The sequence below is a fragment of the Peromyscus eremicus genome, chromosome 2, assembly GCF_949786415.1.
Source record: "Peromyscus eremicus chromosome 2, PerEre_H2_v1, whole genome shotgun sequence".
In the NCBI taxonomy this organism is placed as follows: Eukaryota; Metazoa; Chordata; class Mammalia; order Rodentia; family Cricetidae; genus Peromyscus; species Peromyscus eremicus.
In genome coordinates this window covers 39,389,183-39,461,271 of record NC_081417.1, presented here as the reverse complement: position 1 = coordinate 39,461,271, position 72,089 = coordinate 39,389,183, and the positions used below count along the sequence as shown (strand labels likewise).

The 72,089-nt window shown below is 38.3% G+C and overlaps 1 protein-coding gene and 1 non-coding gene across 2 annotated transcripts; one reads left to right on the top strand and one right to left on the bottom strand.

Annotated features, from left to right (window-relative positions):
* Nucleotides 1-18,521: 18,521 nt before the first annotated feature.
* Nucleotides 18,522-54,780, bottom strand: Mybl1 (MYB proto-oncogene like 1). The gene is made up of 16 exons (XM_059254034.1): nt 54,488-54,780; nt 45,646-45,751; nt 44,739-44,810; nt 42,927-43,019; nt 39,745-39,965; nt 38,008-38,182; nt 35,822-35,893; nt 34,198-34,302; nt 29,474-29,707; nt 27,997-28,365; nt 25,390-25,532; nt 24,842-24,956; nt 23,623-23,739; nt 23,297-23,401; nt 22,679-22,858; nt 18,522-21,119 (listed from the first exon to the last, which is right to left on the bottom strand). The coding sequence occupies exons 1-16, from the start codon at nt 54,505-54,507 to the stop codon at nt 20,991-20,993; spliced, it is 2,256 nt and encodes a 751-aa protein (XP_059110017.1). The 5' UTR covers nt 54,508-54,780; the 3' UTR covers nt 18,522-20,990.
* Nucleotides 54,781-67,169: 12,389 nt separating this feature from the next.
* Nucleotides 67,170-67,276, top strand: LOC131905483 (U6 spliceosomal RNA). The gene has a single exon (XR_009377984.1). It is a non-coding gene; the product is annotated as a U6 spliceosomal RNA (small nuclear RNA).
* Nucleotides 67,277-72,089: the final 4,813 nt, after the last annotated feature.

The window sequence follows — 72,089 nt, the reverse complement described above, 5'->3', positions numbered from 1 at the left end:
GAGCCCACTCCACGGCTGGTGCTGTAAACCTGGTCAAAAGCCTGTGCCTGGGGACGTCACAGGCCCTGCCCTAGGGCAGAAGCTGCTGTTATTGTTTCACTAAATGGACTTGATGTGCCCATCAGATTGCCTTCCAACAATGTGTTTATACTCATAGATTATGGGTACCATCATCTTTTATCAAAGAATCTCCTTTTTGTGATGGGTAGCAATAACTACAGTGACTTATAACTGGTCAAAGTGCTCAGAATAAGGGATTGATTTTTAAAAATATTTATTTGCTCATTTTTTTACTTGCATATATATTTGTGCATACAATATGTATACATTTAAATTCATGTGTAAGGGCATATACATGGCACAGTGGATGTGTGTCAGAAAACAACCTTGGGTGTCAGTTCTTGCCTGCCATCTTGTTTGAGACAGGGTCTCTCTATTTGCGACACCACACTGTATGTTCCAGTCTAGCTGGCCGTTGAGCTCCCATCTCACTGCAGGAGTGCTGGGATCACAGACACAGCCCACCATGTCTGGCTTTTACATGGTTGTAGAAGTCTGAACTCAGGCTATCAGGTTTGCATGGCAAGTGCTTTTAGCTACTGAGCCATCTGTACAGCCATAATGAGGGACTCGGCCATATGCAGGGCTTCTGCATCACCACCTCCAAGGTTCGGGAACATCATAGAAGGTGGGCCAGAAACAGTGTAAAAGCTGGAGGAAGTAGAGTGAGGTCAAACATGGTCACTAGGACATGGCATGATTAGTGCATTCTTGGTCTTACACAGTTGTAACTAACGCTCAAGACCCGCACAAGATTGGAATTACCAGCATTCCCTTATGAGGGAAAGAAGGGCCCTTACGGCCCTTCCTAAGACCTGTAGAAAGGTAATGGTAGATAGAAGGGAGGGTTCATGAGGCCCATCCCCCTCCTGAGTATCCATGGGTAGTTAATTGTCACTGGGAAGGGGATGTATTTCTCCAGTAGTGTAGCCACTAGTAAGGTGCTAATGCTCTGATGAAAAACCCCTCACCCAGAACCCTGTAGGAAACCCTAATGAAACTCACTGGGTCATCAGAAAGACAGAAGGTGGGGGGAGGGGAGTAAAAGATAGACTAGTTGGGAAGAGGAAGGGGATCAATTAAAAAGAACAAGAGAGGGTAGGAGGGATAATGGTGATAAAAAAGCATTATATGTATGCATGAAAATGCCATAATAAATCCCAGTATGCATAGTTGATATATGTGAATAAAATTTTTATTTTATTTTTTATTGAAAACAGATTTTAATACGATATATTCTGATTATGGTTTCCCTTCCTCCAACTCCTCCCAGACCCTCCCCACTTCCCCACCCACCCAAATCCATACTCTTTCTTTCTCTCATTAGAAAACAGGCATCTAGGCCAGATGGTAGTGGTACACACCTTTAATCCCAGCACTCAGGAGGCAGAGCCAGGTGGATCTCTGTGAGTTCGAGGCCAGCGTGGTCTACAGGGTGAGTTCCAGGACAGGCTCCAAAGCTACACAAAGAAACCCTGTCCTGAAAAACCAAAAAAGAAAACAGGAATCCAATAACGATGATGATGATGATGATGATGGTGACAATGATGATGATGATGATATAAAAGCAAACAAGCCAGAACAGGACAAAATAAACAAACAAAAGAGACAAAGAAAAAGTACAAGAATGACTCTGAGACACACCCAATTTGCACACTCTGAAAAAAAAATCCATAAAAATAAAATTGGAACCCATAGTATATAAGCAAAAAATCTGTAAGGTAAATAAATAAATAAATAAATAAGTCTAGACAAAGCATATCATTGTAAGACAAAAAAACAAAAAACAAAAACAAAAAAACTCCAAAAATACCATTGAGTTCATTTTGTGTTAGCCATCTACTGTTGGGCACGGGGCCTGCCCTTGAGCGTGGTTTAGTCTGTGCTGGCTAGTTTTATGTCAACTTGACACAAGCCACAGTCACTAGAGAGGAGGGAGCCACAACTGAGAAAATGCCTCAATAAGATTAGACTAGAGGCAGGCCTGTAGGGCATTTTCTCAGTTAGTGATTGATGGGGGAAGGCCCAGCCCATTGTGGGTGCGGCTACCCCCGGGCAGGTGTTCCTGGGTTCTATAAGAAAGCAGGCTGAGCAAGGCATGGGAAGCTGTACAGTTAGCAGCACCCTCCATGCTTCTGCACAAGGTCCTGCCTCCAGGTTTGGGCTCTGTTTGAGTTCCTGTCCTGACTTCCTTGGATAATGAAAAATGATGTTGAAGTGTAAGCCAAATAAACACTTTCCTCCCCAACTTCTTTTGGTTATGGTGTTTCATCATAGCGATAGTAACCATAACTAAGGCAGAGTCCATTGGAGAATAGTAGTTTTTCCTTTGTGGTCTCTCACTCTCTACACATTATTCAGTTGTGAGTCTATTTGTTCCAATCTACTTCAGGAGAAAACTCCTCTGATGATGGCTGAGCAAGAGACTGATCTCTGAGTATAGCAGAATGTCATTAGGAGTCTTTTTATTACTATGGTCCTTTAGCGGAACAGTAATAATTTATTTTCCCCTAAGTCTGTGGCTCATCTAGTCTCAGATTCTTGGCCACCCAAGCAGTGTTGGGCATGCATTGCATCTCATGAAGTGGGCCTTAAATTCAATCAGATAACAGTTGGTTACTTCCACAGCTTTTGTGCCACTATTATACTCGTGTATCCTGTAGGTAGGACACCATAGTAGATCGCAGGGTTTGTAGCTGGGTTGGTGTTTACTTTCCTGCTCTGGTAGCATGCAGGGTACCTTCCAGTACAGTGAACATTAGTCAGTAGGGGCAAAGGCTCTAGTTAGGCCCAAGCTCAACTTCTCCACGTTCAATGAGATATGTAGATGTTGTCTTTAGCAATCAGGCCTTACCATGTCTGTGGAGAGCAATTAATAGTTTTAGCAATAGCCTGGGTTGTTTGGGAGTTCCATGGGACCCCTTTGGCCAACAGCGTGATGGGATGTAACCCATTCCCAGCACTGGAGGCTTCATTGGGTGGCAAGAGATGTCCAGCTGGGGCTTTGTCTCCCCTGTTATTTGCTGATTCTGTTCAGGTTTCTTTCATATATGTATATATTTCAAGAGGCCTATACAGCATTAGGTTTTTATACAACCCCTCAAATGGCCCTTAGTTTTAGCTATCCCTCCCCATATTCCCTCCCTTGCTCTTCCCTCTCCCTTCCTCTGTGATCTCCTCCATTATGCATAATCAATATATGCTAATAAATTTTTAGAAAGAAAAAGCTACAACAGACTTTATACCAAGAGATACAAGTTTTGCACTGTATATTTTGATATGTCACTTTATATCTGTGTGACTTTGGGTATGACCTGAGTGCCTTGGTCATGAGTTTTAATATCTTTATACCTAAAACAAAAGATATCTATTTTTTCAAATTATACCCATTAACCATCAACTTTCCTTGAATTAGATTATATCCTCACCCAAATCCCCTTTTCCCCTTTTAAAAATTTAGTTCTTTGAGAATTTCATGCAAGGAGTGGGTTTTTTTGAAACCGTATCCAACATTTCCCCAACTCCTCCCAGTGCCCCCTTTCCTATTTGTCCAACTTTTTCTTTTTTTTTTCAGCCATCTCACCCAGCCTCCTACATACTCTTGACTGCATCCCTTTGCCAAGAGTTTTTAATTAAATGTTCATGGGTATGTCTCTCTTTTAGGGGAAGCTTTAAACACTGAATTCCAGCTTTCTCATTAGCTTCTGTGATAGCTAGCTATCCATGGTGTACACACTGGAGATACTCAGTGACTCCTCATGCTTAACTGAATGGAAAACAACTTTAACTGTTAGTCATGTTACCTTGGAGCCAAGGGTCCTGAAGCATGGCATTCCTCTATGACTTGTCTCTCTGTGGCCAGGACCAACTTGCCTGCTTTTCAGTTGAAGTAATCACTGTAGTTAGAAGTTTTCCTGTGTCCCAGCCAGCCAGTGGTCAGAACAAATCTCTCCCATTCGCTTCCCCCAAGTAAACACACAGAGGCTTAAATTAATTATAACTGCTTTGCCATAAGCTCAGGCTTATTACTGACTAGCTCTTATGCTTAAATTAACCCATCATTCTTATTTATGTTTAGCCACATGGCTTAGTACCTTTTTTCAGTTCTGCATTGTCATTTTGCTTCCTCTGTGTCTGGCTGGTGACTCTTGATCAGTCTTCCTCTTCCCAGAATTTTCCTCATCTGCTTGCCCCACCTATACTTCCTGCCTGGATACTGGCCAATCAGCATTTTATTTATCAACCAATCAGAGCAACACATATTCACAGCATACGAAATGACATCCCACAGCACCTTCCCTTTTCTGTCTAATCAAAAAGGAAGGTTTTAACTTTAACATAGTAAAATTACATATAATAGAACAGTTATCAAGCAAGAATTACAGTTATAATATCTAGTCTATTTGTAATTGGCAAAATTAAAGAAAATATTCTATTTATTCTATATTTGTGAGTCTAAAGTTTCATATCTAATTTATCTTTATCCTTACCAAGAAAAATTATAATTATAACTATCTAGTCTTCAACTACATCAAAGACCCCAGAAGGATATAATATTATTTAAGTAAACAGGAAATGCATTGTATGCAACTTCCAAAATTCTGGAAATGACAGAGATGGCTGCCTGCCTGGACAGTCTTCCAAAGTTCCTCTGTAACATTGGGGGCATCCATCTTTAGCCCATAGGCCTAGTCTCTCAGTCATTTTTTTTTCTCTGTGTCCTGTAGAATGTCTGGCAGTCTCCTCTGAGAAGCAGGAACCTGAAGGACCATCTCACCTTGCAAAGTTCAGTGGTCACCTTTCTATGGGTCCTGCATGTCCAGTCAATACAACATTTCATCAAGCAGTCCAGGTAAGAACAGTTTCTTGCTTAAATGGCTATTTTTGCCAAGAAGAAGATAAACTCCATATGGAGTGTCTTTGATGCCCATCCTCATCTCTGAAGTAAATCGGTGCTGCCAGGAGCAGATATGTCTCACTGTCCAGAAAGTCTAAGTTTTAAAACATTTAAATGCCATATTCTGTAGGTCTTTGAAGTGTTTGAAGATTACCTAATTGAAATATATCTATGTATACCTAGAAAACTTAACTAACATGACTATAAGTTTGATTATCATAGATGACAAATTATTAATCTATATTTCTCAACTATACACTACTATTTCAAATGAGTTACACAAACAAAATATTTTAAACAAGAGTAGAAATATACATACAGTATAACAAAATTGACTTTAAATTTGTATCAATAGGCTGGCCGGTGGTGGCACACACCTATGCTGAAAGCCGCAGGAAAATGTAATGGAATTCAGCTACTATCACAAAGCTACTACTTGGAAAAGTCAAGGACTTCTCCAAAGGTCAAGCCATGGCTTAAGAAGTCTTGGTGATATTTTAGCTTTTGTATATATACATATATATTAGCTGGTTCCAAAAATGATTTCTTGTGTGCTTCTAAGAACTCCTAACAGTGTATTTATCTAAAATGCCTTTCAAGCATCCAAGGCCAAACGAAACAATACCTGTCTCTTAGGTCAGGTGGATAGCTTTATTTCTTGTGCAATTTAGGGTAAGACCCTCCTTTCTTATACAGCCTTACTAATAGACCCCTAACTTCTTACCTAACCACTTCTCAGCATGTAGACTGAGCACATAGACCCCGTTTTTTATATGTAGACTGAGCACATAGACCCCGTTTTTTATATACTAACCGGTCATTAGCACTCAGTTGACATCCTCTTTTGTCACTCCCATTTTGGATTGTAAAAGAAAGCCTGGTGGTCATTGCCTGAGTAAAATTCTTACCTGCCTTTATGACCCTGTAGAATTCAAGCCTGGTGACCTTGCTCGACCAGGGGATTGCTATTGCTTAGGTTTATAACTGGATTCCTGGAAGACTTAGGAGGAAAGTGGAGAACTTAGAGATGGAGAACAGAGGGATAAGGAGGATTTTAACCAGAGAGGATGTGTGGATGAGATGGAAGATGAGGAAGAGTCAGATGAGGAAGTACTAGCTGGGTAAGAACAAGATGAAAAGGACCTAGATAAAGCAGAATTAAGACAAGAGAATTAAGATAGAACTTAGAGGGAACAGTAGATAAATATAGAGAGAAATTAGGCAAGAAAGGAGCTAGGCACAAGAACAGAACTGAAGCTGTGTAAATAGGATGTTATCCCAGAGGAATTAAAGCAAGTGGACTATAGAGCTCAGTGTGCTGAGATTCTATTTCCCCAAAATAGTCCTCGCCATTCGTAGTTCTCTCTCCTGAGCCCCTGGGATGTATAATATTAAGGCTGGTCTATTGGTGTAAATATTATGGCCACTCCACGTTGTTAAAAGGAGATTTATTTAATGGCATAACTTACAAGTTAAGGGATCGGTAGGTCGCGGAGTCTGGGGAAGGTGTATCGCAGTCCAGCGGTGTTCTCTGGAGCTCTGCTTGGCCCACCTTCACCATCCAAGGTAGCCCAGGCTGGCCTCGAACTCACAGAGATCCACCTGGCTCTGCCTCCCGAGTGCTGGGATTAAAGGCGTGCGCCACCACCGCCCAGCGAAATGGGTTAATTTAAGATATAAGAGCTAGCTAGTGAGAAGCCTGCCGTGGCCATAGTTTAAAAATAATATAACCTCGTGTATGTTTATTTGAGTCTGAGCGGCTGCAGATTGGGTGGGACACAGGAAAACTTTCAGCTACAAATCACTCACATTCTTTGCATTGATACATATGCTCTTATTCTTAAAAATAATTTTTGTATCATGATGAAAGCCATATAGGTTCCTGTGTGCTTTTAGGATAAAAGTTCAACCTCTTAGCAGAATTTTAAAGACCCTTTAAGATCTGTCTCCCATGGACATGTTTATAGTATTGCTTCTTCAAGGCAAAGTTGTCATTCTAAGTGTGTCTTTAATTTTTCATTCTCTAGTTTTTACCCATTCTTGCTGGCTAAGATGCAATTCCACCATCTCTACTGATCAAAATTACCTTACTATCAGAACCCAGTATTAGAGTGGAGCCAAATCTTGATAGATCTTGCATAGATTCATGTATACATTATTCTACAATTATCCGATGAACACCTGCCACATCTGAGGCACAGTATATGTGCTTGAATAACAGTTATAAACAAAACACAAATGTTTTTCTGTCCTCTTAATCATCCTTGTCAATATTAATTAGACCACCTGTTCAAAGAATTTGAGTTGGATATCTATTTACAATAACTTGTTTTCTTAATGAATTAATACATTTGGCCAATAAGAATGCTTCATGTCTGTGCACAAGTCCATAGTTTATAGGTATCATTATTTCATTTCATCCTAATTCCAAAACTTGTTTGTTTCCTTTTTATAAAAGGAGAGCCTGCATCTCAGGAGTCAAGTTGACCAACTTGGGCTGGTGTCAGGTCAAGGATGAGCTTCCTGGCTTTTTCTACTCCTCCTCCAATTTCACCATCTCCTTCGTACCCAAAGAGAGCTTGATGGAAGAAGGATAGATAATGTTAGCTCTACTCTCTAAAAGAAAAGAAAAGAAAAAAAAAAAACTACAGATAGCCGTCAGAGACATGGTGAAAATAACTGAAAGCAGTGGTATTTGGAAATAAAGTCTATCTTATTGTTTTGACCAAGAAAATATAAATCTAAAAGATATCTGAAGTTCACAAGGTTTATTGGAATTTGTTTTATAATCACTTAAAGCTTTAAAAATTAACATTATAATTTATGATGGTAAAAATTTTAAATGTAAGTAATTGGTATCTCTAAGCTTGTCTAGACTATCAAAGTAATTTAGCATTCCAGTAGAGGAAAGGCAGAACAATCACTAATCCAGAAATTCTAACATACTGCTCTCAGCTTGAAAATGTTCCCTTTCTGTCTCTGACTGGATACAGAGTTTTGTGGGGGTTTTATTGTAATTCCCACACTCCACCTTCACACTTTCAACAAAATGTCCTATTTATGCTTTTTTTCTTTTACAAAGTCTATAAAGGTGGGTTTCTGAATCAGAAGACCCAAATTCAAACCCATCTCTGTAGCTTCCTTCATACATGGGAAGGTTTTGTGGGGCCCAACATCATTACAGTGTGGAAGCTCCCCTTTCAGAATGCAAAAATAGGATTGACTGACTATTGCTTTTCAGTGACAAAGAAAACCAAAACACACATCTGGAGACACCAAGATTTACAATCTCCTTTTCTGAGATTTCTTTAGGCAACTTACCAGAAATGCTTAGCTAGACCCTCTCAAAGACTGCAAGCTGGTTCCCTTTCCACACCCTGAGACTCCCAGCACTCACAGGGACCAGTGCAAGTGATGGCCTTGACATTTAAGCATCAGTTAATAATAAATTCACCTCTACCAGTATGATCTTTGGCAGGTGGAATAACTTCCAGTCTTCGGCTTGCTCATCAAAAGGACTCAGAAGTTAGTTATGCATATGCAAATCAGAAAGTAGTGTTGGAAAGCTGAGGCCAGTTAGCATTCACCAATACCAGAGGCCAGGTGGTGAATACTGTCTCAGAAACAGCCGGTAGTGTGTTCTGCTCCTTGGAGAGACCAGTTCCTTTCTGATATATTATTGCCAGCTTTCGGCAAACAATCTCTACCTTCATTCCTTTTAATGGCTTTTTTAGACTAGAAGATATTATGCATTTTTACCAATGCTTCACTAGTAATGAATGGCCCAAACTGGAATTCAATAAAGCAATGCTTTATCTGGGTCTTGCCCTTGATTATTCTTTCTGAAAACAATATCTAATAAGATCTGAAACACGCCCCCCGAAGCCCCAGCCCCCAGAGCATTGAAGCATCTAGAAATGAGGTTAGAGGACTCAAGAGATTCAACGGCTCTGGCCTGTGAGCAGACGGGCCATTCATAACTTTGTAGTCTCCAATTCAGAACCATCTCCAGTGAATTTCCTGCCCAAGCTGGTCTGCATATTGAACAAAAGCCTGGAGACACAGTGTTTCACGCCCCATTGGAGGGACACACTGCCCAGGGCTGGCCTCTCTGGTGGCCTGAAGTCATCAGAGGGACTCAGGACTCTGAGCTGCTTTTTACAGTCACTACAGGGAAATCCAGTTTGGGCTGTGCAGACTTTCTCCTTCTTCCTGCTGGGATACCATCCTCTGAGCTTAACCCACAAAGGCTTCATAAGCTATTTCCTGTTCCTCACCAGAAACATACTTCCCTTTGATGACTGTCCTAAAAAAGTATGAAAACTCTGCAAGTTGGTTTTTATTTGTTTGTTTGTTTTTTTAAGGTAAATAACAGGAAAACAAAACCTTGGCAGTGACCAATGAAAGCTGTCACTCAGGCACTACTCCACAGTCCTCTAAATGCCTCTGCAATTATAAAACCTCAACCACAGCCCAGAGTTAGCTTCCTTTCTGTAACAATCACAGAAGGAATGGAAGGGAGGAACTATCAGGTGGATAGGAAATATTAACCCCAACAGTTCTGGGGTGACAGGGCAGGAAAATAGCCATGTACAGCTTGGGGTAACAGAGGAAGCAAGTCAGAGAGAGGGAGGTGGCTTTTCTTCTCATCCCCATGGTGTGAAGCAAGTCAGGGAGAGGGAGGTGGCTTTCCTTATCGCCCCCATGATGTCTCTGTGCTTTTCTCTTTCTTGCATTAAACACAGCAGGGCTGGGGATGCAGCTCAGCTGGTAGAGTGCTTACTCAGCATGCACAAAGCTCTGGGTTTGAGCCCCAACACATTATGAACTTGTTTTGGTGGCACATGCCTATAATTTTACTACTTGGAAGGTGGAGGGAGATAGATTAGAAATTCAAGGTCTTTTGAATCCAGCCTAGACTCCATGAGACTTTGCCTCAAAAAACAAACAAACAAACAAACAAACAAACAACAGGAGGGAAGTAAGTAATCTATGTTTTAAATTCTTGGAGATGAGATAGTTGAATATATATACACAGATAATATATATAGTAGATGTCTATCAGTTACCTACTCTGTAAGACAGAGACCTTATCTTAAATTTTAAATTTAAGATTTGTGAATCTTTACATTTAAAGTTAGTTTAAATTTAAAATTTGTGAAAGTAGGAAAGACACCTGCTTGATTTAGTATTACCTTTGATGCTATGGTCAACCTTAGATTTTACTTTTTGAGGTACTTGACCCAAACTGACACACTAGATTGTATCAGACTAAAAAGCTTCTGAAGTATATAGTCAGTGACAGGACACTCGCTTTACCTGCACAGAACCTTGAGTTCAACCTACATGAAAGCAAATAAATAAATACTTCTGTTCAACAAAGGTAGCAATGAACAGAGTGGAGAGACAGCCTATAAAGTGGGAGAAAATTCTGTCCAGCTACTCATCCAATAAAGGATCGGTACCCAGATTCTGTTAAAAATCCTAAAAAATTTAACACCCAAAGAACTAGTAATTCAACCAATAGATTAACAAATAGACCAAGCAGACACTTTTGAAAAGCAGAACTACAAGTGGCTAATAAGTGTATGGAAAAAGGTTCAAAATCTCTAGTCATCAAGGAAATGCCATTTCCAGTGACATTACAATTTCTCCCTATCCCCATTTGAACGGTCAGCATCAAGGAAACAAAAATATTGTATCATATACCCTGAGTGAAATTTTGGGAGAAGGAATGTTTACATATGGTTGGAGGGGAATGGGAATTAATGTAACCACTTCAGAAACCAGATAAAGAATCTATTAAAAAAATCACTAAAACTTGAACTGTCTTATGACCCAGCTCTACTACTCCTAGGACTACACCCAAAGGAATCAAAATGAGATACGGTAGACACTGGCAGATTATACCCAGGTATGCATCTGTGCCTGCTGAATCTGTGGCCTCTGGCCTGATCACGTTCTTCCAACAGGAGTCCTAGTAGGGGAGCAGATACTCTCCCCACACACACACACAAAATAGCTTTCACATACATACACACACACACACACACACACACACACACACACACACAGAGGCACATGCATACACAGTGGAAGCAATGATGGTACAAGTCGGCGAGTAGTTAAGGGGTGATGAGAATTCAGAAAAAGCGGAATGGTTTACAGTAGAGAACTATCCTGCCTCACTCATGAACCATGCCTCTTGGTAATATTCCACACCATTTGCTTCTCCATCCTTTGTATTGTCCTTTTAGCAAACAGGCATTCTGCCTGCTTCCTCTGCTGCTACTCCAGATCATCCTTGTCCTGTGATGCCAAGGGCAGAGCAGGCATGTGTCACTGTGTGGTCAGGCAGGGCTGCTTCTGCCTGTGGTTGTGCCAAAGGGGAGAGGTGAGCACAAGGGCATCCTAGGGACCTGGTAGAGGGCCTGGACGCATGCTCACCAACCAAAAACAAGCCTTAGTGTTCTTGGCAGTTACTGCGTTTCCTTAATCATATCTCTTCCTTGTTCTCTTAGAGGACTTACTTTCTCCATTCATTCACAATTTCATTCACGTATGTTCTTTAAACACAGTTCTGCACACTGTCCTATTCCCTTCCCCTCCCCCCAATCAGGCCCCTTCTTCTCAAGTCTTCCTTCCTTTTGTTCTTTTCTTTGATATGTGGCCCACCGAGTTAAATCAGGGTTACCTTCATGAGCAAGGGTGGGCTTTATTTAAGCAAGGGCAACTTATCAGGGGCTACACTACTGACGAGTATGACTACCTCTCCCCAGCAGCCACCGGCCATAGCACTCCGAGAGAGGCAGGGGTCCCCGAGATCCCTCCCCAGCCATGATAGAATGTCCCCCGAGCTGGTGTCCAGGTGTCCACAGCTGCTTGTGAGCTCATGAGTGATCGTCATGTCACATCCAACAGTGCTTCATAGCACTCCTTTCTGTCCTCCAGCCTCGTGGTCAGTTCACTCCTACGGTGTTCTCTGCACCTTGGAGAGGGTGACACGGACGTCCCATTTAGGGCTAAGCACTCAGCAGTCTTGATTCTGAGACCATTGCCAATGTTCTTTGGGGTTTTTGGGGTTTGTTGTTTTGGTTTTTCGAGACAGGGTTTCTCTGTGTAGCTTTGGCACCTTTCCTGGAACTCACTCTGTAGCCCAGGCTGGCCTCGAACTCACAGAGATCCGCCTGCCTCTGCCTCCCGAGTACTGGGACTAAAGGTGTGCGCCACCACCGCCCGGCAATTCTGCCTTCTTTTTAGTGAACACACGGACATTTTAAAGAACTGCATCTTCTGACACATGTCCTTGCCCAAAAGCAAATCTCATTCCTGGACAGCTTACATGCAATGAAGACCTGGTCTCTTCACCTCAGCTTGGGCAACTAAAAGAGCCATTGAGTTTCAGAGATCCCCATGGAGTTAGCAGAGGCCTTTACAGAGACCCACTGCAGCCCAGCTTTTCCCTGTCAATTCTGTTTCTTCTGGATGGCTTAAGCACCCCCTATGCGTTACCTGTATGCTAATTTTGGTCTCCAGTATGCTTCCCATAGAATGAATGGCCTACCAGGGTAGGCCTACCTCAGGAACCTCTTCTATACCATCCCCTCCTCCATCAATCCCCCCACTCACACCCCTAACCTTGGGGTCTTTATTTTATTTTTTGGTTTTTGGAGACAGAGTTTTTCTGTGTGGTCCAGGCTGTCCTGGAACTCACTAGGTTGAACCGCCTGCCTCTGTCTCCCAAGTGCTGGGATTAAAGACATGCACCACTATATCCGGCTTGCCTTAGGGTCTTTAAATATGGAATTTACTTTTTTCCCCCAAGTCTTTACCTGGTGTTCCCCAATCTATTTACCCATTTGCCTCAGACCAATCAGTCTGAGATCAATCACTTCAGACATAATTTTCTCCCAAGAAAACCAGGTCCTCCTATGAAACACCGATTACTTCCTGCAAAGCCCTCAGGTTTACGTCTGTCTGCTTTCTGAGCAGTGCTGTTTGGATCTGCTCAGGGCTGCCATCCTTGGCTGTCTGCTAAATGCTAGCTAAGTCCTGGGGAGCAAGACAAACTGCTGGCCTCAGGGACCTTACAATCTACTGGAAGAAGATGGGATTGAAAATGGGATATTTCTCCATTTCCCTAAGTCAGTGACTTGCACAAGGTCACAGACAAGAAAGAGAAGAATTTAGATTAAACTCAAAGATTCAGGAAGGGAGAGAAGGCACTGATTGTAACTTACTAAATTATCTATTTTGACCTGAAGTAGGCAGTATTTCTTCTGAATTACAGTCGTCTCTTCTGTGAATGCATAGGAATCTAGAATTGCCCAGAACTGTGAATGTATTGACCAGTATACAAATAGTCACTCACCACATGTGGACTGTAAGTCCATGAAATATGGCTGATCTGAATTTCTTATGAACAAAATAGACATTTTAAAAAATTTTTATGAACTTCATTATAAAAAAACTTACACATAAATAAGGACATCACACATTAAAAGCAACCAGAACCAAAGTCTATACAACTCTATGAATTTCTATACAATTAGAAAAGGCATTTGGAACAGAAGTGGTGGATCTATAGATTAAATCTCATTTTCAGTATTTCATGCACTTATCCATCACCCAAAACAAAATCTATAACAGGATTAGAACTAGAAAAACAATTAACTTTCTATTCTCTTCTATAACTCGTGTCTATTACCTGCATTAAGTCCTTCCCTGTCCCCTTATATTTAGCCTTTTCTTCATGTTATACTGTACCCGCATGTATATTTGTTTACACACACACACACACACACACACACACACACACACACACACACACATGGTTAGATTCTGCACATTAGAACATGTAGGTTTCTTTATGAAATTGTGTGACCTCACTTAATATTATACATTCTAAGTTCATGCAGTTTCCTGTAATTTTTTTCCATTTGGAGCTAAGCAGTATTCCATATTTTATGTATACAAAATTTTCATTATTCATCTTTTGATAGACAACTAGCTTCATTCCACTTCTGTAAATAAAGCAGCAACAAACCTGGGCCACAGATATCTCTCTGGCAGGCTGTGGAGTTCTCTGGTCTGCGGCCAACAGTGAAACAGGTCATATGGTAGTTGTATTTACATTTTTGATAAGCCTCCAAACTGATTTGCACAAAGGCTGTATGTATCATTTGAAGCATCATCACCAGTGAGTAGGGGCTCCTTTCTCACCACATCCTCTACAGTTCTGCCAGACTTCTCCAGAGCAACAGTTCTGATTTTACTTTGCATTTCCCTGGTGGTTAGGGATACTGAACACTCTTTAAAATAATTATTGGCCATTTGTGTGTGTGGTTTTTTAACTGTCTACTCAGTTAACTTGCCCATTTGTGGATTGGCTGTTTTAGTTTCTTGGTATTTAATATCTGCAATTCTTTGTAAATTCTGGATATTGGCCCTTGTTTGAAGTGTAATGAGTATTGGATTTCATACACTTAGAAAGAAAAAAAAGGCAAAGAAAAATATTCAATTTATAATTTTGTGAAGTAGTCCCACATTAAACTTACAATCTTTTTTGGTTTTTTTTTTGTTTGTTTGTTTTTTGGTTTTTTTCAAGACAGGGTTTCTCTGTGTAGCTTTGGTGCCTGTCCTGGAACTCACTCTGTAGCCCAGGCTGGCCTCTAACTCACAGAGATCTGCCTGGTTCTACCTCCTGAGTGCTGGGATTAAAGGTGTGCGCCACCACCGCCCAGCTAAACTTAGTCTTTTGAACATATTGATTTAAATAAACTAGGTTAAACTGTAAAAATTAGATATCTTCTCTCTTATCAGTTAGGTAAGAGCAAAAGTCTGCAATCAAGCGGTGAGAGCCCTACTTTCTGCTCAGCCCTGAGTGAACAGAGACCTTAGGAACAAGGACTAAGAGTTCATCAGATGAGTGAGTTAAGTGATATTTAGAGGATGTCAGCTCCAAATAAACAAGATATTAACACGTGGTGTTATAAAGAAATGCAGCCGACAACATACAAGGGACTAGTGGACATGTAGGATTACATGCTAGGTAGATGACTATTTGGTGACCAGAGATTTGGTGAGCATGGACATTTCTGCGGGGGTGGCAAGGAAAGCATAAACCTCAAGTTGAGGGGAAAGGCTGGGGAAAGTTAACAGATGGGCAGCTGCAGAAACGGCAGAGAATTTATAAGGGATGGGGTCTATCAAAGGTTTAAGTAGTGGAACAGAATAAGCTCTTACTCACAAAAATATGATATGAAATTACATAGGAAGAAGTCGTTTATGCCATGCAGAAGCTTAAGATTAGTTTAGCAGGAGAAATGAGCCTGCCGTATGCTGGCGAGTAATGGCATTAAGTTCCAAGTGCTGGCTTTGTTGCGTGTAGGTAGAATAGTACTGGGAATAATACTTCATTACATTTTGCTCTGGTGGTGAGTATTTTTATTTTCTTGTTATCCAACTCAGGATTAATTTTTACAACTTACTGAAACATAATGTTCAAAGAGAATAGTTTTCCTATTGTTAATACTGCAGCTTGTATTTTTACAGCTATGAGCATATCCATGAAATCAGCATTTACAGCAAGGAAGAGCACTGTAGCACCCACCCCACACACCCACTCACACAGAGTGACCACCACCCCGACTTCTAACAGCATACATTAGCTTTGCCTGGCTTAATACTTCTATATAAATGAAATAATATACCATGTAATCTTTTGCACCCCATGCTGAATTACAAAGCATCAGTCTAAATTAAGGACAACTGAAGCTCAGCTTCAACATTGTGTTTGGATAAGTCTCTTAACATAAGCCTACTCCACAGCCACAGAAGTGAATTACAAGAGTGTTTATCTCAAAGGAGTGCTGTAAGAATTCAAATGAGCTTAAGTACATAAGGGTTTAGCATACTAACCGGCATGTGGCTGCAGCTGCTATACTGAACTCAAAATTTTAGTCTGCATAAACCCTAGTTCTGTTTGGTGGGTGGGGGTGGGGTGGTGTTCACTCTCTAGGCTGAGTCCAAACATTCCACTCACATGTAATAGCAAACTTGGCTGCTGGATGTAGCTAACTTTTTTGGCCAACAGAGAAGTATTTCTGTTACATATTTTCCCCTTCATCTAGAATATCAGTTTTCAAAGTCTTCTATCACACTGGCCACAAAATTTCTAAGTATACTTTTTCTTGTCTTTCTATCTCAAGTATTCTTGTTGAGCATATTTGTATTCATTTCAAAAACCAAACAGTGGAAAGTGAATATCCCAAAGTATCTCTCTTGATTCAACTTACCCTCTACTACCTAATACATTTTCATTCTCAGAGAATAAGTATCTCTTCAAATACTACCATCTGTTTTATATTAGAAATTAAAGGTCTGATTACTTGGCTGGCTTATCACTCCTTAAGTAATAAACCAAGCAGTAAATTACATGGTATTGAAAAAATGAGCTAAAAGATTCTCAAAAAGTTTCTTAGCTATAAGGCAAAACTTGTCTTATGTAAATAACCAAGAAATCAAAGCTATTTATAAACCTGTTATGTAAGTATAGCTAGTACTTCCTGATAAAATCTAATTACTAAAACTCAACATTTACCAAGATTTTCTAAGCCCCATTGATAGACTCAGAAATGAAATAATCAAAAACAGCAACTCCTACTCTTTAGAAACATGAAGGATAGTGTGAACATTTTACGAAGGACTCAGGAAATGCTTCACAGGCCTGTGCTATATGGCTGACATTTTAGCATTCTAAAGAGAGCAGACAAAAAAGAGAGTAACATCACAAACACAGACATAAAAAAATCATATATATAGATGTTCTTGGGAGAGCTAAGTCACCAGTAGGAATGAAAATGAAGTGTGGAAACCAGTCTCAACTAGGAAATAAATTAGAATCACCATTATTTAGGCAACCCCAGAGATTTGATCACATCTACATGTGGTTATCATTTCCTTCTATTAACATCTAAGGTGAGAATATACCTAGTCCCCTGAAGCTTTATTTTACATACAAACGAATAGAATTCTGGTTTCATATATCGTCTTAAAAAATTATGTAAGCCTTTTACTGAGAGGTAAACTCATCTTCAGTGAGTTAATTCCTACAGATTGCTAGGCCTAGAAAACTAAGTCATGGTGATGAACTAACTCACTAAGATACTGCAATATTGCCAATACCTGTCTGGTGGCCACTTGGCCATTCCCAGACACTCTAATGGCAGGGCAGTTTCTTCATTTCTATAGAATGAAGCTCAGAACAATGTGCAATAATTCAAATTCATTTGAGATAAAAGTGGCCTTATGCACAGAGTCTTCATGACAGACTTCAATACGGGGGTTGAAAGAAGCTAAGAAATTATTCAGCGGATGAACAAAGGAAAATCAACTCCATTTAGAAACATGACAAAGGAAGGGCAGGTCCAGCTGGGGACAAGAAATCTGCTTTGAACATTCTATTTCCAACGTCAATAAAGTTACATGGACTTATTTATTATTTAAATTTTTTTTCATTTTACATACCATCCCCAGTTCCCCCTCTCTCCCCTTTTCCCGCCTTCCCACATGCCCATCCACTCTCAGAGGGGGTAAGTCAACAAAGTCTGGCATACCAAGTTAAGGCAGGTCCTAACCCCTCCCTGCTGCATCAAGGCTGAGCAAAGTATCCCACCTTAGAGGCTGAGCTTTAAAAAGTCAGTTCGTGCACCTCGTATAAGTCCTGGTCCCACTGCCAGTGGCCCCACAAACAGATCAAGCCTCCCAACTGTCACCCACACTCAGAGAGCCTAGTTTGGTCCCATGCAGGCTCGCCAGCTGTCAGTCCAGAGTCTGTGAGCTCCCACTAGCTCAGGTCAGCTGTCTCCGTGGTTTTCCCCATCATGATCTTGATCCCCCCCTTGCTCATATGATCCCTCCTCCCTCTGTTCAACTGATCTCCAATCCCAGAGAAGCTAGGTAAAAAGGAGGAACCTAAGAGGGATACACATGGAGGGTCCCAAGAAAGGGAAATAGTTAAGATCTCCTGGGTAAACTGGGAGGGGGGAGTACAAGGGAGGGGCTGGGGGTAGGTAACATGAGGGATCAGCATGGCCAAGTTGGGGGAGGGATAGGGAGGGAGAGCAATGAAAGAGATATCTTGATAGAGAGAGCCATTATGGGGCTAGGGAGAAACCTGGTGCTAGGGAAATTCCCAGGAATCCACAAGGATGGCCCCAGCTAAGACCCATAGCAACAGTGGAGAGGATGCTTGAACTGGCCTTCCTCTGTAATCAGATTAGTGACTACCTTAATTGTCATCATAGAACCTACATCCAGTAACTGATGGAAACAGATGCAGAGACCCACCCACAGCCAAGCACTGGGCTAAGCTCCTGGAAGTAAAAGGAAGTTGAAATGTTTCTGAATGAAACTTGATGGACAGGCCACATTTGTTAATAGAGGAAATCACCTGCAGAAGGACTTCTAAGCGTACAGAGGATAAGAACTCAATGTTTGACTCAGGTTTAAGGGTTCAAACAAATCCATCACACAGAACCAAAGTGAAATGAGCAAGGCCAAGTCAGCTTGTACACAGATGCTTTATTTGGGTGTTAATAGATTTCAACATTGTCTGCAAGATTCTCTTACAATGCAAAGTTTTCTCATATATTAAAAAACTCAATTTGGTCAGTGTAATTGCTGTACTGATGTGAAAACCTTATAACAAAATGCAGTATCATATGTGTGTACTCAGTTTCCATGCATGTATGGCTGCTACCTGTATGCCTGGCACCTTCAGAAAACTGAAGAATTCAAATGAACAGTAAAAAAGATGACGAGATGCCTGACATGTTTGATTACAAATCTTGGCAAAAAAAAAAAAAATAGCAACAAAGCAGTTAACTTGAGGATTCAACCAACACCAACCCAAATATGTACTACGTTCCATAAGCCCAGGATTATATACAATATATTAACATTTGTGTTAACTTAATGCTCAAGAAAAATTATGTTTTAAAATATGTAGCGTGTTTGAGATATTTTACTTTGGCAACTGGAGACTACTGTATCCAATGCAGCTAAAGGCTACATTTTTAAAAGGAATTATGTGCTATTATTACCCCCAAAGTAACTGAAATGATATGATTTTTTTCCACAATCATTGGTTTTACAAAGCAACATTTCTGTGAGAAGTTCATTAATTAGAAAAAAATCAACATATTTAACATGCTAAGAAGATTCAAATTGTTTTACCTATTTGTTATCAAGAAGGCATAATCTTAGTACCACCACACATATTCTTTACTTCTCACTAACATATAGTATGCAAAAACTAGCAATTGGATTTAAAGCTTAAAACCCTTTTAGGTCTACTGTTGAAGAACTAGGCATTAAAATATTCAGTAGTCCCATTTCTACTAACAGATAAGTAGATTTTTAAAATCTTAAGCTGTTTGGTTTGGTTTGGTTTTGAGGCATAGTAGTGTTTTGGTCTTTGTAAGAATCTGCTTGGTAATAGTTGAATCCATTAAGTTAACTTGAGAACTTGCCATCATTTGCTTATCTTTTCACACAGTGCAAGTGGTGGTCGCTCTTTCCATCTCTCATAGCAGCAAGCCAATTCTGCTACTTTCTATAGCAGCATACTTCAGGAGTGGAGAGGGAGAGAGTGTGTCAATTATAAATAATTCAAACTACAGTGTACAATTCTATTTGCCTGTCAGTGTTTAGGTTGACAGCACACCATTATATGTCTCAAAAATTACATAAAATCTCTACCACATAAGCAAAGACATTCTTTCAAAAAGAAATAAAATAAGTGCAAACACCTAAACAGGCAACTGAAGCAACTGTTGTAACCTGGAAACACAAAACATTTATAAAAGGACAAAATATTTGTATAAATAAAAGATAATATTTTCTAATTCTGAAACATTGAGTAAATACAATAAACTTTCTAAGTGCAGACTGTTTTAGGGAGTAAGGTACCATATTGTTTTTTAAACAAAATGAAAATTTCAAACACATACACAAATCACCAGATTAATTTATATGACCTCCAATATAATTTAAAAAGAAAATATTAAATTATTATTTAGTACATTTTAGAACTACTTTATAACCAACATGATTTAAAGGATATAGTGCAATATTTAGGTAGATGTGACATACAGTATAGATATTGTATTCTTTGCAGCTATAACTTAACTATTTCATACGTGAAAGTCAAAGTTATTCTTTACTAGGTTAGCTGTGATGACAAGAAACAACAATGGCTTCTAGACACCCTGTATACATATATAATTATCTACATTTAAGCTTTAAAAATGAAAATAAATTATAAAAACAGACATCTTTCTAATTTACACAGTTTTCCTGCTCCTACATACTGTACAATACATTCAACAGAGTTCTCAGCTCTTCTGAGATTTATGAAGAAATACTGACTCTTTACTAGTAAGAAAAAGCCCGCTTTCAATGCTTTTATAGTACTATGCTCAAATAAATATGCTTAACACTGTAGTTAATTTCATTGTTTCTGAAAAATACCAAAAATTAGTAGTGCAACTTTCTAGCTTCCTTGAGACTCTTTCCCACTGTGTTTCTTTATAAATGGTAATCTAAATAAATCAGCACACATGCAGAAGTACTTCATAAAGCCCCTGTGCTTCCTAAATAGAGACTTTCAGAGATCACACATAACTTGTTCATAACAGACCACATACAGCCTTGAGAAAGTAGCAACATATATCCGATAAAGAAGTCATCTGAAAATTTACGTTGGAATATCTATGAACATCCTTATTTTCCCATTTTGTTCTTTAAAAACAAATTTTAAAACTCTCATTTTTTAAAAATTAAGTAATGAATTTGCCTACCCCTTACTTTAAGTGGCGTTTTTGCCTGTCCAATATAGAAAAACAAATGCAAACTATTTTAGGAATGTATTAAAACCTTTAAAAGAATTAATTGAGACAAACTTCATTGCAACCTAATTTGGCATAAAATACAGTAAGGCGGCAGGCCATTTTATCAGCTTTCGTAACACTTAGAGTATGAGAGCTCTTGAAGTGCTGCTGGCAGCTGTGTAAGTACTCAGATATCTTCTCGCTTGTTCAGTCATGATGAGCTGGTCTTCTGTCTTCCCATAGACCACCGTTTCCCATTCACAATTTGACTGTGAAGGAAATATCAAGAGTGATGTAAAAATTAGTAAAGTTAACTACCCAAACCACTTCATAATTAGAGTGTGTTCGTGCTTATGTGTATGTGTGTGTGCATGCATGCGTGTGTGTAACATGCCACACAATGTACGTAGAAGTCAAAGGACAAATTTCTACCATGTGGACCGCAGAACCAAACTTAGATCATAAGGATTGGTAGTAAGCACCTTTATCCACTGAGCCGTATTGCCAGTCCACATAACTAGACTTTTAAAAATCAATTATTTTGACTAGGAATTTTATAAGTAAATGCTATAAAATGTTTTGATAACAATATCATATCTTTTAAAATGAGATGTTATATTTTTAAACACATACTAAAATATATATGATCAATTTTGTGTAATTATTATAATTGTGTATATTGTTCACTTGCCTATGGTGACAGTATAATAGTTTTGCTCCCAACAACTCCCCACAAATCAAATGAATCATAAAAGGACAAGAAATATTAACCGCTTTTGTACCCAAACTTTGCAACAGTTCTAAAGAGAGGAGCTGGAGATGTAGCTCACTGGTGGAGTATTTATCTAGCATGTGGGAGGCTTGGGTTTGGTCCCCAGTATCAAGAAAAAAGAAAAGACTTAGAAGGAAGATGTAATATCAAAAAGTAAACCACAGGCACACCCTCTTTGCTTTCTCCCCTATCAAAGGATAAAGATTTCTATTATATGTAAGAGTTACCACATAATGAACTCTCCTAAGAATCTCTATGTTAATTAAACACTGGGAATACAAAGCATTTTACATCAATTAAGGGAATGCATTATGTCACTCTCTGAAAGCCATGGCTCAAGACAGACAGGTAGCTATATCTGATTGCCAAACATATTTTCAAGGAATGCTTGAATGTCAGGGAAACTATTCTGCAGTCAGTGTAGCATGAAGAAGAAATCTTCCTCTCCAACAATTCATATTCTTTGGGCAAACTCCTAAGATACCAAGCGAAGAATTTCACCAGCCTTCATTTGCATCTACTTACTGGACACAGAGGAATAGGGGAAAATGATTTGTGGGATAGCTTCTGATCCACAGAGTTTATTGGGAGCTATTATGTCAATAAAATCATGCTGAAAATGCTTCCAACTACTTACCATTTCAGGACAACAAATGTGGCTATTCATTTTTATTTTACTGGTGAAGAAGTGCCAGAAGTGGATTTAAATATATGCACATACTGATTAAGGAATCATGAAAGGGCTGGGCATGATGGCACAAGTCTGTATCCCGGGATTTAGGAAGCGGAAGCTGCAGGACTATGATTTCAAGGTCAGCTACAAAACGAGGTGAGATACTATCTCAAAACAACAAAACCCTAAAAATCTTTGGCTACAACTTCAATTGTATAGATGGTATGTGCACTGATGAATGAGTCTCTCTCAAACCCAAACCTGCTTTTATACTTATCAATTTAAACTTTAAAAGAAAAACTATTAACTTATGATCAGTAAGTTTAAAGTGATCATTGACTAAACAACAACAAAAATCACTAAAGAAACTTATAAATCCATACCTGAAGATTCTTTTCCAATTTGACAACTTTAGAAGTGTTAGGGTTTGGTTTCTTTTTAGTAAGTGTATATGTTTTGTTGGCTGAATTTATATCTTGTTTTTCAGGAGTCAAGTTGCACCTATTGTCATGTATTTCCAATAATGGTATCATTAATAAAGATGTTGTAAGTATATTTTCTGACTAAGAGAAAAAAGAAAGAGGAAAATAACTAATTCAAAAGTAGAGACAAGAGACTACTGGGTAACTGGTATTGGAAGCCCTGTTAACTTTCCTCTTAGGAAGCATTTGGCTCTACTGAAATAGCCAGTGCTATAGTAATATCTTGGTAATTACACAAAATAAATTTCTATGCTATAGTAATATTTTGGTAATTAAAATTTAAAGCTTTGTGAATCACCATTTTTTGACATCATACAAAAGACTAACTTCTCTCAAAATAAAACAAGTTTAAAAAATAATATATTCTTCATAGATAACAAACTCTCTCTGAATTAGGCAAAACAATCCTAAATTTCCTATGATTCTCCTTTAAATGATCTGGCCAAGCAATGAATACAAAATGAGAACCACCATGACTTAAGACAGACATTTAAAAACATGTATGAATTCTTCACAAACCTGCATGTCTGAAATGTCTTCAGTTAATAGCTGAGTGCCCGGTTCTTCTTTGTCCCAGCTATCTAAGGCTAGTGATTTTCTGACTTTCTTCACAGATGAAGAATGCTAAGAAAAATAATACAAGGTAACATTATATCCAGTCCCTTGGACATGATAAAGACTTTCATTAACAGTAATACTGGAAGAGCTGACATGGAAAAGCACACCCACAATCACAGCTCTCAGAAAGTACAAGAAGGAGATTCACAAGTTTGAGAGCAGCCGAAGCTACATAAAGACCCTCCTCTCACTATGGAAACAAATACATAAACAATATTCAAGATTACCTCTTGCTTGCAGCTTTTGTAAGCAGGTTCATCTTCTTCTTTGAGGAATATGTCTGTTCCAGTTTCTTCTTTTAAAACTTCTCGAATGTCTTCTTCCAAGAAGGCCAGTGGCTGGGACTAAATTATTTTTTTAAAGGTTTTAAAAGGCAATTGCCAGAAATTCCTTTTTTTTTTTTTTTTTTTTTTTTTTTGGTATATTAAACACTGTCTTTTGGCCTGGGAAGAAAAAAGGCCTGACAACTCAAGTTCCATCCCTAGAGCCCATGGTGGAAGGAGAGAATTAATTCCCAAAAGCTGTCCTCTAACCTCAAGAACATCACACCATGTGCATACCCACGATAATAATAAATGGTTGGTATTTGTTATTTCTAAACTGTCTTTTATACTTTTCTAATATTAACAAAATTATCTCCTACTTGCTATAGATATATAAATTAACTAATCAGTTATAGCAAAATTACTTAAAATATTAATAAATATTAATTAATTAATTTTAATGAACCCATCCCCTAAGATTACTAAATATAGGTCAAAACTTAAATCACCATTGAAGAAAGCAAATTTAAGTCACATTTTTCTTTCTAATAACCTTATAAAATATCTGCATACATCTAGAATGTTCTGGGCTTTTCTGAGGTATTTTAAAGATAACAATATTTATGAGAACACAAATAACTAAAACATTTCACAGGTGTATTAATTCATGAACTATTGCTACCACAGGTACAAAAATAATAGCAGTAACAACTCACTATATTGAAACTAGAGACAAGCCCCTTTATTTGTATTGTCTCTTTCAGCTTCACAATAAAAACCTGGGGTATACTTAATAACTTGTACATAGAAAATTGAATTTCAAAAAGGTTCTCTGACCCATTAGTTTGCTAAGCAGCATTAAGTGAGTAGCTATATCAAAATATTATTTCTGCTTCAGTGAAACTACTAAATACATGTTTTAACATTAATAAAAAAAAAAGCATGCCACTAACAACTGTTTTCCTCTACTTAACATGAGGACATACAAATTTAAAATGAGCCAGACAAAGGGTTATTTACAGGCCAAGGAAGATTAATACAAATTTACATTCATAAATTAAGAGATAAAATTTTGTTTCAGTTTCAATGAACACTTTTAAATGCTAAAAAATTCAAGATGGTAAAAACAAGTTTCTCTTTAACTAAAACTAGGAAAGTGCTTGAGAATAAAGAGTATTCATACCACAATTTTAAGAGGTCCATATTTCTTTTCCTGAGCAGCAAGTGCATTCTTAAATGGAGTAGGAGTTCTTGGTGTGGTACCCAATATAGATCTTCTAATAGTAGGTGTTCTAAACCTAGTCAATCATTCAGATATTTGTATTATTGTCATGATATGAGTTCATATATGTTAAGGAAGGCAAAGCCATACAAAAATCATAAACTACATTTTTATATAGACATATGTTTTTTAAAGCATTACAGAGATATTTAAAATACAGTTGCCTAAAGTAATTTATACTCTGATAATTTTTAAAAGGAAAAAACGACTTAGAAAAAGTATTAAGAATATTTTGCTTGAAATAAAAATTATATGCTACATTTAGCCAGTTTTCAGTATTCTACAGGAACAAAACAGAAGACTGTGACTTTAAAAACAATAACAACAAACTTCTAAGTCCTATAGACATAGAGATTATGTGATATGCCATTCACTTGAATAAAATGCTAACATACCCTTGACATTAAGCTTCCTGCTTTCCCTAACATAATTATTCAATACAGACTTACCCTACATTTTCTTTTTGGTCTTTGGGAGTTGCTTCCTTCTGAAGAGGAGTTGTAATGAGAACTTTTTGCCCACAAATTGGAGTTGATGTAAACGAAGGGTTTTCTATATTAAGTTGTTCATTTCCAGGACATGTGTTAAAAAACTAAAAGGGGAAGAGAATTCACAGACAATATTTTAGAACATCAAAATTCCTATATAAATATCAAACTGATAAGGCTTCTCTATTGTTTTAGGAAGAGATTTTCAATAATATTACATATACTTTCTACTTCATGGAAATTAAGCTCCATAAAGGCAACACGTTTGTTTTGTTCACTGCTGCCTCCCAGCACCTTAACCACTTTGAACAGGTTAGCATATAAAGAATATTTAAGAAACAGTTGTCTTAAAAATGATCAGGTTTTTATAACAGCACAAAAAATTAAAACAAAACAGTATTCTATCAAATATAGACCTACAGAAACCATACATAGTTGTTGCAATAAATCTCCCAGTTTTGTACAAGAGTATAACTGAGAAAGTTAACTGTGAGCCGTTACTCATAAATAATGTTAAGTGTACTTTTCTTTGAGAATATCTTGAACTCAGACTAGAGTAATAGAGCGGGCATGGTATGTGCACCTGGAGTTCCAACTACTTAGGAAGAACAAGCCTTGGGAAGGGACAAATCTACCTTCCTAGAAGACAGCATAGATACTTTAAGCAGACAAAACACTTTCTAAATTACACAGCGTACTAACTGAGATTTAACTCATATACTATTAGGAAATCCCAATTTACTTTTGTCGATGGCAGATGAGAAGTGGTAATATGAAATCTACTCTATCTCTACCACTCCTGTCTCCTAATGCTTGAATCATCAAACTCTTTCAAAGGATAAAATCCAAATGGCATGGGATATAAGCACCTTCCACTTGTACAGAATTTACTTCAATGAAAATTACTGATGTATAAAGCTCTGGAAATGGAAAACTTCATCTTCCTTGGAATAATTTTGAATTTTGAGAGCTAGAGGGAGAATATACTATTCACGTTGTAGTACATGTAAATTATAATACCTCAAACATTTTCAGATCACAGTAGCTGTGTATTACCATATCCTACTCATCTTCCCAACTTAAAACACACCTCCAATAATATTCCAGCATTATTCTCCATATTTATTTGACCATTAAGCTCCCTACTTCTTTCATAAAACTTTCTAACATGTGTGATGATTAGTGCTGTCAACTTGACAAAATCTAGAATCACCTGGGAAATGGGCCTCTGCATGCTTGTAAGGGAATTAACTGGGTTAAACGAGGTGGGAAAACCCAGTCTAAATGTGAAGAGGCCATTCTCTGTGTAGCAAAAACTGAGCTAAGCAGCAGCAACATGCACTCACAGCTCTCTTCCAGCTGTGGATGTTAATGCAACCAGCTCTCTCAATTCCTACCACTGTGACTCCTCTGTACTGTCACCTTGAACTTCAGCTAAAATAAATTCTACCCTTCCTTCCTTAAGTTGCTTTTGTTAGGATATTATATCACAGCAACAGAAAAAAAAATTAAGATAATCAAAACACTTTCAGCAAATAGCAGCTGCTGAACTTCAAAACTGTATTCCCTTTGGCTTCCAATGTCTTTAGAAAAATTAACTGATATGCTGTAAGAAAAGTGACATAAGCCTGGAATATAACAAAATTTTTTATATTAATAAAAAATAATCCTAATGTATACATCTGCTGCTAGGAACATTACTAAAAAGTTAAGCAGATAGTCTCGTATATCCAAACATGAGATTCTTAGAATAAATTGTTGTCTAGATTTCTTCCAAAGAATGTTAAAAAGGAGCCGGGCAGTGGTGGCACACACCATTAATCCCAGCACTCGGGAGGTAGAAACAGGCGGATGGATCTCTGTGAGTTCGAGGCCAGCGGGGCTACAGAGTGAGTTCCAGGAAAGGCTCACAAAGCTACACAGAGAAACCCTGTCTCAAAAAAAAAAAAGAATGTCAAAAAGGAAAACTTAACATGTAAATAAAAATGTAAATTGCTATATGTAGCTAGTAGATAAGGTCTGTTTATGGCATGTCAGGTATATATGCTGAATAGTCAAGGATCAAAGAGTCATACTGGATCTTAGTCTCAGCTCTGCATTAGATACCAATGGGCAAATAAATCATTTTACTTTTAGGGGCCAGTTTCCTGAAGAGTCTTATAAAGAAATAGGAATATATGACAAAGAAAACTTCCCTGAAATTCTAGGGTGCTACAATGAAGATACTACCCTTTGTGAGGCACTTTCTGAGTTCACCATTCTCATGTATACATTTAAATATATCTGTATTTGTGTTAACAGAGCCACCAACGGCCGGGCAGTGGCGGCACATGCCTTTAATCCCAGCACTCAGTAGGCAGAGCCAGGTGGATCTCTGCAAGTTCTAGGCCAGCCTGGGCTACCGAGCAAGTTCCAGGAGAGGCACCAAAACTACACAGAGAAACCCTGTCTCAAAAAACCAATAAAGAAAAAAGAAAAGAAAAGAAAAAGCCACCAACTGCTATTAAAGACACTAAAGGTCCAACTCAATTCTCTTGTCTACATTTACGAACATAAAACCATTAGTACCTGTGAAGGAGAAAATGGTAGTGTTTTCACTGGTGTGTGTTTTAATGCTGTGGTGCTGCCTTCATTGAACGAACCATCCCCGAGCTCATTGCCTAGAGACTGACCCACTCGTATTCTTTTCTTCTTTCTGAGGATGGTGGGTGGAGTGCTAAACTTGACCACATTTGGGGATGTTAGAGGAATAGCTTCACTGTCTCCACCATTACAACTGTTCTTTTTCCCTTCAAGTACAAGACTGACATTAAATTGACATTCCATGGCTCCTTCATTATGTTGAATCCGCATTAGTTTAACTGGAGTAGACTTGACAGGAGAAGCAGCAGCATCAGAAAGATCAAAACTGGTAACATCACTCCATGCTACAGGATCCTACAAAAAATTGAATTCTTAACCCGTTAAGCTGTAACCTAGTTAAATATGATCTGAACACAGAATGATAATTTCTAACAAGTTATTTACTTATTTTTACCAGTAAAAACAAACTTTGTCTTAACATCTTTGTTTAATTAAGTGGGACCACCTTAGAAAAAAATATTACAATTTTTTATAATATCAATTTGGAATATTCCAAGATAATGGTTCATCTAATGCAGTAGCAGAAATTTTCTGTCAGAATATTTTACATAAAAAGAAAAGATTATTTTAGGCTATTATTAAAAAGAATTAATTCATCATAAAATCATCCTATTAAACAGGAAAATACTATGAAATTCTACATAACCATTTGGTAATTTCTATAGAAAACATACTTTGATTTAGAAATTCAGAATAGTCAAGTATATAACTGTCATGATTCGACAACTAAGCCTTCTATAAATACTACTTTTTATTGGTGATACTGAAAATCTAGAGGCCCTCTAAATGCATAGTAACAGCAATGCATTCAGTAAATAAACTGTCTTATAGTCATATGATGGAATACTATAAAGCCTCAAAATTCAAATTTAAAAAATATATTTAAGATCCGAGCATGGTGACACACGCCTTTAATCCCAGCATTCAGGAGACAAGAGGCAGAAAGATCTCTGTAAGTTCAAGGCCAACCTGGTCTACATATGAAGTTCCAGGTCAGCCAAGGATATACAGTGAGACCTTGTTCAAAAATTATATATATGTTAAGAAACCAAAGACAAGCTCATATATAAGTAGAAGACAAAAATATAACACTACATGAAATGATCAAGTCTAAATATACAGATTTAAATTTTCCTCTTTATAGTTTCTCTAGTTTCCAACATTCTAATGTACTTAAGTAATTCATCTAATAAATAATTAATTAAGTTTTTAATTCTAAAACATCTTTTTAAGACACATACTTGAAGAAGACTTAAACCTTTAATTTTTTTTTTCTAGAAACCTCTACAAAAGAGATCAAAACTAGGCAATGCTTAATATTTAAGTTGGTATTTTAAGTATTAAATGTTAAGTATTAAACTAAGCTTCTAAACATGCAACTACTTCATAATTTCAAACTTACAGATTCAATAAGTTCTAGAGTCTCTGCAAATTCTGGGATGGTCTGTAGAGAAGACAGTACAGCATTTGCTTCTACAGCTAGAAACTTTGTGGGTGAATTCTGCTGAGCAGAAACAGTCTGATTTTCATCCATGCTATAAAACTCAGTAGTGTGTTCCTCAAGGTTATTCAGTGTGTTAGACATGCTATCATCCATGAGGAAACTGCCAGACCAGCTAGAAAAGCTTCCAGGTTGCTAAAAGTACAAAAAAAATTTAAATATTATTTGCAATTCTCAATATAGGTATGAATTTAATTTTAAATAAATTTCAATAACATACTTTATCTCATTTTAGCTAAAAAGATATAATACTCAATACAGCTTTCCTTCAATATTAGTATACAATTTGTTTCCACAATCTCATTCCTTGACTAGATTTCCTTTTGCTAAATAAATTTTAACTATAAAGTCAATGTTGATAAATTTAGCACTTACATATAACAAAGACCTAAAATCTGACCTCATTTTCTTTTCAAACTTCATTCCACAATTCCATTCACAACCCTCCTTCAAGAATACCAAGCTTTAGTACTTTTAACTCTCTAAGAATGATATTCTTTTACTCTGGAGAGTCGTTTTACATACTATCGTTCTCTTTATCTAGAACATTCCCTAACCCACAATCCACACAAAGTGTTAGTCTTGATTTAAGAGATAGTTTAAATATTAAGAAGTATGCCATTTGCCTGATAATATACTTTCATTTGTTCTATTTACAATATTGCCCTAATTCATCTATCTTGCTACTATATATAATATATAATCATCCTGGCTTTCAAGACTGAATTCAGGGCTGGAGACATAGCTCGATGGTTAAGATCACTAGCTGCTCTTCCAGAGGACCTGGGTTTAATTCTCAGCACCCATATGGCAGCTCAAAACTGTGATGTATATTTTACTTGCTCAAACATAAAACAAAAAAATCATCTTTGGTTGACCTGTGTACAATGCACAATCTATACTTGTATTAATGTAGATATGTATGCTACCTTTAAAAGTTTATGTATTTTCAGAGCAAGGGGACCAGATACCAATAAAAACAGATGGCCCAGGTGATCCAGCATTCAAAACAGCTTCAAGGCTGATGGCTGAGATGATCCAGCCTCACAAAATACTCCAGCCAAGACTTAACAATTATCTTGATTTTCTCAAGGTTCCCCCAAAGATACCAGCACCCAACAACAACAGGAAGTAGTCTAGAGAATGACGCCCACATTCCCAAGAGATGGGGTATGGGTGGCCTTTGGTTATTCAATGGATTATAAGTGTTTGTCATTGTTTAGGAAGGTTGGTTACAAGTTGTTATTGGTCATAGCCAGAAAAAAAGCTAAACAAAAGAGTCAAATTCAAAGATCTCTTTCTAAAGGAAAAAAGGGGGATATGATATAGGAATGACAGGAAAAAGGGGTAGATTATTGAATCTACTTTAATCCAAAACAACTACTAATCCCAAAATATTTTACATTGGTATGGATTTTGGTATAAATTTATAAATTTGATATAAATTTAAAGTTATTTTTGTTGTCTGTATGTCTCAACTCTTGTTTGGGGTATTGTGTTTATGAAGCTCATTAAAAAATATAATGTATAATTAAGAAATACAGATTAGTAGCTATCTATAATAGTCAAACTTACAGTCAGGTTAGGTATGTTTTCAAGGTCATACAGAGATATATTTAGATAGATAGTCTTCAAACACTTCAAAGACCTAGAGAATATGACATTTAACATGTTTAATAACCTAAGGCTTTTCAGGACAGTGAGCCACATCTGCTCCTGACAGCACCACTCTACTTCATAAAAGGATGATGGGCATCAGAGAACCTCCATATGGAGTTTGCTTTCTTTATGGCAAAAGCTAGCCACTGGGCAAAGAAATCGCCCTTGCCTCAATTGCTGTCAGTATACTGTCCAAACTGGACCAGCAGGATGCAAAAAAAAAAGTGACTGCCAAACTTTGTCAAGACAAGGTAGGATAGTCTTTGAAAATTCCCTACTTCTCAAAAATGTCTGTCATATATACTAGGCCTGTAGGCCAACACTGTATGCTCCCAACATTACAGAAGAACTCTGGATGACTGTCCAGACAGACAGCCAGATGTCCCTGTTATTAGGTAACATTATACCATTCTGGAATCTTTGATGGAGTTAAAAACTAAATAATTGGACTTAAAAGTTTTCCTGAGTTATAGTAAAAAGGTAAATTAGGTATAAAACTTTAGACTCACAAGGATAAAAGAAATAGAAAATTTTCTCTAAATTTGCCAAATACAAATGAATTGGGTATAGTAACTGTAATTCTTACTTGATAACTGTTGTTGTTGTTTATGTTTACTACGTTAAAGTTAAAACTTTCCTTTTTTATTTATACAAAAAAATGCTGTGGAATAATCCTTCTGTACACTGTGAAAGTATGTTGTTCTCATTGTTAATAAAAAGTTGGTTGGCTGAGAGGTAGGTAGGATTTTCGGGGCAGAGAGAATGCTGGGAAGAAGAAGGGCAGAGTCTAAGGAGCTGTGAGCCAGATGCAGAAGAAGCAACATGGGAAGTTCATAGATGAGGTAAACAAGCCTCGGGGCAGTATATAGATTAATAGAAATGGGTTAATTTAAGTTGTAAGAGTAGGCTGGAACCAAGCCTAAGCTATCAGCCAAGCATTTATAATTAAGAATAAGTCTCTGAGTGGTTATTTGGAAGTGGCTACCAGGGCACAGAGAAATTCTTCCTACACAGAGGCCTCTGGTTCAGTTCACAGCAGCCACATGTGGGCTCAAACCACCTATAACTCCATTTTCAGAGGATCTCACACCCCCTTCTGACATCTACAATTTACCTAGCTGAGCAAAGCATAATGGAATTCAGTAAACTAGTAGTCACTATTATCACACAATTGTTTAAAAAAACAAATAAATGTGTATGAAGTCTTATCAAGTGTACAAAGTTTTAAAAAGTCAGTCATTTTCTCCCTTTTAATATAAAATGTGAATTACTTTAGCTAGTATATTTTTCTTATTAAATGAGACAGGTATGCTATATCTGGAGCTAAGGTACTGTTATTAGTTTAAAAATATGTATTCTTTGATAACATCATACATGTATATAATGTATCTTCAACATTTCCACCCACAATTCCCCTCTCTATCCCACCACACCTTCCCAACATTCCTTCAACACTATTAATTTTTTAAAAACCAAAAATTGAACTGGAGTGATGGCCCAGCAGTTAAGAGCACTGGCTCAAAAGACCTGGGTTTGATTCCTAGCATCCACATGGCAGGTCATAATCTATTTGTAACTCCGTTCTAGAGAATCTGACACTTTATTCAGGCCTCCTAAGGGCTCATGTATGTGGTACACAGATATACATGCATGTAAAACACCCATACACATATAATAAAATGGAAAAATTAAAAATTTTTAAATCTAAAAGTACTTGAAATTTTTTGTAATTGTTTTGTTTTAGTTTTAGTTTGAAGCGCTGGGGACAAAGCCCAAGGCCTCAAACATAGGAAAAGGCTCCTGCCACTGAGCTACATCCCATTCCAAAAATTTCCAGAATAGCTTAAACATCACATAATCATCTACAAATAAGGACTCTCTAAATGTAACTATTTTGTCACTTCTTTAGCAAAATTAAAATTAACATTAAAACAAGCACATTTCCAATCTTCCTATTTACTGATGGTTTATAGTTTCAAAATAAAAACTGCCTTTCCTATAGTAAAAATCTTACCTGCAATAATTAACATGTCATTTTAGTAACCTTTTAAATAATGTAAGACAATATCACTTATTTCATGATACTAGTTGAATATTTCAGTTTATTCTATCAGAGTGATGCTGAGTTCCCAGTAACTCAACATGTTATTTGCCCCTCATTCACTCTGAAATCAGTGCTGAGACTGAACCCAAGATTCTAGTAGAATTTATATCATTTTTCTTAATTTAATACTCCTAGTTATTCTGACTAACCAAATCGAAGACACACATATCAACCTTTTTCTTTTGAAAGAGTTATTTAGAGAATATAAAATCTAAATGTTCCCGTCTGCTGCTGCTATTATTATTATTATTATTATTATTATTATTATTATTATTATTTTGGTTTGGTTTTTCAAGACAGGGTTTCTCTGTGTAGCTCTGGCTGTCCTGAAACTTGTTTTGTAGAACAGGCTGGCCTCAAACTCACTGAGATCCACCTGCCTCTGCCTCCCTGAGTGCTGGGATTAAAGGCATGCACCACCACTGCCAAGCTTATCCTTCCTTTTTCCAATTTATTGAATTCATATCCTAAATAGACTAAAATAGAATTTTTCAAAGAAAATAAAAGTAATTTTAGAGCTTATACTCTCTCTACATTTCTCATTTTATAAGCTTTTTCAATTTAATCCATCATCCATCATTACATGGAATGTCAAGTTTTTAAAATACACACAAAAAAATACAAATCAAAGTTTTTATTCTAAGTCTAATATTTATGATTTAATAAGCATTTTTAAAGTATCCTAATACAGAACACAAGACATAAGTCATAATCAAACAACCTCAAAACTGCAAATTAAAATGAGAAAAAAAGTGTACTAAAATGTGAAGTCACATTGAGAACACTCTATAACTAAGAAAAAGCATAAAAGCATTCATATGAAGGACTCTTATAAACACAGATATATAAGCTCATTTCTTACAGATGGAAGCCTCTTTCTTCTAACTTCATTCTCAGCTGACATAAGAAGCAACTCAAGTTCCTTTATTTTTTTTTCCTTATCAGGATCTTCATCAACAAAGGGTTGCTAAAGTAAGTTAAATAAAAGAGAAAAACAGGCACCATCACAACTGCTCTAAAATAGTTTTTGTTTCCTTCTGTGTAACCTATAATAAAGCTTAATGCCACTAAACCCAAATGCTACTAACTTTTTTTTTAAGATTTATTTATTTATTTATTTATTTATTTATTTATTTATTATGTATACAGTGTTCTGTCTGCACATATCTCTGCAGGCCAGAAGAGGGCACCAGATCTCATTTCAGATGGTTGTGAGCCACCATGCGGTTGCTGGGAATTGAACTCAGGACCTTTGGAAGAGCAGCCAGTGCTCTTAACCTCTGAGCCATCTCTCCAGCCCCGCTACTAACATTTTAATGCTACGAAATCAATGTATCACAATGTCTCTGGAATCTAAAAAGGTACTTGGTAAATATTTTCAACTTTGTAAAAAAATTGGGGGAAAAATAAAGACATAATTTCAGGCATGGTAGTGATTCACCCACTCTGGAAACAGAAAGAAAGGAGTTTCAAGTTTAAAGCTATCATGGGCTACATGGTAACACCCTATATCAACAAAGCAGAAAGAAAAGAAACAGGGGTAATGATATAGTTCAATTAGTAATTTGCCTACTGTGAAGAAGCCCTGGGCTCTATCTCCAGCACCACCTAAAACCATTCATGGTGGCCACATCTGTAATCCCAGCACTAGAAAGGTACAGATATGAAGACTACAAGTTCAAAGGCATTCTTGGGTACTTATCAAGTTCAAGGCCAGTCTGGACTACATGGCAGTGTTACAAAAACAAATGAACAACAGCAAAAAAAAAAAACAAAAAACAAAAAACAACAACAAAAAAAACCCAAAAAAACATTAATGTATCATTAATGTATCAAAAATATATGCCTGGAATATTTTAGATAACTACATTGTAATGTATTTATACAATCCAGCAACTGTTTGAAAGATTTAAGCTGCAAGACTGAACAAATTACTACACTGGTGCTGCTGATCACCTCATACTGTTATGGTTTTTATTTTTCAAATTCATTTATACATTTTCCTTTAGTTTTATAATACTCAAAGTAAAAAAACAAAACAAAAACCCAATGCTTTTTATCCTACTTTAATAGGTAAGGAACTGAATACTAAACTTCTAAAACTATGTCAAAAGCTTTTTCTTTTTCTTTTTCTTTCTTTTTTTTTTTTTTGGTGGGGGGTGGGCACAGAGTCTTGCCTCAAATTCACATCTTCCTGCCCCTAACTTCCCAAGTGCTGGGATCACAGATCTTCACAGATATATCACAGAACACAGCATCAGGCTTCCTCTATTTTTGTTTTTTGTTTTCATTTGTTTGATTTTTGTTGTTTTTGCTTTTAGAGACAGGTTTTATTATGTAGCCCTGACTGACCTGAAACTTGCTATGTAGCTCTGCTTGTCTTGTACTGTGGCAGTCCTTCCTGTCTCAGCTTAAGAACTGGTATTACAGGTAAGCAATGCATCATGATTGCCTTCCTTTGTATTTTTGTTACAAATAAAACTTACCTGAATAAAGGCAGATGTCTGAACATGTTCAACACAATTGCCATCAGGTGATACATACTGATAACCAGGGATCTAAAAAATAAGTAAAGCATTGCTATTATAGGTTATAAAATTTTTAAAAATTTGATGCCAAGAAAGCTTGTGATAAAAAGTAGAACACTGAGCAGGGTGGCACATGTCTTTAATGCCAGCACCCAGGAGGCAGAGGCAGACAGACCTGTGTAAGATCTCAGGACTAGATGGTAAGATCCTGTCTCAAAACAAACAACAACAAATAAATAAATAAATAACTTGAGATTGGATATTTATTAATAACTTTGAAAATTCAAAACAATAGTTTTTACTTAATAATTATATCACCTGTCACTAGAATATATTGATAAAACCGTAAGTATAGGAAAAGAAATCTGTATTTTAGGTTTGTGTTTTTGTCTTTTGGTTTTATTGAGTCAAGGTTTTGTTATGCAGCCCAAGGACCTTGGAATTAACTATGTAGCTGAGGCTGGTCTCAAACTTCTGATCCTCCTGCCTCAGCCTCCCCAGAGCTGAAATTACAGGTGTATATCACCACACCTGGCTTCCAAGCCTAGTTGTATCAGCCAATCAGTCCGTTTCCTACCTACCATATATTCTTAAAAGTCAGCTTCTGAGGGTTGCCCTACTGCCTACAGAAGATAATAAGTTGTGTTCCTACTCCTATCAGCACCTAATGTCAGTCAATCTCTAAGTTAAAAAAAAACAAAAAACAAAAAAAACAGGGCTTTTTCTGTTACTCATTTAAACAACAATCAGAATCACTCATGTATTTTTTTCTTTTTTTGGTAACTCCAATAAATTAGAAACTTATTTTTCTCAAAGTTTTCAATGAAAATATGCCACAGTATTTCAAACCAATGTATTTTTTCTTATTATATGGAAAACAACTCTTAAAATATTAAATATATCCTTATCTTTCCAACATATTTTGGTTGAGATTGTCAAACACTCCCTTAGCAATAATTAATTTTAAAATTATGTTCACATAAGTCAAAAAACTTTAGATGGTAATTTTTCTAAGACAGAAGCAAAACCTTGTAGTTTATGCTATTGAAATCTAGGACTCAGAAAAAAATATTTAAAAAAACAAAACATTAAAATCCTTAAGGTCAAGTGTCAGCAAATAACTACACTATTGTCCCATCTTTTCCTATTAAGATCTCACTACTTTTAAGTGGTTCTTTTAAAAGTATGTCTAAAAGAAACTTAGTGATGCTCATAAAAAGTAAAAATGATATAAAACCCAAGGCTCAGAAAACAGATTGTGTGTGTGTGTGTGTGTGTGTGTGTGTGTGTGTGTGTGTGTGTGTAGTTTTTGGTGCCTGTCCTGGATCTCGCTCTGTAGACCAGGCTGGCCTCGAACTCACAGAGATCCGCTTGGCTTTGCCTCTTGAGCGCTGGGATTAAAGGTGTGGAAATAGACTTTTTAATACAGTGCCCAATTTTATCTTTTGTTAGCTACTACCTGGTCCTAACAGTCTTTACATTTTATGTGAAAAGAACTAAGAATTGCTCATCACAAACTTGTAAAAAACAGACAATCAGGAAAAGAAAAAGCAAGTCTTATGAAGAGTCCTAAACAAATTTCTTACAGGTGGGTAAATGCATATTGTATTTGGACAAGACAGAGCTTGTCAGTTTGAACTTAGGTAATCTCTAATGAGTCTGTCTAAATGAAGGCTCAATCACTCAAGTAAAGAGCAAAGGGCAACAAGATTAAATATCAACTATTTACTGTTCCCCAAAGGAATGTTCAAGTGATGTCTTACTGTTTCTCCTTTAAATGGTTCTATACACACCCATGAGACAGGCAATGTTACAGTTACACAGAACCACATTTGAGGAGAAGCTACAGGAATGTGAAAGCACATCTTTATGTCCACTGGAACATAACTACAAAAAATTAAAGAGTAGTGCTGTATGCACATACTACATTTCTTAATGTCAAAATCACATGTAAAAGGAAACTTTTAAATAAAATTTGTACTAAAATATTTGTCAAATTTATGGCTTACTTTTTCAATTTGGAAATTTAAATGTCTGTCACTGCCCAATACAAATTTTACTTGTCCTAAAAAACCAAGAACCTTTCCCATATAGCAACTAAAGAAACTGTTTCTAAATAATAAAAATATTAAAAAAATATGTGCCTGAACAGGTATGTAAAACTGATTCTGGGTTTGCAAATGGTCCATAGTCGCACAAGGTTTGTGCTGGAGTTTTGATGACGAGCGCTCTGATTTTATTCCATCTTGTAAGTAGCCCTCCTGCTCCACTTTTCTTCGCATCGTAGAATTCCAATGATTTTTGATAGAATTATCAGTCCTACGAAATGAAAGTGTATCGTTTTAAAAGGAAAAGGGAGTCCACAAATTTTAGCACTATTTATAATACACATTTTTACAACTGGTAAAATTATGTATTTAAAAGGTCCCTGCTATCATAGTTTAAATTCTTACTGAAAGCATAGCAACAGGAAAGACAAAGAAATAACTAAAATAGGACGAGAAGTGAGTAAGTGGGGGTAGTTTTGGTTAGGGGGCCCAGGAAAAAGCTCTGGTGAGCTGACAGTGAAGCCGAGGTCTGAAAGTCGAGAATGAACTAGAAGAACAGGAAAACGTCAGGCACAGGGTCATCTGAAGCCTGTAGTCTCAGCACTTGGGAGATTGAGGAGCAGGATGGGAACTCAAGGCTAGCCTGGACAACACAGCAAGAACCTGCTCAAAAATAAAAACAGAAGAAAGCCTTCTGGATAAAAGGCATACCATGTGCAAAAGCCTTACATCAGGAAAAGGAAAAAAGAAAACCAAACAACTATCAAAAAAAAATGTAGAGCTAGAGATACAGCTCAGGAGTGAAGTGCTTGCCTAGATGTCTATCATAAATGAGGTCCTGGGTTCAATCCTCAATTCCATTTTTTTTTAAAGTAAAGAAAAATACAAATTACAGATTGCAAGTATTCTTTACCATTTCTTAGAATATTTTATTTATAGAAAATGAGTTCATCAGCTCCCTTTTTATAAAGACAAATTCCATTCTGCATAAAATAGACACCTATTAGAAACCTACTTTGCTAAAGCACTAAGCTAGGTTCTACACAAAGAAAAAGGTGCATAAAATACTGAATATATCAGAAGTTCGCAGCCCAGGATTAGTAACTTGGATGAAAGAAAATATAATACTGTGTTTTAATTTCCTATGAAACAAAGATATTGATTCCTTTCATATATTTCCAAAGTACACAAAATTAAGAAGGAATACATATGAAAGCATAGTAGTTACTATGAAGTTCGACACAGACAATTATAAAGCATGAGGATGTATATTCTGAATGAGATATGAAGTCTGCTGTGCTAGTGACTGCCAGAAAGTATCTGAATAGTACAATGAAGAGTGTACTTAGCACATCATAGTCTTTGAGGAAGATGTTATACTTCAGCTACATGGGCTGAAGTACTGCTTTCACAGCTTAAAGTACACCATAATTAAGAACTGAATTTCCTTAATATACTTTCACAATAATTTATTTCAATCAGTGTATTTGCAATCCCCTAGCCTGGTGCACAGTACCTAACGTGAAAGAGATCTCTAATTTAGATTTCACCTCACCAGCTCATACAAGGCTCTGCCTGACTGGCAATAATACAAAAACATGACTTGTGGAGTAGATGTTGTTTACATAATTTAAAGGTCTGAATGTTTTATTGCACAAATTAATCATATTCCCTACCACAGAATTTATTATAAATGGTCCCAAATGGCTGCTTGTATTATGTAGTCTAAATTATAAATAAAAGAAAGGGGTACTTCGAAATATAGTTAATAGTAAGGTAGCAAACAACATGTTGAAGATCAGAAAAACAATGTACATTCATTTTTATAAGCACCTTCCAGGAAGTAATTTAGCAATTTCTGCCCAACGGTTTCCCAGCCGCTTATGTGCTTCATATATGATCCTGTCTTCTTCTTCTGTCCAAGAAGATTTCTTTACTTCAGGATTCAAGTGATTATGCCATCTTTCTCTGCACTGCTTGCCTATTCTTCCTTTTAAATGTTTTGCAATTAAAGACCACCTTTTTGGTCCATATTTCTGAACTAATTCAATAACCTAGAAAGCAAAAACAAAGGTTGAAAAGCCATTACCATGACAGAATTTTAAAAAGTTTTGTATTTTGTTTTTCGAGACAAGGTTTCTCTGTGTAGCTTTGCATCTTTCCTGGATCTCGCTCTGTAGACCAGGCTGGCCTCGAACTCACAAAGATCCTCCTGGCTCTGCCTCCCGAGTGCTGGGTCTAAAGGTGTACGCCACCACCGCCCGGCAGAATTTTAAAATGTAACTCAAGCATGTCAAGGCTGGGGTAGCCACACAGAGTTTGCTGAGTGTGCACAAGGTCCTAGGTTTGGTCTGAAACACCTCAACAACAACAACAAAAAGGGAAACAACTCCAAATTAAGAATTCCACTCAAAATAAATACATTAAATTTCAGCTATAACTGTAACTCACAAAAAGTAATTTTACTAATAGCTAATCCTTCAGCATATAGCAAGTTCAAAATCAATTCCCAATGTCCAAAAATTCAAGGGGCTAATTAAAGTAACTCATAAGCTAAACTATTTTCATATAAAATTAATTCAAAATAACTATAAATTTTCAGATTTGTCTTTTCTATTCTGACACCTTCAAAAAACAAGAGAAAATAAGCTTCAACACAAAGCCAAATAAGTTCATTAGGAAGCAGGAAAGATCTTTAATTACTGGCTTTTCATTTCCTCCTTTATCAATCTGAAAAAATGCAGTATGTACATTTTTCCCTACATTTTAAACTTGTTTTTAGTTTACCTAAAATTAGAGTAACAGTTTATCTCCTCAGCCTGCCTTACTTCACTGCTACTCTGACCCACTGTCAAATAACATAATCATTCTACATTGGTGGATTATTTAAATTTAACATCTATCAATGCTTTTGTGATATGTGTCTACTTGTCATATTTTGAAAATAAGGTTTAAAGATTAAATGTGCGGCTCTAGTTCTTGTTTCTGTGCTTGTTTTCCCAATACTAGGCATGTTTAACAAGTGCTCTACCACTGAACTATATTCCCTTTTCTTACTTTGAGACAGGGTCTCAGTAAGTTGCCCAGGTATGCCTTGAACTTGCAACGCCCTATTTAGACCTACTGAGTAACTAGAATTATAGCCAATGCCACCAGGCCTAGCTATTAAATATCTTTTTAAAATATCTTTTTTTTTTTTTTCTTTTGGTTTTTCGAGACAGGGTTTCTCTGTGTAGCTTTGCGCCTTTTCCTGGAACTCACTTGGTAGCCCAGGCTGGCCTCGAACTCACAGAGATCCGCCTGGCTCTGCCTCCCGAGTGCTGGGATTAAAGGCGTGCGCCACCACCGCCCGGCTTTTTAAAATATCTTTTAAAAGTTCCCACATCGTATTTTATTTATTATTATTTGCATGTTTATGTTTTGTAAGTATGAGTATAAGCATATACAAACCATGGTGACTGTCAGGAGGCAGTTCTCTCCTCCCACTGTGAATTCAGGAATTGCACCGAGGTTGTCAAGTTCATACAGCAAACCACAAGAGCTTGTACCAGTTGAGCCATCTCACCAGCCCCAGATCACACATTTCAAAACTTATCATTGGCCATAAAGAAAAATCAGACCAGTCCTGAGCCTAGTGATACTTTCTGTTTCTTTGTTCCTATGGGTACTAAGAATGCTCTAATTCCCCAAGTACATTAGCTATAAGCAAGCTTTAAAGGGCTTGAGTTAAAGAGCAATTCCTAGTATAAGGCAGATGCTTCTGTTCTTCAACAGGTTTTATTGCACAAATAATTGGGTTTTGTATCACAAACCCTCTAGAAACATAGAAACACAATGTTCTGACATTTATTTAGTCCTGGGTTCATTCAAGATCAAGAGGAAAAATTACAAATGATTTCCTTACATATCAAATTATTGTGTGAAAATAAAATTAAAATTCACTTTTAATATTAATTAAACTATGCCTTAAATGTTGCTAAACCAAACTTTAAAGCATTCTTCCTTTTTTAAAGTCCTCAGAAAGGACTGTATTCATTATATGTGGTTTCACTCATTTTTGCACCCCCCCCCCCGGCGGGGGGGGGGTGATGGGCAGGGGGTGGGAGGGAAACTACATTTCAAGACATTTAACAGTCAATTCTTACGCACACAGCCCTCAAAGAATAGTACCAAGTACTTAAAGTATGAACTGGGAAAATACTCAGTTATAAAAGTGCTTTCCTTGCAAGCATGAAGACCTGAGATCCATCCCCAGAAACTACATTTTAAAAAAGCCGGGCATACTAGCATACACTTGCAATCTCAGGAGCAGGGAGGCAGAGGGCAGGTCCGTGATGCTCACAGGCCCACCAACTACCCCTACTTGGCAAGCCTAAGGCCAATGAGAGACCTTTTCATAAAAAATGTTGGATGACACTGTCTTGTGGACCACCACCACCTATGGTAGTCCTTGGGCCTCCACATGTACGCACACAACACATGTATGCCCACCTCCAACCCTAGCATACACACACACACACACACACACACAAAACCACACTTTATGTGTTACAACATGTCAATAAGAAAATAAATCTAGCTGGGCAGTGGTAGTGCACACCTTTAATCCTAGCACTCAGAAGGCAGAGCCTGGTGTACAGAGTGAGCTCCAGAATAGCCAAGGCTACACAGAGAAACTCTGTCTTGAAAAACAAACAAACAACAAATATATAAAAAATAAAATAAAACAAATCTAATAAATAGTAAATAATCGAATTAATCTAGTCTACCTACACAGTGACATAAAGAATATGAACTTGGGGCAAGTGAACGGCTCAACGGCACTCGTCCTTAATGACCTAAGTTTGATCCCTGAGACCCAAACAGTGAGTGGAAGGAAAGAACTAGCTCCCAAAAATTATCCTTTATCTCCATATATGAACTGTGGCATGAGCATGCGTGCGCATACATGTATCCAAACATATACACACAAATAAATACTTAAATTTATTTTCAAAAGAATATGAACATGTTACCCTCTGATCTTCTTCTTTAGTCCAAGGACCCTTTATCAATTCTGGATTTAAAACCTTCTGCCATCGGTGTTGGCACTGAAAATCAGAACGGTTCTGAAAGAATTTGGACATATTTATTATTGAATAAATGTCTCCCAGGAAACAAATTAGCCCAAATTTAAATATACCCATATGAACAAAATATGAATCAATAGTATATTCAATATCAAACTTTTACATGTAATATTTATTTTACATGCCTAAAATCCCAATTCTGTTCTTTTAATTAATCACAAGTTTAGACTGCAAATTAAAAACAATACATTTGTAATTAAGTATGTACCTCTATACTATCCTTTATAAGACAGCAAGACATATGCCATAAAAAAATAAACCAGAATTGAGAAATAAATGACAGTAGGCAGAAAACTATATGAAGTGGATATATGACTTTAAACATAGCAGGTCAAATTCATATAGTACAACAGTTAAAAAAACAACCCTAAAGGTATCACTAGACTTTAGATTTTATTAAAAGTGTATTTATAAATGATGCTCATTCAAATTATCAATAAACATGAAACATTTTTATAAAAGATATGAATTATACTTCAGTTAAGTGGATTAAAGGTTGACACTTCAAAAAGAAAATGAACTGGGGATACAGCTCTGGGATATAGTGTTCCACTAGTATGCACAAGGCCCCAGATTCAATCCCAGTACCAAACACACACACACACACACACACACACACACACACACACACACACACACAGAAAATGAAACAAAGTAATAAATAAATGAAGCCTTATTTCAATCTATTCATGACCAAGCATCTACAAAGTATTGCTCAGATAATAATAAATAATGACTAATATTTTGTTATCAATTTATAATTTGTAAAGCTATCTGTTCATATGCTAGATAATAGATAATCTAAAAATATATAAGGGATATATATGGGATATATTTAATAGAGAAGGTATATATATATATATATATACACACACACATAATATAATAGGCCTTAACATAGGTCAGCATTGAGAGATGGAAGCCATAAATGCTCAGTTTCAACAAGTTAATAAAGTCTGGTGGTAAAAGGCATTAATAGAGAAGATATTTATTAATATAGATATAGATCAGCAGTAAAGTGCTTGCTTAAATGTACAAGGCCCTAGGTTCAATTCCCAGCATACCAAAAACAAAAACATAAAAACATTTCTCACAAATATTTGTAAAGTCCTAATCAAACTTAATGCCATTTTTGTTTTATGGTAGTAGTCTTTTTAGGCCTCTGGATAAATGCTGTACAGGTTGAGTATCCTTTATCCAAAATTCTTGAGACTAAAAATGTTTCAGATTTCAGAGTTTTTAAGATTTGGAAACATTTACATATACATAATGATATATTTTGGAGATAGAACAGAAGTCTATAGATGAAACTCATTTATGTTTCATATCTACCTTATACACATAATCTAATAATTTTATATATTTTAAGCACACCTAGCATTTTTATTGTGACATATTACATGAAGTCAAGTGTAAAACAGTCTACCGTGGCTCTATGTCAGTATTCAAAAAAGTTGTGAATTTTGAAGCACTTCAGATTTCACATTTTTGGATTTGAGGTACTCAACCTGTACTAGAAAATTACTTTCTAAACCATTAGCAAATAACTACAAACATACCAGAAAAAAAAAATTAACCAGCTGTTTTAAGGAATGAAGCCTAAACTACACAGACATATTTCTGAAAAAAATAGACCATGTAAATCAATGCCTTAAGTAAGACATGCTATTACAGAAATACATTTCCCATTTCGCTTACTTGAAGATGACTAGCAATTAGAGTCCAATCATCAGTTCCATGTTGTTCAACCAACTTCTTTAACTTGTCATCCTATTAAGAGAGGCATAAAAATTAAAAATCTTTCCCCATCCTGTATGTAGATGACATTCTCATTCTCAAGTCATATTTGGTACTCTTTTCTTTTTGTTTTGTTTTTGTTTTTGTTTTTGTTTTGAGACAGGGTTTCTCTGTGTAGCTTTGGAACCTGTCCTAGAACTCACTCTGTAGCCCAGGCTGGCCTTGAACTCACAGAGATCTGCCTGCCTCTGCCTCCCGAGTGCTGGGATTAAAGGCGTGTGCCATCACCGTGGCCAGGCTTGGTACTCATTTTGAGAAAAACTAAAGTCACTATCACACAAATCCCCCACTTACTACACTATTTCAGTAAATCCTAAACAACCAGTTGTTCGTGTCATTGATTTGTCCTTTGTTTTGGGGGTTTTGTTATTGTTTTTTAAGACAGGCTTTCTCTATGTAACAGCTCTGCTGTCCTGGAACTTGCTCTGTAGACCAGGCTAGCCTTGAATTCAGAGATCCACCTGCCTCTGCCTCCCTGGGAATAAAGGCATATACCACCATTGCCTGGCAATGTCCTTGATTTTTTTAAAAAAGAATGTACAACTGAGTTGATAGATAATTTGTCCTCATTGTTTTTATTAAAATGCCATTAATAGCCGGGCAGTGGTGGCACATGCCTTTAATCCCAGCACTCGGGAGGCAAAGGCAGGCAGATCTCTGTGAGTTCGAGGCCAGCTTGGGCTACAGAGTGAGTTCCAGGCCAGGCTCCAAAGCTACACAGAGAAACCCTGTCTCAAAAAAAAAAAAAAAAGACATTAATAGTATTAATTGATAAATATGAGACTAGTAAATTTTGCCAGGTAACTACCTCATCTCTTGTCCATTTTACTCTGTTCCAGAGTTTTTTCAGTCCTTTTTGTTGAGGTACTTCATAATCATGATCAGCATACTGAAGGTCGTCATCCTCGTCCTCACTACAAAAGAACATAGTATGCAAGCTCAAAATTTTTATTTAAATTATTTAATTCAAGCACTGAATCTGTATATGCAGGCATGACTAAAGAAGCTACTGGGAATAAAGTAGTAAATATCAGTGTAAAGATTAATCAAAGTATAGAAAACTAAGTCCTAAAAGGGGAAGATGGGAACAATAGAGGGTGCTGGAATACATGTGACATGAAAGCAAAAGGGACTATTAGGGGAAAGGAAGGAGACCTGTGAGGAAGGGTGAGCAAAGGGAAATCAGCAAGCTACAGGTTCAGTGAGAGACACTATCTCAAAAATAAGTTGGAGAATATGGAGGAAAACAACCAAGACTGTGTGTACATGCACGCATTTGTACGTACACACACACACACACACACACACACACACACACACATATACAGAGAGAGAATAAAATTAAAAATAATAGTTGAGGACATGAGATGACCCAAGAAAACTGATATAGTAAAAAAATCAGAGCCTGAGTTTGTATGGAGTGAAAAAAAAGAAAAAGGAATTTTAAAGACTGAAGCCTGAAAAGGAGGCAAGCCTCCATGATCATCTGAATTAGAAGATACTGAGTATCGCCGGGCAGTGGTGGCACACGCCTTTAATCCCAGCACTCGGGAGGCAGACCCAGGCAGATCTCTGTGAGTTCGAGGCCAGCCTGGGCTACCAAGTGAGTTCCAGGAAAAGGCGCAAAGCTACACAGAGAAACCCTGTCTCGAAATAAACCAAAAAAAAAAAAAAAAAAAAAAAGGCATTAGAAGATACTGAGTATCCAGAGGATTGAAAAAAGTAGGGAACATCTGAAAATGACACTAACATTTGTTTAAAACTCTTTAAGTACTAAAGAGTATGGCCGTCTATTAAATTTCCCTCTAAAAATTTCACAACAGGCTGGAGAGATCCTTTAGGCGTAAAGCATACTTGCAGATCTTACAGATGGCCTGGGTTTGGTTCCCAGAACCCACATGGTGGTACCCAGCTGCCTATTCTAGGGGACCCAACACCCTTTAATGGACTCCCCAGGCACCAGGCACACACACAGTACACATCACTCAAACACACACACACACACACACACACACACACACACACACACACACAATTTTTTTTAAAGAAATCTTGCTAAGCATGATTTAATCCCAGCACTCAGGAGGCAGAAGCAGATGGATCTCTGTTTGAGGCCAGTCTGGTCTAAATAGGGAGTTCCAGAGCAGGTGAAGATACACACTGAGATCTTGTCTAAAAAATTTTAAATAGATCATTAAAAGAAAACAAACTTCACAACTATAAGAGAGGAGTTTTGCCACTATTGCCATTTCCCGGAGTTAAAAACACTTGGACTTAGGCCGGGCGGTGGTGGCGCACGCCTTTAATCCCAGCACTCGGGAGGCAGAGCCAGGCGGATCTCTGTGAGTTCGAGGCCAGCCTGGACTACCAAGTGAGTTCCAGGAAAGGCGCAAAGCTACACAGAGAAACCCTGTCTCGAAAAACCAAAAAAAAAAAAAAAAAAAAAAAAAAAAACAACAAAAAAAAACAACAAAAAAAAAAACACTTGGACTTAGGAAAGTAACTTCTTCCCAAAGTCTCACCAAATAAGGCAAGGCTGAGTTCTAAGGCTCACTGTCCAACCACTTTAGTATATATAACACATTGGGAAAACGGGGAAAGCATACTAAGAAGTTACCGAAGGCAAACCTCAAGTGCCCTCTAAAATGAGAACAAGGTTCAAGTTGTAACTTTATAACCCTAAACATACTGACCTCTCAGGACTGTAAGATGACTATAATATCATCTACCTTTAAGAAAAGATGATTTAGTATTATGTAAATAGATCATCTAACAGTATTTAAAATTATTTTTCCTTACTAAATTTAACTCCTAAAAAATCATTCTGATTTCAAATATCAAGTCTGAAGATTTGAGTATATTTAGTGCAATATATGAATAACTTTTAGTATCTAAATGTAGTATACAAATTCAATCTTACAAAATTTAAGTCAAGCTGTGGATTTTATGCACACATAATATACCCTTTGTAGGAACACCTAATTTCCTCTGACTTGTCAAATCCATTTGACCAAAATTTTCCATATTTGTGCAGACAAAACATCAAACTCCTCTAGTCTCTTAGCTATGATGTCTATATTGTAACAATAATCTGCTAGTCCTTAATATTGTCGTCAAACTATGCCTCAAACCAATACACAGGTTTAATTAAAGAAAATACCTACTAGTAGCAGCCAATATCTACTATCAGAAATATCATGGGATTAACCAAAAGCACACAATAACATGAAGATGCTTCAAGGTCCAAGAATTTCAAGTTTCTAAGCAAGCTCCTTAACTGGACAATGCTCCATTCTGTAGTTTACAGAGTATCTGCTCTTTCTTATCTTAATGCTAATCACATTTGCCAACCTTCCCAACCAAACAGTAAGCTCAACAGTATAAAGACCAAGGTTACCATGTTCGCCTCCCAAACCAAGCACAGTACCTGTCATTCAAATATTTGTAAGATCAATGAATGCTTTTCTTATTCTTCCTTCTCCTCTGTTTTATACTACAAAATTTGCAGTATTTCATTTCAACCCATCCAAAATGTCTGCCTTGCTCAATACCAGTGTGATCTCAAAGTGGATACAAGAAAGCAATGGGGGGTATAGGAGGGGGAGGAGACTCTAGAACAGTGGTTCTCAACCTGAGGGTCATGACCCCTTTGGGGTAACATATCAGTTATTTACAACAGTAAATATTTACAACAGTAGCAAAATTATAGTTATGAAGTAGCAGTGAAATAATTTTATGGTTGGGGGAGGTCACCACTACATGAGGTTTACAACATTAGGAAGGTTGAGAACCACTGCTCTAGAAAGAGGAGGAAGACATTCTTTTTTGTTAAAATCCAAATGTACCTCCAAGTGGTAGAACTTTAAGAAATAGAACCTGCTAAAACAAACTTTTAAAGAAAATTCAGCATACAAGAGGTTGGTTGAGGGTATCTAAACCTAGCCTAACCTTTCCTGGAAATGCCCCAACAACATTACCACTTCCTGACACCCCAAAAAACCTGTCAGGCATGCTTGTCACAAGTTCTCTTCGTCCTCATTCCTCTCTGGTCTCAAGAGCTTCCATCACAACATATTTAAAACTAATTTTTAACTAGGTTATCTCTATGCTAAAACATTTTAATTTAGAAATATGTCTGTATAGATCTTTAATAACCACAAAAATATCTATATAACATCTTATCTGTACAAAATCCACCTTAAAGTTCTTATCAAATTATTTAAAGGATATGAGTTGCAAAAGTGTTACTTTGGTCAAAAAGACTAGTCACCAAGGAGTAATTTTCCTAAAACCTTGTTCACTTTAAAACTCTGTTCTTTATTTTTTGCGGGCATACCCTGTGAGAAATTTCCATTTCTTCATGAGGTTGTACTGTTTTGCGCTTACCCTGGTCATCAGTTTCAGACAGTGAGCTGTATTTATAGTCCACTCAGCATTCAGGAAGCTGGGCTGAACGGGTGAGGGAAGGACAAGGGAACATACAGTAGGATTCTTAGAACCATCTACCAGTGGGACTTTCCTAGCATTTGACTAATCTACCTCTTAAGTGTAGCACCAACTTTTTGTGCATGGGCTTTTGTTTTGATTTCTGTTTTCAGAGATGAGTGTTAAACCCACAGCCTTCATCTATGCTAGACAAGAATCACACCATGAAGCTACAATCCCTAGCCCCACGTTATTTCTATGCACATTTGACTGCTGGAAACATGGTACAATTTCTAGTAACATAACAAACAAGCCTAGAAATATATCAATTTCACTAACTGTAACAAGAAAATGCCTAACTCTGCTCATAATTTACTAAGAAAAAGAAGGGCGTGATGGGGCCAGCAAGATGATTCAGAGCCAGTAGTGTAGGGTTCAACCTAAGTTTATCTCCAGGACCCACACGGTGGAAGGAGAGAACTGACTCCTGAGAACTGGTCTCCGATCGTAGCACACGTACAAACATACACATACAACTACAAAAAATCATTTTAAAGAAGGATAATCTTCAAACGTAACCTTGTCAAAGTTCCACTTTCACCATTTAGCAATGAAAAGATGCTACTGCTCGACAGCAGTGGTTAGAAACTGTAGACAGATCCAATCATCTTTCAATGTTTTACAGCATTTGGGGGCATTTTTGTACTGCAGAAGTCAGTGCTGGTGATATGTACTGATTAAGTAAAACTGCGCTTTCTACCATGTAGTTAAATGAATGAATGATTTCTACTCTAGCATGATTGACCGAGAGGACAAGAGAAGTAGATAAAATACTATTCTAGTTACAACCCAAAGGTTTACCAATCTAAGATTTGGTTTCCACAATCACTGTTATTGTTCTTATTTAAGTCAAGAAAAATTCTTTTTTTAAAGTTAGTGGTGCAAGCCTAGTTGTTATTTTCTTTTTGGTTTGGTTTGGTTTTTGTCACAACATCTGACTATCGCAAGATAACTTTGAATTCACTACTAATCTAGGCTGGCCTTGAACTAATGATCCTCCTTCCTGTCTTCCAAGAGCTCGTATTACAGATGTGCACTGCCACAACTGACTAGAAACTGTTTTGTGGGTAAATAAAATGAGGAAGATGATTATGAAACAGCAAAAAGAAGCATAAAAATATCTGTAACATGTTAGGCTAGGAAATGGGTACTTTTACATTGGGGTATAAGCTAATAACATACGATAGTCATGACTTTACTTGTGAATCAATACACAAAATTACACTTGTTTTTTAAGATAAAATGTTTGGGAGAAGTACAAACTAACAGACAACCTAATAAAGATGAGTTAAACAAAGGAAAGGTATAATTTACTTTTACTGAAAAAGTAACCTCTAGTTTGAAATTAGTGAAATTAAAGAATTTGTTTAGTAAAACTGCTTCAACTTGATCACATTTTTAAATACAAATTTCCTTAAATTTCAAATAGTTATCATAATAAAAAATACAAAGCTGGTCATAATGGCTCATATCTGTAATTTCAACACTTAGGAGGCTGAGTCTAGAAGATTTTCATAAATTCAAGTCCAGCCCAGGTAACACAGTGAGATGGTGAACTTTAGGCTATCCAGTACTACAGAGAGAGACCCTATCTCAAAAAAAAATCTTTGTTATACTTTTTGAGGTTAGGGCAACTGTATATTTAATTATTTTCAGTTCAAGGGCACTCAAATTATGAGAATTTACCAAGTTAATTTAACAAAGTGAAACTAGGCCACCCAGTGGTTAATATGGTATACTGCATGCATGAATACTAGCTTCCACCTCTAGACTGCAAAATAGTATTATTAGAGTAAGACAAAGTTTGACTTCAGATAATCTGGACCACTAATATTACAAACACTGAAATAAATACTGAAAAGAGATCTATATAACTATCCATAAACAAAAACAATGGACAATATTTCTAATTCATTTAGAGAGTGTATATTTTTAAACAAACAAACAAAAAAGGGTAACAAAAGTTATCAAAATAGCATACACATATGCCAGGCAGTGGTGGCACACACCTTTTATCCCGGCACTCGGAAGGCAGAGCCAGGTGGATCTCTGCGAGTTCGAGGCCAGCCTGGTCTACAGAGCGAGATCCAAGACAGGCACCAAAACTTACACAGAGAAACCCTGTCTCAAAAAAAAAAACCAAAAAAACAAAAAAACAAAACAGCCTACACATTAAAACTTATAAGCTACCTTACATACTAAAAAGTCCAAATCCCTTATATTAACAAATAAAACCTAAAATAGATTATATCTGCTTTCCCAAAATAATACTGCTAAAGACGAAGCTAACTTAAAAAATCCTTTATCAGTTTTATATACATTCACTTCCACTCTTGTTTCTGGAAAAAACAGCAAACTTGCTACACACATACACACAACTGTATACATACTACTAAGAAAAAACTTCCTGTGTAGAATCTAGCTTTCATCTTATCATTTTAATTTAATCATTGGTCATCTTAAGTATAAATATTTTAACCTGTACTTAGTAAGTGGCTTTGCAACATCAGAATTACTGTGAGTTTATTTTGAAGTGTTTAATTGGCCTTTAAAAACTAGACTGGGGCAGTAAAGATTGCTCAGTAAGTGTTTGCTGCCAAGTCTGTCAACCTGAGTTTGATCCTCAGGACACGCACAGGACAAGGAGTGAACTAATTCCAGATAACTGCCCTCCACCTTGCACACACTGGCACAAACGCACACATGCATGCATGCACACACCTAAAAAAAAAGATAAAAATTTTAAGTACTAAAATAAAAAATACACTTATTTTTACATAAAAATGCTTAAAAATCAAATGCATGTTAACAGATATCCCAATAAAAGAATGAAATGCAAATTACATCATTAAAACCCCCATTGGGTTCTAAAATTATTTTAAGTCACAATACTACATGACCTTTTTCTATATGCAAATCTCAGTAACAGACTCTGCAGCTATTAAAAAAAAAGAACCAATATCTTTCAGTTATTTCATATTTAGGTTAAACATTCTCTGTTCTTAGCTAGTTTGCTTTGTTTTTCAGATCACATAGAAAGAGTCTACTATAGAATTTATGCCTATATCCTTATGAAATTTTCCGTTCACATTAATAAGTGTTCGTATGCTGAAGATCTCAAAGTACTGAACGACTTTGTTTCTCTGTTATAAATTGAACTCATCTATACTAAGATTCTTAGCCAAAAGAAGAGTCTCTAATGAACAATATTTTACCCTCAAATATTTCACATTATTATCCTCTAATATACATGAGTCATATTCAGATATACAAGGAATTTAACAGCCCATAGAACTCACTAAAGAAAACCCAAAGAAGCACACCAGAGATGATTTCTCACCACATCCTCTACCCATACACCCCAGAGAAGTGTAGTTTCTCTGCAGCACAATTACTCCAGACTTACAACTCTTTGCACCATTCTATATTGATTCAATTGACTTGAACTAACTGACAAGAAATAAAAATCAACAGTACAATTAATGTGTAGAGGTCAAACTCACAGTACTGTTAATAAAATAATTTACAAGAAGAAATTGTTAAATCATTTCTCCTTAGCTTACTATTAGGAAGCAAGATCAACTGTCACATGAAAATGCAAAAAACTGAGAGAAGAATGTGACATTCATATATCAGTATTTAACAGTAACTTTTAACTAAATGACAATGACAGAATTAGCCAAAATACTGTTTCAAGTAAGATTAACAATGATTCTAAGTAGATAATGGCACACAGTAGATATACACAAGTTCTCTTATTGGCTTGATATATATTCACTTGTCACTTTACAGCATTTCAAAACACTGTTAGACTTCAAAATTCAAAAAGCCTAAAGCAGTACCCAGCAATCTTAATTATTTCTAAATTTGCATGTTTTCTGAAGATGGGAATGTTACGTCCTTAAAGTTGTAGACCAGCAGTTCTTACCTGCATGCTCCTGTTTCATTTCCCAAAAGATAAGTGGCACGATCCGTAGTCATTTTTGGTTGTCCAGACTGGGGGAAAAGGGCTACTGTCTTCTACTGAGTAGAGGTAAGGATGCTGCTAAAAATCCTACAACTATCTAACACAAAATTATAACAGTGACAAGGTGGTGTGCCTGTCGGTGTATGCACATTTGTTCCACTTCAATGTTCAATCTATTCTGTAGCTGCTATACATAAAGTAATTATGTCTAAATTAAATTTATGTTGATACCTGCAGAACCATCTTACATGCAGCAGAGGCTTAATAAATGAACAAAGCAAAGTATTTTATGTGTAGTTATTTTAAAGCTAAATCTTCAATGAATGGCTCCCAGTACTAAATTTCAACTCAGGAAATACAACTCTTAAGATTTTGAGGCTACGGATCTAGGTAAATGGAAGTATTTGTAAAAACCTGTCAAATACTTTTCAGGTTTCTTTAATACTGAAAATCGAGACACTAGGTTTTTGTCACCTGATTATTCCACACAATTTAGGAGTAGCTATTTACATATATTGTGTAAAATAAAAGTTAGGTTCATAAAGACATTCTACCACATCTTTCAACAACAACAACAAAATTGGGTCCTGCTTGTTATAACACAGATACAGTCAGAATCAAACATGAACACTCGGAATGCACAGTAACTACGACACATTGTTTTAGTATCAAGTTTACCCGAAGGTAACAACCTAACAATCTTCTCAGAAGATACTGAGAAAAAAAGCTCAGAACAGCAGTATGGGGATGACAGCAGAGATTTAGCAGGTCCCCTTCTTAAAAGATTTCCCAGAACGGTGCCCGCCCGGGTTTGTCACGGAGATCCTGTTTTGATTGGCACGGTAAGTCGGAGGAGAGAACCCCAGTTTCAAGTCTGGATCCAGGCAAACACAACCACTTCTCCTGGAGTGTCCTATCCCCCGAAAGGACACAAACTTACCTGGCAAGAAACCTCCCCGTACGTGGCTGTGAGCTGTGGGAGAACCCAAGCAAAGGAGCAACCCGAGCCATTTGTGAGTGTCCCCCCACGCAGCGGTCCTGACTCTCCTCTGGGGATGGATGCGCTCCGGCCAGCGCGGCCGAAGCCGCCGGTGTGGGGCAGCGGCAAGGAAAAACCTACGGCCAGGCCCGAGAGGGCCTGAGTGGGGGACCGGCGGCAAGTGACCGCTAGGCCCGGGCCGGGGGGGATGTCACCCACCTGCGCGACCTCTTCGCCATCCTTCAAGTACCGCATAGGCGCGGGCTGGGCGGGGACGCGGGTCAGCCTCCTCCAGCCTCGGGCGAATGCTCGCTCTCGGAGACCCTCCCGCCGCTTCTCCCCGGCTCCTTCCCTCAGGTGGCCGAGAGAGGAACGCAGGCCCGGTCAGGTCAGGGCCAGGCGGGACTGAGGGACAAGAAGGGTGGACCGAGACCCGCTGCTCCTAGCCGCGGCCCGGCCCGGCCAGGGATGCCCTCAACATGTCAGGAGGCGTGCTCCCGCCCTCCGCCCGCCCCTCCCGCCGCCTCCCTCCGCCTCCGCCTCCGCCTCGGAGCTGCCGGCCCGGCGCGGCTCCGTCACGGGCGCCGACCCCCGCCCTCTCCCCGCAGCGAGCAGCTCTGCAGCACTCGCAGCCTCCTGCAGGGTTTTGTCCGCACCGCCGAATCTCGCGCCTAGCCTCCCTCCAGAGCCGCCGTTTGAATCTGCGCACGCGGCCCCGCACCTCATTGGCTGGCGCGGCTGCGCGCGCGGGGGGGCGGGGCGCGGGGGCGGGGCGGGGGCGGGGCGGGGCGCGAGCGCGCGCGCGCGAGCGCGGCGGAGGGGCGGGGCCGGCTGGACCGGGGCTGGACCGGACTGGAACTCGCGGGAGTCCGCGGGGGAGGGGGTTGGGGGAGCGCCGCCGCCGAGCCTGAGGCAGGCGCGGGGGAGGCCCGGTTCGCGAGCCGAGCTGACAGGACGCGGAACGCTGTCTGAGCCGCACGGCGGTGGGGGCGCCGCGGAGGTTGCTGGGAAGGCGAGTTCGCGGGCCGGAAGCGGCGCCGGGACCGATCCCGCCACGGCCACCTCCTCCGGAGCGGTGCGGAGCGTGTCCCCCGGGCGGGGACGCTCGTGGTCCTGGTTCGCGCGCTGTGAGCCTCGCCACTTAGGGGGCGCGGTCTGCCGCTTCACCTTCTGGCCGGAAAATTGGCGCGGCCGTTATTTTTTAAGTTTGCGTGAACTAGTTCTGCTCAGAAATGACAGGGAAAGTGGCCAAGACCCTGGGATAGCAGCATCACTTGTTTTCCCCAAAAATGAATAAAAGTACGACAAGAGGAAGACGTTGTTATCTGGAGACTTGCGTGGAATGGGAAAGGGTTGGTGCTCAAGAAGCAGAACCACGACTTCATCTGCAAAGGGGGCGGGATGCAGTGCGCGCTGGACGGGTGGAGGAGCCCGGAGCCCGGAGCCCGGGAACTGCCCCGGAAAGCCGCAGGAACCTGGGAATCTTGCATAAGAAAAGGAACTTCTTGCAGTTTCAACTTCTCTAATAATTATGAATTACGGAGTTAAAGAAGCATACTAGGAGATTATTAACTATAGTAACCATTAGACACGGTGAAGAGCCCAAATTTGCAAGGCACCATGCTCTACTGCATAGAGTGCTGACCCACAGGTTAATATTGTAACAAACTGACATTTTTGCTATTTTGAAACTGTACGCTTCGTCTTTTGCAAATCAGAGATACAGGTGCAAATACAAATCAAGATGAGCTTGCAATTCGATACCATCAGGTAGATAACACTTGCTTTTAAAAAAAGCAAACTTCCTTTTTCTCAAGATACAGATTCTGGGAAAGGAAAGCACTTTTAAAATATTGTTTTCTGGGTTACTTAGTAACTTCTAAAGAGAGAGACTAATTTAGAAACTAATATTTTTTGAGGTAAGGTGTTGTTATGTACCCCAGGCTGACCCCGAACTCACCGTGGAGCCCAGCCCGGCTTCATAATCTTCCTGTCTCAGCTTCCTCAGGGTTAGACTGTGGAGTGCAGTGGCAAGCTCCTCCTCTTAGTCTTCAAATGTCATTTGGAATCAGTGCTTTCTTATTTACTCTTGGGTCATACATTATTCCATTTATATTCTAACAGGAAGCAAAACTGATGTTTAAGTTATGATCAGTTTTTAGAACTTGAAGGCAAGTGTTTCCAATTTTGAAGTAAAATTTATTCCCATCATTTTATATAGGGAAAAGTTCTCCAAAAGATAGTATTGACTTTGTATGCTATTATAAAATTTATTTTTAAGAAATCTAAAGAAATACAAAATCATTTAATTCTTATAAAACTATATGAAGTATGAAATTAAAATAGTTCACAGCCATCGGTATATACTAGCTCAAATGTATCAAACAGATTTGAGGGGTTTCTTAAAAATTAAACATTTAGGACTGGGGAGACGGCTCAGAGGGTAAAGCACTTGCCATGCAAGTGTGAGGACCCGAGTTCAGATCTCCAGAACTTTCCTAAGTCAGGATCAAGGAGCATGTCTCTCTGTAATCCAGAGCTCCTATAGCAAGACTGGAAGCAGATACCGGAGAATACTTGCATGTTCTCAGCCAGCTAGACTGTTTTTGGAGAATACTTGCACGTTCTCAGCCAGCTAGACTGTTTTTATGTAGTGGTGAGCAGGACTGTCACAAATAAAGAGGAAGGCAAGGATCAACACCTACTGTTGCTATCCTCTGACCTCCACATTCGCAATGTGGTACATACACAAGCTTACATGCACTCACACACATACAAGATTTTAAAAATAAACATTCAACACACGCCTTTCCCCGGGCGACCTGCCCTGGACAGCAAGGCCAAAGGATTACCCTGCCCAGCTCCTGTCCTTGTGCAGTTGGGCACTATTATGGTGAGGAAATACATGGTGGCGTATGGGAGAGAGAGAGAGAGGGTGGTTCATGTCCTGTGGAGAGAGGCAGATCTGAAGAGGTGAAGGCAGTGAGGAGCGGGCTGAGGTGGGTGGCCTGCTTGCCACCCGGGGTCATGGTGATGTCTGGGCCTGAGCTGCTACCAAGGGCCAAGCCTGGGTCCGTGGCCCTGCCGCAGCCATGGTCTGTGTTGATGACCATGGCTCCTGTTCCACCGAAGGTCAAGGGGACAGGGCTGCGCAGGGTGGGCCCCGCCCCTCTCAGGCTGCAGCACTAGGGAGGACTGGCCCCGCCCCTCACACCTGCAGCACTCCGGAGAGCAGGCCCTACACTTCTGAACAGCACCATAGAGCTGACCCTGTCCGCAGTGGCCTGGGTGAGACCGCCCTGAGGGCGTGAGAGTGAGAGCTGGTCCTGCCCCCCTCATCTGCCATGTGGTGGCGTGGGCGAGGGAAAGATGCCTCCCCCGCCCATCGCAACCTGCAGCAAGCAGGGACCCAAACCCTCACCAACTGCAGCACTCGGGTGAATGGGCCCCGCAACTCGCCTGGGCAGCACAGTAGCGCTGACCCTGTCAACGAGGGGCATGGGGACAGGCAAGGATGAGCTGGCCCTGAAAACGTGAGCATGGGGGATCTGGCCATGCAGCGGTGTGGGCAAGGGAGAGATGTCCTCCCACCTATGGTAGGTAGGAGAGCTGGCCCTGAGGTCATGAGAGCAGGAGAGCTGTCCGTGCCAGTCACCGGCTACAGCACTCGGCCGGCCGAGTGGCTCCTGCGCCTTGCCTGGGCAACACAGTAGAGCTGGCCCTGGTGGTGTAGGTGTGGGTGAGTCAGCCTGAGGGCATGAAAGCAGGAGAACGGGCCCCGCTCCCACCCCCTTGCTCTTTGCTTCCTAGGGTGAACTAGCTGGAGCAATGCTGGAGAGCTCACCCTGGTGGTGAGGAGAGGGGACAGCTGGCGGGCTGACCAACCCTACAACCACCCACCCCAAAATCCGCCCCATCTATGATCTGCTGGAGCACATGAAAGACCCAAAGCTGCAGGATCTCCATGACAAGGGCAACAATAAGACAGCCAAGAGGAGTTTTAGCGAGGGCCCAGCATCGACAGTGTAGCAGAAATCAGAGGCCTTGAACCAGACCATGACTCTTTGCAATGAACACTCACAAGTAAAGACATGTGAACTAAAGGGATTACTGTGTGACTCCCTGGGCCACACTACAGCGCTCACAACGAGATCTCTCTCTCTCTCTCTCTCTCTCTCTCTCTCTCTCTCTCTCTCTCTCTCTCTCTCTCTCTTTTCTTCTCTCTTAAATTTTATTTTATTTTATTGAAGGGAAGAGGTTGCAAGGGCAGAGAGAGGATACACAGGGACAGGGAGATGAATGGGATTGAGATGCATGATGTGAAAGACACAAAGAATAAATTCAAACTTTAAATAAATAAATAACATTCAGAGGTTTTATACTATTAAAGAACTCTCAAAATTCAGTGAGAGGAATAAAAGCAAAATCCACCAAAAAAATGACTAGGTTAATTTGCCAAAAAAAGATATAAAAATGAGCTGAGTGTGGTAGTTCACACTTGTGATTCAGCAGCTGGAAAGCAGAGGCAGGTAGACTGGGAGTTCAAGGCCAGCCTGAGCTAAAAGAAACTATCTCAAGAAGAAAGAGAAAAAAAAACGAAAGAAAAAGAAAAGGAGGAGAGAGAGAAAAGTAACAAGCACATGACAATATGTCTCACTTCATTAAATCACTACAAAACTGCAGATTTCAACCACAGAGAAGCCAGAAATGTAACTCCCAAACTAAAAAGGCCGAGGCAAAAGGATTGTGAGTTCTAAGCCAGCCTGAGTTACACAGTGAGACCTCATCTAACAATATATAATAAAAATATGACCACAAGGAGATACTACTACCAAAAAAAAGGAAGAAAAGTGCTGGTAAAGATGAAAATGTTCCAACAAATAGAAGCTCCCTGCTCTGCCCGTAGGAATGCAGGTGGTTTAAGCACTTTGGGAGGCATTTATAATTTCTTCATTATGATTTTTACAAACTGGGGCTGGAGAGATGATGGCTCAGTGGTTAAGAGCACTTGCTCCTCTTCCAGAGGACCTGGTTTCAGTACCCAGCCCGTATGAGCAGCTTACGACGGTTTGTAGCTCCAGGTCTAGGGAATCTGGTGCCCTCTTCTGGCCTCCCTTGACACTGCAGTACAGGGACGTGTACTCTGTGTGTATGTGTGTGTGTGTGTGTGTGTGTGTGTGTGTGTGTGTGTGTGTGTGTGTATACTGTGTGTGTGTGTGTACTGTGTGTGTGTGTGTGTGTGTGTATCAAAAATGGAAAATAAGTCAAGCATGGTGGCACATGCTGATGATCCCAGCTGAGACACAGGATTGCTGTGAGTTCAAGGCCAGCTGAAACTACATAATGAATTCCAAACCAGCCTGAGCTACAGAGTGAGACTATCTTTAAATAAATAAATAAATAAATAAACAACACCACCAAAAAAATAAAAAATAAAAACACAAGAAGGGATCTCTTTCTTACTTTCTACTCAACAACCGAGAATGGTTTGGACAGACAGCTAAGCTTTTCCAGTGAAAATTCCTTCAACTTTTTTTTGTTTTTGTTTTTGTTTTTCGAGACAGGGTTTCTCTGTGTAGCTTTGCACCTTTCCTGGAGCTCACTTGGTAGCCCAGACTGGCCTCAAACTCACAGAGATCCACCTGGCTCTGCCTCCCGAGTGCTGGGATTAAAGGCGTGCGCCACCAACGCCCGGCAATTCCTTCAACTTTATATTCACATTCCTTGATAAATTTATTTTGTTGTTCATGTTGTCTGGGATTTGTTGTTGTTGTTGTTGTAATGCTGGCTTTTTGAGACAGAGAATTCATAATTTGGGCTGGCCTCCTACTGCCTCAGCCTTCATTACTGGGATTTCAGACATGTTCTCCCATACCTGGCAGACATTTCGATTATGAAAATAATGTTTAAAATGCTTTACCAGGGCTCAGGATGTAGTTCACTTACAGAGCAACTGCTTAGAATATGTGAGCAACTTTGTTCCATCACTACACACACACACACACACACACACACACACACATACACACACATACACACACACACACACACACACAGTACAAGCTTTACTAATTCCCTTTCTCCTAATCGTTAAGTAAAGTCCTCCCCCGGAGAGATGCACCAGGGATTTGGGTACACCTTCTTCCCTTCTTCTGTGATCAAAGACCAAGTTCACCCAAGATTTGCTGGTTTGAAAAGCTTTGGTTAATGGTACAAGGCTAGACTGTTAATAGAAGTGTGTGCACAACCATTTCCATGAGGAGATCTTTGTGTTTTATTTACAGCTAGCTTCCCAGTCTTTAAAACAGGAACACACCCAGCTATAAATTAATGAAATCTCTGTAGAATAAATGAAGACAAGGGCAAGTGATAGTCAAGCATTTGAATATGTATGCACACAAGAATGTGATAAAATATAAACTAAAGTATATTTGAAATGCCATGTCACAACTATTGCAGTCCAAATTGTCCCTAAGTTCTGAGAACAATATTTAAGTAATTCCCTGATACTGGCATTGAAAACTGATGTACTTTTTGTAGAAAGCAATAATGAGCAAAATCCATAAATCATGCACAGCCTTTGACAGACATTCTAACTGAAGGGCATAATTCAGTAGAGGAAAAAGAAAAAGATGTGTCTGCATATTTATAGTAGTGTATTTCATTATAACCCCAAGTGAGGAACATTCACACTTAGAGACTGGCTTAAACAGTTGTTCAGCCAATAAAAGTCAGGTACAATTGAGATCCTATTAAACGGCTGTTCCCCCGTCTAAGGCCTTTTCCGTGATTCACATGCATTTGTCTTGGATAATATTCATAATTTCTTTAATCATAAAACTCTAAAAACTGTACGTATTATTATTTTCATCTGTTTTATAAATCTGGAAAATTGGACACCCAAAGGTTTATTTGTCCAAGGGCATACAGTGCCAGACATGAATGAGAGCCAAGCTTCCACTCTTAATACTTGAGCGTCTATGGGTGCACAGCTATAAATACAGTGCACGTGAGGTATAGAGATAGCAAGGGGACGTGCAAAGAGATAGAAATGGGGCTTACAATAAGTATGACATCATTTACATAAATAAGCACTAGTGATATCTATCATGCGAGAAAGGTTGGCCCGTGAACTACATAAACTGTTAACAATATTTAACTATGGAGAAAAAAATCAAATGAAGCAAAAGAGGCTTTATAGTTTTTACTGTATGTTTTTGTATTATTTGACTTAACATTAATTATGTTGGGTTTTTATTTTTTAAGATGATATTAAATGCTAGAAATAACTGAAAACCCTAGAAAGAAGTAGCAGAGGTGTGATGCCTGCTCTGTGGCTTTCTAATGTCCCCAAGAGCCCATGTGTGAAAGGTTTGGTGCTCAGAGCAACACTGTTGGCAGGTGGGAGAGCCACTGAGAGGTGGTTATTGGGAGTGTATACCCCGGGAGACTGTGGGGCTCCGGCCCCTTCCTTCTCTTCTCCTTCTGGCGAGCTCCTGGTGCTCTCCTGCTGTGATGTTCTTCTTCACCTTACCCCCAAACAACAAGGCCAACCCACCATGGACTGGAACCTCCAAACGCTAAGTCCTCCTCTTCGGTATTTCATTACTGCAGCAAAAAGCTGATAACAAGATATATACGCTTGTTCCTGCTTCACTAATGCTAAAAAAGAAAAAAAAATTAAAAAAGATATTCTCCGGCAGAAATGATGAGACTATACCTTATGTATTTCATCTGAAAACAAAACTCCAGCTGAGAACTGGGTCTTGGATACAGAAATGTTTGCTCCAGCCTGACTCCCCCCACCAATATTTTTACTAATCTCTACATTTAGAGTACTATTTAAAATTCCATGGAGATTATTAATAGAAGTCACACTATCTAGCATAAGCAGCTATACAATTCTTAGTTCAGCTTTTAAGTTTAAAAATAAAAACAGTTGAACTGCAAAAAAAAAAAAAAAAAGTTGCAAGAGAGAAACGCATCAACCCATGCGTTTGTTTTTTGGGGTAGGCATGATCCCCCAAATCTATTCATGTCCAATCCCTAGAACCTGTGAATATATTACGTTATGTGGCAAGAAGGATTTTGCAGAAATGATTCCACAGACGATCTTTTTTTTTTTTTTTTTTTTTTTTTGGTTTAGTTTTGGTTTTTCGAGACAGCGTTTCTATGTGTAGCTTTGCACCTTTCCTGGAACTCACTCTGTAGACCAGGCTGGCCTTGAACTCACAGAGCTCTGCCTGTCCATGCCTCCCGAGTGCTGAGATTAAAGGCAGGTGCCACCACTGGCAGGCTCCATGGATGATCTTGATGTGGAGACTTCTTTGTCTGGATTAGCCCTGCAGGCAGGCACTAATCAGGAGGAACTTAAAGACTACAGAAACAGCAGAAGGAGGTTACACTACTGTAGAAGCACAGGAAAGGGCCATGAAGCACCTAGGGATTCAAGCCACTTCTAGGGACCAGAAAAACAAGAAAGAAAAAAAAAAATTCCCTCCCAGAACTTAAGAAAGGAACACAGCCCTACTAATGTCTTGCTTTTAGCTCAGTGAGATCCATTTCTCACTCCTGGCCTTCAGAGCCTTACAATAAGAAACCTGTATTGTTTGAGTCACACATTTGTAGTAACTGGCTATTGCACCAATAGGAAATGAGTTCACATTCTCTGAAATTTTCAACATTCTGGCCTGTAGTAATAAAAATCATGCTTTCTCTCCAAAAAGTGTTCTTTCATGGTGTTTATATGTTGGCCCTTACTTCCAACAACTAATCCTACTACCCAGTATTTAAAAGTGGAGGGCAGAAACTCCAGGCCAGGAGAGAGGATTTCAACATTCAAAGCAGAAATAACTTGCCAACCTATACCACCCCCTCTCTTCAAAGCAAGGTTTCTCTCATTCACTCATGAAAAACATTTCGTCCACTAACATGCGAGCGTATGTGTTGCTTCTGTTCAGTGCTGAACTCCACCCCTACTTTATCAGAGGCAATAATATATCTTAGCTTTTTTCAGTTTTGTCTTCTCTATGGAGGGCAATTCTAGGCATTTCCACAGGGAACAGTGAATTTTACAAATTTTAGGGGAAATCGTGACTAATGAAGATAATTACTGGCATTTAATTGTACTGGGAGTAGGAACATGTGACTCTTGTAAAGTTTAAGACAATACTACAGAAGGAAGAAGTATTCTGTGCTCCACTTAATTTTCAACCAGTCACGTAAGTGAGAAACCGATTTTAATTCTTTAAGCCAAGATCCTGACTTCTTTTCACACATGAACACAAGTTCATGACTGGTTCTTACACTGTCTAAAAACACATTGGAACAGACTAGCTAGATAACTCACCAGCTAAGGGTGCTTGCCTCCAAGCTTGATGAACTAAGTTTGATCCTGGTACCCATGTAGTGGAAGAGAACCAACCCCCACAAGTTGACCTCTGACCTCCACAAACACATGGGTCATGGCATACCCACGCACATGCACACAGACAGAAACACAGACAGAAAAATAAGCAGATAAGTGGCTTTTTAAAAATACATTGAAGGGGTTGGGAACTGGCTCAGGGGTTGGAAACTGGCTCAGTAAAGTGTTTCCTGTGTAAGCCTCAGGACCTGAGTTTGGATTCCAGCACTCAAGTGAAATGCCAAGCATGGTGGTGAAGACCTAATCCCCGTGCTGGAGAGGTGGAGTCAGCATGATCTCTGAGGTTTGTTAGCCAGCCAGTGTAGATAAATTGATAAGTTCCATGTTCAGTGAGAGATCTTCTGTTTCTCCTCTAAATTGTCAGTAAAACACTGCATTAGCCCCATCTTCTGTTACCAAGATGAAATACCTAAGGTTTGTTTTGCCCAAGGTTCTTGAAGTTCAGAATCCAAGATCAAGCTGGAGAAGCACTGCATTGGTTTGGCCCACAGCATCAGCCTAACTGTAGACAGTCAAATGACTATCACATCAAAAACAGAAATCCAGAAGACAAGCAGAAGTATTTCTGAAGACGTGGCACAGTGATCTAAAGACTTCTACAGGGCCTCATCTTCTAGTGCAGCCGCTCTAAGGACCAAACCCCAGTGAATGAATCCTTGAGGCACACACCAAGCATATCCACACCAAAGCAAGAAATAAAGTGCTTTAAAAAGTGGTAAGTAGCCTACGATCTTAGCCAATCTTGTCTTTGCTACCCCCTTCTCCTTTTCAGTCATATTCCTGCAGAGTATCTAGACCTCGATCCCCAACAACCTCCCACCCTCTAGCATGCTGACCTTAGCAACACTACCATACTGTTGCAACTGTGGCCCAAATCCCATCACTTTGGACGTTTGGAGAAAATGAATTTCTCTTCATTTTACTTGAAGTTTGAATAGCATTCAATTTTATTTATACTCTATTAGAAATTTATACTCTATTTCAATTTCATTTATACTCTATTATAAATTATACTGTATTTCAATTTCATGTATACTCTATTTATACTTATCCCTTGATTTCTGTGATATCCTGTCTGTAGTTTGCATCCCTCAGGCTCTTTTGCAAAGTGTGTTCTGCTAACTCCTCAGAATTCGACATTTTATTTTTAGCTCTTCATAGTCTACACTTTCTTGCTAGACAGTCTCATCCATGCTCATGATTTCAGTTGTATCCTGTGCTTAATGGTCAATTTCTTTTAGTCCCAAACCCATACTTGAACTCTGTATTTCTCCTTTTGGAACCACTGAACACACCAAGTTGCCATGCCCAAAGCAGAACTCACTTCCAACTGTAGTTACTTCTGTGTCCTATCTAAACTAACAGCACTACCAGCCAGCCTCTCAGATAAGGGCCTACAGGGTATTCATGTTGAACTCCAGGCCTTGTTCCAGAGAGTAGCACCTAACCCTAACCCTTCCTTTATTTAAGCATCTCGTTTGTTTTTCTTACCTTTTGTTTCTCTTATCACGTGAATCTTGTTTGAGAGCCAAATATCAGAGAGTCTCTCAGGGATCAAAGGCCTATGAAAAACTTGGTTCAGGAAACCCAGAAAACCTTGGTACCTGAGAAATCAAGTAATTTGCACTTGGCATTTGGTCTCTGGGAGTTCCATTTAGGTTGCTTTGAAGGTATGGAAATTAACTGGCTAAACTGTAATTACAGAGAAATAAAAATGCCCCAGGTGAAGGGATAGGGCTTCAGTCCTTCGAGGCTGGACCCCACCCTCACCCCCACCCCCGCAAGCCATGAAAGGCTATATTCATTCTTAAGATGCCTCTGAGTCTTCATTCCATGAATCTGCGTGAACCCACACACCTGTGTCATGACACACAGTGACAACTGGTGCCCAATGTGGGGCTTAAAGAAAGACAAAGGATCTGGAGAAGGATAGAGGAGCTGGCCATCTTAAGAACTGGAGGGAAGCGCTCTCAGGGTAAGTGGACTCCAGGACTGGCAGGGTCATGGGGAATTTAAACTCCACATCTCAGGAGCAACAGAATATACAGTTGCTAAAATGCTTGTCAAAATAAAAAGTGGTAACCTCACAATTTTTAAAGATAGAAATACAATGGCTCCTGAGACAGGAAATAAAGAAAAAAAGACCTTTCTCAATAGAGAGAAGGGAAAGAAAAAAAAAAAAAAAAAAAGAAATCTTCCCAATAGAGAAGAGGGAAGGAAATATTTTTTTTTTAAATTTCCTGATAAAAAAGAAAAAAATTTTAATTTAAAAAAAAAGGATTTTCCTGGTGAAAAGGGGAAAAAAATATTAAAACTAGGCCTAAAGATTATAGGCCCCATAAAAAAAAAGAAAGGAAAAAAAAAACCTCTTCCCAATAATAATAGAGAAAGAAAAGGCTCTTTCTGATATAAAAATTTCAGGATAGCTAAAACTCTAAGCTCTTTCTGCTTGCAAGCACAGAGCGGCAGTATCTGAATTACAAAGAATCAACAGATGGGCCTCACTGCTGCTGGCTGAACAAGCAAGCAAGCCCAGAGCTTAGAATTTTGTTGTCTGGTTGCTTACCTTTGGTTTAAGTGTTTTTTATTTTTCCCTCAGAATGGAAATAACTCAACATTAAAGATCCCTTCATGGGAAATGTTTTCTATTTTTCCCTAATGGTGGGAATAACCCATTATTAGTAATTCCTTCATGGGAGAAAGAGGAAGTTCAAATGGGCCCAACTTCTGATGAAAAATAGTTGCAGTCAGGATGTGGAATGCTAAGTGGACGCTGTTTAAATTCCCAGAGATGTTAATCATTCAGTGTATAGAGGAAGTTCTCCTCTTTTGATTATCTAATAAATGTTTGGATGAATGTTTGATTTTCATGATAGATAAACTAAAGGAACAGGATTCACAATTTTAAACTATATATTAGGTATGCTCTTGTCTGTTGATCATTACTGAGAATTTGGCTCTGCTCTTTAAATTGCTTTCTAGAAATTCTTGGTTAAATTCTATAGAAATGTAACACCTGAAACAAATTGGATTGCTAGCTTATTAAATAATATGATTGCTAAGATAAAAACCCATAAAAATAATCTCTTACTGATAAAGAGGTTACAAAATTATTTTTCCACTAAATAAAATACAGATAAATTGTTTGATCCATATTGTTAATAATTGGTGATTTATATTAATGTGTTACTTGGGATCTATAAAAAGTGATACTCTTTTTAAGATTTTATAAAAATACTCCAAAATATTGCCTAAAGTTACCTCTTAAAATCCTATAAAGATTGTATTTAATGCTTTTATAGATGGCATATGTAAAAAGGACCATGATAGAATTGCTCAGTTGTTATTACTCCCATACTTAAAAGGCAAAGCAGTTCCAATTCGCAGGACAGAAGGTTTTGAAAGTATTGGAAAAAAGATATTTTGGCAAACAGTCATTAATGATAAACAGCCTAAATTAAAAAATAAAATTAAGTGCTCGCTTCGGCAGCAGATATATTAAAATTGGAACGATACAGAGAAGATTAGCATGGCCCCTGCGCAAGGATGACATGCAAATTCGTGAAGCGTTCCATATTTTGAAAAAATTTAATAAAATAAAAAAAATAAAATTAAATGTGATTGAGATTGAAGGATTATTAGATTCTGATGCTAAATATATCTATAATTTCACAAGAATCCTGGGATCCCAACTGGCCTTTACAAGAAGTCTCCACTCAATTTGTAGGCATTTAAACCTTATCTCAAATGAGACAAAATATAAAATGGATTAAATATATAGGCCTGGAAGGACAGGTAGGAATGTTAAAGTCTTATATGGCCATAAATTTATGAAAAAGAGATTTGTTATAACAATGGGAAGCTCAAATTAATATTCCTACAATTTCAAAAACAGCTCATAAATTGATATTTGAACTGGGATATATTCCTAAAAAAGAGCATCAAAAAAATTATAAGGAAAGGTCACAGGCTATTCAGGTTGTACAAAGACAAGATAGGACAGGATTTGGCTATCTGAATTTAGAATAGGGGCCACTGCCAATAGCCCAACATTGTGTCAATATTTTATAAATCAGCCACTGGAAGCAATACATAAACAATTTCCTCAATCTATTATTATCATTATATGGATGATATTTTACTGGCTACTTCTGATACAGATATCTTAGGAAAAAATGTGTAATGTAATACAAAAAAATTTACCCTGTTGGAGATTACAAATATCTCCTAAAAAAGTATAAAGAGGAGATTATCTTAACTATTTAGGCTATAAACTAAATAAACGGAGAATTCAGCCATGGAAAGTACAGATTAAGAGAAATAGACTGCCTACTCTTAATGACTTTCAAAAATTACTGGATAGTATTAACTGGTTGTGGCCTACAACTGGATTGTCTACTCAAAAAATAACTAACTTGTTTTAAATTCTACAAGATGACTCTAATCCTCCCACCTGGGGACAGGTTAAGAGTTTGTGTGACAAAGGAGAGATGATACTTCACATGGTTCACAAGCCTCTGAATGCTACAAACTTATTTCTTGCCATGCTTTCCATGGTAACGGTGCAGGTAAAAGGGATGGATCATAATTATTGGGCTTATATCCCCAATCCTCCAATTAACATAGCAGTAAGTTGGGGAGACAGGAATACTCCTGTAATGGTTAATGAATCTTCTTGGCTACCTGGTCCTTATGACAACCCGAGGTCCCACTCAGCCAATATAGGAGGGTAAAGTGATTGACAATTGCACCATGGGAGTACAAGGAAGTCCTATTTACATGGGAAATGGAATTCAATGCCTAAAAATAACCTCTCAAGTATGGCTATCCATAGTCAATACTACCCAAGATTATCATAATAAGTTTTATATGCTTCATGCATCCAGTTTTAAAGGACAAGAGATTAATGCTACTAATTCCATAAATCTACCGTTCTGTGAGACGAGGGTTACCAACAAGGAATCTGACTGGATACATTGGCAACAATGTAGGAGTGAGAAACCTCGAATGCTAATTAATATCTCCCAAGGAGATGTCATTGATTGGAGCCCTTACGGCACCCCTAAAGGAAAATATTCTCACTGAGAATTAAGATGGAAATGGTATAATATAAATGGAACTGTGGAAATCAATGTTTCTATTAATGAACCTATTCGATGGCATGGAGTTGAAAGGGCAAGTCCTCTCCTGCAATTTGGCAATTCAATTCAGACTAACTTGTGGAAATTGGCAAGTGCCTTCCACCCTCTTAAGGCATGAGAAGGAAAAATAAACCTTAAGGATAGTAAGTACACTCTGTCTTTTAGATTAAATCAAAACCATCCTATTATGGCATGTGTACCATTACCTTACTTGCTATTAAAGGGGCCTGTACAATGGCACCCAAATAATTACAGCATTACTTGTAAACGATGTACCCTTCATACCTATGTTAATTCTAGTATGTTTTAAAATTTGACCTTTGAAAGTTTATATATTCTTAGAGCAAGGCCAGCAATCTGGATACCAATGAAGTGTCGAGGCCATGGCAAGACTCTCCTATGATGATCCTGGTACAGGAGCTTGCTGAAAGAATTCATTAGAGACTGGCATAGACATTCAAAAGAACTTTGGACTGAACAAAATAAAATTAATAATGAGATAATAAATGAGTTAGCTGAATTAAGGCAAGCTGTTGTATTGTTAGGGAATCAGTTAGAGATTTTGAAGAAACAGATAAAATTAAAATGTGATTGGAATGTTTCTTGTTATTGTATCACACCCTTAAGATTTAATGAAAGCAAATATGATTGGGAAAAGGTTAGGATGCATTTGCTGGGTCATCCTAATTCTTCTCAAATGCTTTTTGATTTACAGAAAGAAATCAAAGAAACTTTTACCAAAAAAAAGTTACCTGATAAGACAGGAAGGATATTATTTTAAAAAAATCTGATACCATAGCCTCATTCAATCCTACGAATCACTCTAATAGATTTCTTTTTTTTTTTTTTTTTCCCCCTTTGGTTTTTCGAGACAGGGTTTCTCTATGTAGCTTTGAGCCTTTCCTGGAACTCGCTTTGTAGTCCAGGCTGGCCTTGAACTCACAGAGATCCGCCTGCCTCTGCCTCCCGAGTGCTGGGATTAAAGGCGTGCGCCACCACCGCCCGGCCTCTAATAGATTTCTTTTCCTAGCAAGTGTTGCCTTTGTTTTAGCAATAGTAACTTTATTGGCTTTAAAATGTGTTTTGGTATATTTACATAAGATTGTAAGACAAACATAAAAAAGAATGCTATATTTACTGTAAGACTACATAGCCTTCGAGATAATTTTTTAAATGAAAAGGGCCTGTTCTTTTGTGCCCAACTCCTCTTGTCCATTATTCTCTCCTCTCCACCCCAACTACCTGTGCATCTGTTCAAGCTTTCCTCTCTCACCCAGTCTTTCAAATGATCTCCCAGCTTCAAGTCAGGTCCAATCCAATACACCTTCCACAAATTGAGGTACTAGGGGATCTTTCAAAAGGTAAATCTGTTTATCGTCTAGCCTGCTTTAAAAGCATATGGAGGAACAAGAAGCAAGTTAACTGCCTAGGGAGAAGGTCCTCAGAAGAAATGGGGCACTAATGGGTACAGATCTCTTTGGAGGTGATGAGAATGGTCTAAAATTGACTGTAATCATGGTTGTACAACTTCCTACACATGTTAATTAAAAAAATTCACTTGCATGCTTTAAATATGTGGATCATATGACACTGTGGGTTGTGTATGCTTTATCTGAAATACTTGGGAAAAAATATTTCAGATTTAGGAATATTTACATATACTTAATATCTCGGGGATAAAACTCAAGCTTAAAAATGAGGTTACTTTCTTATACATGTAACCTGGATTTAACTTTGTGTGATATTTTTCATCTATCTCTGGTTTATCTTTGGCTCATCCCGTAAGTCAGGTGTGTAATTTTCAACCTGTGGTATCATGTCAGCCAAAAAGTTCAGATTTTGGAGCATTTTAAACCAGATTTTCAGATTCAAAGGTGATTAACCTGTGGTGTACTATGATAGAGTGATAGGAGATAAGATTGCTAATAGAGCTGAATTCAAGATGACTGACAGGAGATATTAATGCATTTATATAGGATAGGAAAGTCTTATTAATATAATCAATTCCCACTCACAGCTAATCTAAAACATGGTACTTTACGAGAAGTATTAAAATAATCATGTGAACATGTCCTTTATGTACGTGACTGTTTTGTGTGCCTGCTGCTGCCAGGGTACAGGTACACACAGCCATATCCAGCTTTTCACATGGTGGTGGGAACTCAAGTCTAGATCCTGATGCTAGCTGAGCAAGCTCTTACCACTAAGCCATCGCCTAGGCCCTTTTTCTTTTTTTACATGTATTTTAAATACGGAGTCTTATTATATAGTCCAGGCTGACGTTGAACTCCTGATCTTCCTGAGTCAGCTTCCCTTTTGCTAGATAATAGAGGCATGTACCACCATGTTCACTTTACAATTTGATTTTTATATCATCTCACAGAATCAAAAATAAATGCAACATTTACTAAAGAAATAACATTTCATAAGAAATATCATATGATGATACTCTTAAATTGAAAAGGGATTTCCTAAATGAACCTTAAGTCAGACTTTGGTTACTAGTCACTGCTTAAGAGAAACAAGAAATGGGGAGAGGTACTGGTACAGGGCCATAAGTGAATCTCTCTATAATCCTTTTCTAATAGTCATGAAAGAAATCCGATGGGTCTCTGGACTGGAGATGTAGCTTGGCTGGTTGAATGACTGCCTACCGTGCATGGAGCCCTAGATTCAATTCTCCAGCATGACATTATAAACAGGCACATGCCTGTAACCCCATTACACAGTGGTGGAGGTTGGAAGGTCAGAAGTTCATGGTCATCAGCACAGCCTGAGCTACATGAAACCCCATTTTAAAAACAACAAAATGGAGAGTTGGGTTCTAGTCCCTAATTTGATTCTTGCCTTGTCTTTGCTTACATTCTTGTGTGAGTGTGTGTGTGTGTGTGTGTGTGTGTGTGTGTGTGTAGGCCCACACATGCATGGTCCATATGCCAAGTTCAGAAGACAAGTGGGAGTCCATTCTCGCCTGCCACAATGGTCTCGTGGGACTGAATTCAATCATGGGGCGTGGCAGTAAGCACCGTTCCCACTGAGTCATCGTGCTGGACCCTGGAGACTCTTCTGACCAGCCTTTCAAAACTCTCCTCTTTCTCCGTCATCACTACCTCCGTTAGAAGTGATAGGGTCTACAGTGCTCTACAGTGCTCAATTTTTTTTAAGATCTTGTGGGGGAGAGGTACACAAGCTTAGTGCCTGAGGAAGGTAGAAGACAGTTGTGAGCAACCCAGTGTGGGTGCTAGGAACCAGT

Coding starts and splice junctions, on each gene's coding strand:
- Mybl1 (XM_059254034.1), bottom strand. CDS start 54,507: ATGGCGAAGAGGTCGCGCAG. Junction 34,303..35,821: donor AGACATCTGCCTTTATTCAG/GTAAGTTTTATT, acceptor AACTTACTTTAG/CAACCCTTTGTTGATGAAGA. Junction 23,402..23,622: donor ACAAAAGCTGCAAGCAAGAG/GTAATCTTGAAT, acceptor TATTTTTCTTAG/CATTCTTCATCTGTGAAGAA.